At 40.4% G+C, this 72,089-nt stretch overlaps 3 protein-coding genes across 3 annotated transcripts in view; 1 reads left to right on the plus strand and 2 right to left on the minus strand.

Annotated features, from left to right (window-relative positions):
• Window positions 1-26,032: 26,032 nt before the first annotated feature.
• Window positions 26,033-28,391, plus strand: LOC135613786 (GRAS family protein RAM1-like). The gene is made up of 2 exons (XM_065110825.1): window positions 26,033-27,157; window positions 27,246-28,391. The coding sequence occupies exons 1-2, from the start codon at window positions 26,084-26,086 to the stop codon at window positions 28,350-28,352; spliced, it is 2,181 nt and encodes a 726-aa protein (XP_064966897.1). The 5' UTR covers window positions 26,033-26,083; the 3' UTR covers window positions 28,353-28,391.
• A 21,717-nt stretch (window positions 28,392-50,108) lies between these two features.
• On the minus strand, window positions 50,109-50,510 carry LOC135613894 (TPD1 protein homolog 1-like). Its single transcript, XM_065110908.1, has one exon. It carries the CDS (start codon window positions 50,508-50,510, stop codon window positions 50,109-50,111), a length of 402 nt encoding a protein of 133 aa, XP_064966980.1.
• A 21,361-nt stretch (window positions 50,511-71,871) lies between these two features.
• The window catches only part of LOC135613895 (TPD1 protein homolog 1-like), a 402-nt gene continuing 184 nt past the window's right edge, over window positions 71,872-72,089 (minus strand). The window contains exon 1 of the mRNA XM_065110909.1: window positions 71,872-72,089. This exon is cut by the window's right edge and continues 184 nt beyond it. Within this exon, the coding sequence (XP_064966981.1) occupies window positions 71,872-72,089 (218 nt within the window).

Raw genomic sequence — 72,089 nt, forward strand, 5'->3', positions numbered from 1 at the left:
TACATCCAACCATGCATGATCGAAACTTCTTATCAAAACAAATTAATGAATATTTCATGTATTCATATCATCACATATGGAATATCAAGAAGAATTATTAGGTGATGAGATGTATTTCATGTTGGGAAATCATTGGGGGGGCGACATCATATGCGCAGCGGAAGAACAAGAAAACAAAAATCCCCGATTCCCAAAAAGATGTTCATCGTCGTGCGAAGATTGGTGCGCAAAATCCGCAAAAACACAAAACTGCGTATAGAGATTGTGTTACCTAGGGAGATCGTATATCCCTGTTTCCTTGCAGATCCTTAGGAGAGGGTGAAGGAGGTCAAGCGTCCTCCTCTCTAGCGGTGATCCACACAGCAGGGTTACGACGACGCTCCTCAAAAACTCCAGGCCTACTCTGAGGTGGAGAGGGAGAGGAGAATAGGAAGGGCAAGCAAAGACTCTAGCCTATGAGGCTGTGAATCCCTCCTATTTATAGAGATCCCGTGTCAAAACCCTAATGGGTCCTTTCCCTAGTGGGTATTGGATCTGCATCCAATAAGACAAGGGCTCCGTCGGATATCTCATATCCGAACCTCTACTCATCGCAATGCCTACCATATGTGTGTGACCCTCTAGGCCCAATATCGAGCTGGCCGTGAGTCATACCTGTCAGAACTCCTTCTAACTCAGTGAATTATTATCTCTGTAATAATTCACTCGACTCATCGACTACGGAAGTACTAGGCCACTACGCCGTAGTCCCCAGACGATACAGGGGAATCCAATCCATTGGACCTGTCTGTCCTCAGTTACCATGTACCTATAGTCCCTCATCCATCTAATATCCCAGAGACCGTATATCGAGCATGGTGCTGTCAGACCCATACGGTTTCTACTCGAGTCTCGCTCTAATCGGATTCTCCCGGAGAACTCTTTCTCTCTCAACCCGAATGACCGTGGCCAGGGATTTGTCTGAGCAAGAACACATGGGATATTCCTCTCATGATACCGAGAGTGGATGATCCTCTATCGACACTCAATAGCCCTCGTAAGGTCGACTACCACTCCCAATGACCAGCTGTACTAGATCTGGGAACAGCCAAACCTATAAGTCTAGTATCAAAGAGTGGAGCACTCATACAGGACATCCTTGGTGTCTCAAGTCTAAGAACCAGATACACCACTAGGACTACGGAATCGTTGTCTGACAATAAGGCATCATCAACCATCCAGCATTCCGTAAGCGGATCAATCAGTGAACTCATTCTCCAATGAGCACCTGTACTGTATCCCTAGTGTCCCTACACGAGCAGCTATGAGACCAGCTGCATCCATCATATGGACGGGTATACAGCACACCAGTCTATCCGGTTATCACGATGTCCCTCTCGAGTAACCTATGACCGGGATTATTTAGGATATGTGTTTAAAGGTGAATCGATCTCATTATCGTGATCTCATCACGATCCGATTCCCATTGCACAAATCCAAGGACATCACAATATATATGCATTTATGCAATAGTTATAAAGTGATATATGCCAAAATATAATAAGCAAAAAGATTCTGTATCAAGTCACACGTGCCATCACTCACGTGATTGGCTTGCTGGGCACTTATGACTAGCAATCTCCCACTTGACCTAAAGCCAATCACCTATGTGTCTGATCCCCATCAGACCCCTGTGACGCTCAAAGACAATCTGAGACAATGGCTTTGTTAGTGGATCTGCAATGTTATCTTCGGATGGAACTCTTTCCACTGCTACATCTCCTCGGGTCACGATCTCTCTGATAAGGTGGAACCTCCTCAGAACATGCTTAGATTTCTGATGAGACCTAGGTTCCTTCGCTTGAGCAATTGCCCCGTTGTTGTCGCAATATAGGGAAATCGGCTCCTCACTATCCGGCACGACTCCCAAATCTGTGATGAACTTCTTCAACCAGACTCCCTCCTTTGCTGCATCTGATGCAGCAATGTACTCCGCCTCTGTGGTCGAGTCAGCAGTGGTATCTTGCTTGGAACTCTTCCAGCACACTGCTCCTCCATTCAAGGTGTACACATACCCTGAATTCGACTTGCTATCATCGACATCAGACTGAAAACTTGAGTCAGTGTAGCCTTCAACCTTAAGGCTATTACCTCCATATACTAGTAAAAGATCCTTAGTCCTTCTCAAGTACTTAAGGATACACTTTACTGCTTTCCAGTGCTCCAAGCCTGGATCCGCCTGATACCTGCTCGTGACACTCAGAACATGCGCTATATCAGGCCTAGTACATAGCATGGCATACATGATAGACCCTATTGCTGAGGCATAAGGTATCATATCCATGTTCGCCCTTTCTTCTGGAGTCTTTGGGGACATACTCGTAGAAAGCGATATCCCATGTCTCATCGGTATGAGACCTCTTTTGGAATTTTCCATGCCAAACCTTTTGACAATAGTTTCTATGTACCTGGACTGGGACAAGCCAAGCATCCTTTTGGATCTATCTCTATAGATTCTAATCCCCAAGATATAAGATGCTTCTCCTAAGTCCTTCATGGAGAAGTGTCTAGATAACCAAGCCTTTATTATGGATAGCATTCCTATGTCATTCCCAATGATGAGGATGTCATCCACATATAACACCAAAAAGCTAATAGCGCTCCCACTTACCTTCCTGTACACACAAGGCTCATCTTCGTTCTTAACGAAGTCATAAGATCTGATTGACTCATCAAATCTTATGTTCCAACTTCAAGAAGCTTGCTTTAGTCCATAAATGGATCTAAGCAACCTACACACCTTATCTGGGCAGTTCTTGGACACGAATCCCTCAGGTTGCATCATATACACCTCCTCCTCGAGGTTCCCGTTGAGGAATGCGGTTTTCACATCCATCTGCCAGATCTCATAATCATAGTGTGCTGCAATAGCCAATAGAATTCTGATGGATTTTAGCATTGCTACGGGTGAGAAAGTTTCGTCGTAGTCAACACCTTGCCTTTGACGATACCCCTTAGCCATTAGCCTTGCTTTATAGGTCTCTACCTTTCCATCTACTCCGATCTTTTTCTTAAAGATCCACTTGCAACCGATGGGTACAATACCTTCGGGTGCATCAACTAGGTTCCAAACCTTATTGGAGTACATAGAATCCATTTCAGAATTCATGGCTTCTTTCCACTTCCCGGAGTCTATACTCATAATAGCCTCCTCGTAGGTCTGAGGATCAATATCCTCTACATCCTCTGCTCTAATATGTCCCACATATCTCTCAGGAGGATGGGATACTCTATCAGACCTGCGTAAAGTTGAAACTTGTGTATTAGATACCTGAACAGACTCGGGCTGTAGAGTGGTGCTTGAGCTTGGTTCCCTAACTTCGCTCAACTCTATCATTCTCCCACTGTCTCCGCCAAGAATGTGTTCCTTCTCAAGGAACACTGCTCTCTTAGCTACAAAGACCTTTTGGTCCTCGAGATGATAGAAATAATACCCACAAGTTTCCTTGGGGTATCCCACAAATTTACATCGCCCTGTCCTTGATTCTAACTTATCGGGGTTGTGTCTTTTAACATGGGCAGAGCAGCCCCAAATCTTAACTACTTTAAGATCAGGCTTCTTCCCTTTCCATATCTCATATGGTGTAGACACCACCGACTTAGTTGGAACTCTGTTCAGAAGGTAAGCTGCGGTTTCTAGGGCATATCCCCAGAATGAGATGGGTAGGTCAGCGAAACTCATCATGGACCGTACCATATCTAATAATGTACGATTTCTCCTTTCAGAGACACCATTGAGCTGAGGTGTATAAGGAGGTGTCCATTGGGATAATATCCCATGGTCCTTGAGGAAGTGAGTAAACTCTGTACTTAAGTACTCACCTCCTCGATCTGATCGAAGAGTTTTGATACTCTTTCCAGTCTGGTTCTCCACCTCATTCTTATACTCTCTGAATTTCTCAAAGGCCTCGGACTTGTACTTCATTAAGTACACATATCCATACCTTGAGAAATCATCAGTAAATGTAATGAAGTAGGAGTAACCTCCAATGGCATGAGTTGACATGGGTCCACATACATCACTATGTATGAGTTCCAACAACTCAGTGGCTCTCTCTCCAGTTCCACTAAATGGAGAGTTGGTCAGTTTTCCACGAATGCAAGGCTCACAAGTTGCATATGACACATAGTCGAATGGATCTAGATATCCATCATTTAGCAACTTTTGAATCCTTCTTTCATGGATGTGACCTAGCCTACAATGCCACAGGTATGCACTGTTCAACTCATCTCGTTTCCTTTTGGACACATTTATATTCATGATATGTGGAGTGGTGTCTAACATAAATAAACCATTATGCAATGTTCCTTTCGTGATGATCTTATCATCTAATAATATCGAACAACCATTGTTCTCAAAAACAAATTTATATCCACTAACTGTTAAACATGAAATGGAGATAATGTTTTTGATAATAGAAGGAACAAAATAACATGCATCTAATGCAATAAAAGCTCCACTAGGCAGATGTAGGGCGACCTCGCCAACAGCTAATACAGCAACTTTTGCTCCATTACCCATCTTGAGGTCCATCTCGCCTCTCTCTAGTCTCCTAGGCCTTGCCAGAACCTGCAACGAATTACATATATGATAAGCACTACCGGTATCTAATACCCATGTGTTATCATAAGAGTCTGACAAATGGAGACTGATCATGAATGTACCTGAAGCTTCATCAAGCTTTTGTTTCGCCCTTTCTGCAAGGTACTCTTTGCAGTTTCTCTTCCAGTGCCCATCTTTACCACAGTGGAAGCACTGGCCTTTGTCCTTTGTTGGGTCTTTCTTAGCAACCTTTGCTTTACCTTGTTTGCCCTTGCCCTTTCCCTTCTTAAGGGACCTTTCTGCTTTCCTTTTCTTTCTGGTCTCACCAGTGTAGAGAACTGGCTTCTCTTTCTTAATAGTACTCTCTGCCTCCCTCAACATATTGAGGAGCTCTGGGAGAGTCACCTCAAGCTTGTTCATATTAAAGTTCATTATGAACTGTGAAAAGGAATCTGGTAGGGACTGAAGCACAATGTCCACACACAAGTTATCCTCTAGGACCATTCCTAGACCTGTGAGTTTCTCTATCCACTCAATCATCTTTAGGACATGGTTCTGAACCGGTGTCCCCTCAGTCATCCTAGCGCGGAAAAGGCTCTTGGATATCTCATATCGTTGAGTCCTTCCCTGTTCCTCAAACAATTTACGGACATGTAGGAGAATGGATCTGGCATCCATCTTTTCATGTTGTCTCTGTAACTCTGGAGTCATAGAGCCCAACATATAGCACTGAGCAAGAGTGGAGTCATCAATGTACTTCACGTAGCGAGCGATCTCATCCTCGCTTGCCCCTTCTTCGGGCGTAGGCATCACTGTATCAAGGACGTACACGATTTTCTCCGCTGTGAGAACAATTCTCAAGTTACGGAGCCAATCCGTATAATTTGGACCAGTGAGGCGGTTGACATCAAGTATGCCACGTAAGGGATTTGAAAGCGACATTTTCTGAAAATAAAGATGTAGCAAAAATGAATAACATACAGATTTTGCAAGAAATAAACTATCAAGATATGGACTTCTATCTTAATATGCTCCCACTATTTTACTATCGAGTCACGCGACACCCTCAGCACGTGAAACGGAAGTCTCCGGCAGACTTCTAGTGGGGATCAGGATCCAATCAGCGTCTTAGTGTAACCTCGAGGGACTCGACCAATCACACTAAGCCTAAAAGGTAGGCAACTCTTGCCGATCACAACTCCTTGTGATTCCCGTCCTGTTCGGCCTCCGAATCACCATGGCCTCGAGGGACTCGACCAACCATGATGCTCGGTTAAGTCAACACCTTCGTTACAAGATGAGTCTGATTTGATGATATACCCTCGAGGGACTCGACCAAGCATATCATGCCCTCAGGTCACCGGTGACATCTCTATGTCGTAAGCAAGATAGCGAATCGCGATATAGGTGAGTCTCGAGGGACTCGACCAACTCAACCTACACCGGGATTCGGTTCCTACTCATAACGATGGAAGGCCACGTGGGTCAATCTAATTGCCTCACGTTTACCGACTTAATATTATCGAGAGATGTTTCTATGATTTGGTCTCCTAATATGACATGTCACACATATACATATTTAATATATATCTACATCGCATGCAAATATATATACATATCTAGTATGTGTATAAGCAATCACACCAGATGATCATGGACCACAACCTAATATGATTAGGCCCGAGCCAGTAGGCCTAATCACTCACATCAAGATCTATGTGTGCAACGGTGCATCTCCATGCCTTGTGATCGTCCATCTCGTCCTCGTCGGTTCCGTCGACATCTTGATGCATCTCCATGCATCACGATCGTCCGTCTCGTGGGTCCCGCTATGGCTTCCACGCTCCCGCTGCGCCTCCTCATGTGATTACAACTTAATCATAGGCACGCAGGCCCGACAATAAACGAGAAATATAATGGAGGTTCGCAGACCTCAATAATAATAATCACAAGTACACACATCACACGGTCCATGATCATCCGTCCACTCATCATACATCACATGTATAAATAATCATCATCATATAGGACTACTAGATAATAATAAAAATAATAATCAACTAAACCTTTTAATTAATTAATATTTTCTGAAATCAGGGATATATAGGGAATTTCTCAATTCCTAAGGGTATTTTCATAATTTGGACAAAAGACAGAAACTGGAATTTCTCAAATTCCGAGGGGCAAAACTGTCTTTTGCGCAGAAAACCCTAATACCCTTTCCCCTTTTCGCTGCTGCCGCCGCCGCCACCCTGCCGGCGGCGGCCTGTGCGGCGGGGCGAGGGCACTGCCCTCGCCTGCAGGCGGCACGCCCGCTGGCGGCGATGCCGCTGCGGGTGGGCGCCCTCTTCGGGCGCCGCTGCCTCCGCAGGCGGTGCTGTCCCGCCGGGCGGCCGCCCCTGTGGGGGGGGTTTCGCCCGCGGGAGCAGCGGCGGCAGGCGTCGCGCGTCGCTGCCCTGCGGCGGCAGGCGCCGCTTCCTTTCGGCGGTAGGCGCCGCTGCCCTGCGGCGCCTCTGCCCGTGGGTTGCCAGCCCCGCCGGCAGCAAGCCTGCTGCAAGCAGGCCGCCGGCCGGCTGCTGCAGGCACAGCGCTTGCGCATGCGCCGGCGCTGTGCTGCCTGGCTGCGGCTGCGGCTGCCGCTGCAGGTGGCTGCGGCTGCGGCTGCCGCTGCAGGTGGCTGCAGGCATGCAGATCGAGGGCAGCAACTGTTGTTGCCCTTCCTTGCTTTTCCGTCAACGATTTTGACGTCAAAATTCTTCCTAAACACAATACACGCAGTTCAAAACCAATCATTCGCACGAACAACCTGGCTCTGATACCACTGTTGGGAAATCATTGGGGGGGCGACATCATATGCGCAGCGGAAGAACAAGAAAACAAAAATCCCCGATTCCCAAAAAGATGTTCATCATCGTGCGAAGATTGGTGCGCAAAATCCGCAAAAACACAAAACTGCGTATAGAGATTGTATTACCTAGGGAGATCGTATATCCCTGTTTCCTTGCAGATCCTTAGGAGAGGGTGAAGGAGGTCAAGCGTCCTCCTCTCTAGCGGTGATCCACACAGCAGGGTTACGACGACGCTCCTCAAAAACTCCAGGCCTACTCTGAGGTGGAGAGGGAGAGGAGAATAGGAAGGGCAAGCAAAGACTCTAGCCTATGAGGCTGTGAATCCCTCCTATTTATAGAGATCCCGTGTCAAAACCCTAATGGGTCCTTTCCCTAGTGGGTATTGGATCTGCATCCAATAAGACAAGGGCTCCGTCGGATATCTCATATCCGAACCTCTACTCATCGCAATGCCTACCATATGTGTGTGACCCTCTAGGCCCAATATCGAGCTGGTCGTGAGTCATACCTGTCAGAACTCCTTCTAACTCAGTGAATTATTATCTCTGTAATAATTCACTCGACTCATCGACTACGGAAGTACTAGGCCACTACGCCGTAGTCCCCAGACGATACAGGGGAATCCAATCCATTGGACCTGTCTGTCCTCAGTTACCATGTACCTATAGTCCCTCATCCATCTAATATCCCAGAGACCGTATATCGAGCATGGTGCTGTCAGACCCATACGGTTTCTACTCGAGTCTCGCTCTAATCGGATTCTCCCGGAGAACTCTTTCTCTCTCAACCCGAATGACCGTGGCCAGGGATTTGTCTGAGCAAGAACACATGGGATATTCCTCTCATGATACCGAGAGTGGATGATCCTCTATCGACACTCAATAGCCCTCGTAAGGTCGACTACCACTCCCAATGACCAGCTGTACTAGATCTGGGAACAGCCAAACCTATAAGTCTAGTATCAAAGAGTGGAGCACTCATACAGGACATCCTTGGTGTCTCAAGTCTAAGAACCAGATACACCACTAGGACTACGGAATCGTTGTCTGACAATAAGGCATCATCAACCATCCAGCATTCCGTAAGCGGATCAATCAGTGAACTCATTCTCCAATGAGCACCTGTACTGTATCCCTAGTGTCCCTACACGAGCAGCTATGAGACCAGCTGCATCCATCATATAGACGTGTATACAGCACACCAGTCTATCCGGTTATCACGATGTCCCTCTCGAGTAACCTATGACCGGGATTATTTAGGATATGTGTTTAAAGGTGAATCGATCTCATTATCGTGATCTCATCACGATCCGATTCCCATTGCACAAATCCAAGGACATCACAATATATATGCATTTATGCAATAGTTATAAAGTGATATATGCCAAAATATAATAAGCAAAAAGATTCTGTATCAAGTCACACGTGCCATCACTCACGTGATTGGCTTGCTGGGCACTTATGACTAGCATTTCATTCATTCAAAGAATTTTATATAACAAAATTCAAGTCATAAGCCTTAAAAGATGTCATGAGAGAACATATAAACAATCTTGATTTATAAAATGAATACTCAAGTTATAATTTCGAGAAATCAAGAGAAACCGTGATTCATTTTAACAAATTTCCTCTTAAATAAATAACATAAAGAATTCTTAGGAGATCATGAAAAAGATAGAGTTCATTCAATCTTGTAAGAGAACAAGATATTAATTCATGCATATAAAATCTTGATTTAAGCATAAGAAATCTCAATTTATAAATTTCAAAAAATCAAGATAAAGCTCATTTAAATCATCAAATCAAGATCAATAGATTTTCAAAAATGAATTGTTAGGATCAAGAAAATTCAAAAATAAAATTTAACACTTTCATGCATTCGGACATGGTTTTGCTATAGATTTTCAAACACAATCATAAAGATGAAACATGCTCATGATCATGGAAATTTTTGTATCCAAAACACATAATTTCCAACATGTTATTAAAACATGTAATAGTGTAAAATTCTCATTATAGCAATTATATCCTACGATGCATGATCAAAATTTCTCCTCATTTTATCATTGTAAACAAGAAAGAAGAGAAGAAGAACAAAATAGTGTAAAATATTTTAATCATTTCAAGGCATACAAGCCATAAATACAATCACATTATGTCATGAAAGATAAAATCTCAAGGATCGTGTAAATACCAAAAGACATGATTCATTTAAATAATTTCTTTAATAAAATGCAAGAAGTCATGGTGAACGATCTTGATTTACATAAAGTTTCAAAACATAATTATCAAGATCATGGTTAGTTTTATAGATCTCCTCTTTAGGAAATGGTAAAAGGAAACATAGGAGATATAAGATTTTGATTTATAAAGAAGATCTCAAGTAATTCCAATAAACCAAGATTATAATTAGGATAAAAATTCATTCAAATTCAAATCGTCAAATCAAAATCATTTTCAAGAAATTCATAAAAAGATGATCAAATAGATTCATCACAGTCAATAAGATAGAGAAAAAGAATTTTCAAGAAACATGCTTTTCTCTTTTTAGCCATTTCAATTTATATGATTTATTTCATAGAAGCAAGCCTTTTTCATTTATGAAAAACATGCATCAACGTTTAGGATCGAAAAATAAATTTCATCATAAAAACCATCAAGATCAATAAATCACAAAAATCATCATGTATAACTTTAAAATCTCATGCACAAAATCGTCAAATCATGGTATCAAAATTTCAATATTTTCATTACAACTTTATGCATTACTTCAAATCAAACATGATTTTATTAAAAATCGAGAAATAACAATGGAAATCAACATGATAAACATTATTACTTCTTAACCATGATTTCATATCTTCAATCAAAATCATTTTGTTTGTTTATCATAAAATATGCAATATTATCATTTTCGAAATTACTAGCATGATCATAATTTTTGTATTTTTATTTTTAAACATGTAATTTTTAAGAAAATTAATTCTAAACTAAAAAAAAAATACATTATGAAAGCATCAAGTAATTTCAAAATAAATTAGGGGGATTTTGATTACCTCATCATTGAAAGCGGTTAAAGCGTAGTTTGTCACCTCGCCTTTCTTGATTTTCTCCTCATCTTCAGAGGAGCTCGATTCATCCTACTTTGTGTTCTTCTTCTTTGGCCTCTTCCTTCGTTCAAGTTCATTATTTATTTTAGATTTTTATTTAATAAACTTATTAAGATTTAGTGTTCGAAGTTCAAGTTCATTATTGTCCTCATCACTTGAGTCATCGCTCAAGTGGTATTCATTTGTCCAGAGTTCCAAATCCTTCCTATTCTTTAGAAGGTTGTTTTGTTCATCAACGAACTAATTAGTTCTTCATCTGGTAAGTTGTTTAGGTTTTTAGCTTCTTATATTGAAGTTACTTTTGAATCCCACTTCTTAGAAAGAGAACGCAAAATCTTGTTTACGAGTTCAAAATCCGAAAAACATTTGCCAAGAGCTCTTAAACCATTGACGACATCCGTAAAATGGGTGTACATGTCACCAATGGTTTCGCTTGGCTTCATTTGAAAATGCTCGAAATCATGCATCAAAAAGTTGATTTTCGAATCTTCAACTCTAGAAGTGCCTTGGTGTGTGATTTCAAGAGTGTGACATATGTCAAAAGCCGTTTCGCACAAAGAAACCCGATTGAACTCATTTTTGTCCAAAGCGCAAAATAAGGCATTCATAGCCTTTGTGTTTAAAGAAAAATACTTCTTCTCCAAATCCGACCATTCGTTCATCGGTTTAGAGGAAAGTTGAAAATCGTTTTCAACAATATTCCATAAATCCAAATTCATAGAAATCAAGAAAACTCTCATTCGAGTTTTCCAATAAGTATAGTCCAATCCGTTAAACAACGGTGGACGAACAACCGAAAAGCCCTCTTGAAAGCCGTAAAGAGCCATTTCTCTTAGGTGTAAATCCGAAATAAGAAATACCGGGCTCTGATACCAATTGTTAGGATCAAGAGCACTAAGAGGGAGGGGGGGGGGGGGGGGGGGAGAGTGAATTAGTGCAGCGGAAAACTTTCGACGATTAAAACTGTGTTCGTACGTTGAAATCCGATTCCGACATAAAAGTCGTTTCATGCAGATAATAACTTTAAAAGCTTATGGAAATGTATTTGAAGTAAAGTAAGGAAGGCAGTTTGCAGTTTAGATAGAAATCAGAATGTAAGTGCAAACTGAAATATGATGTTCATACGATAAAACTGATTTCCATCTTAACGCCGATTCGGAAAATACTTAACTATGAAACACGTTCGTAAATGAGCAGAAGACAGTAAGTTACTGAGGAGGTTTGCAGAAAGATAAGATGCTCAAAGTAAATGCAAACCGAGATTTAGAGTAGTTCGGTCAATCTTGACCTACATCCACTTTTGGCTTCCTCCACCAACGAGGTCACCAACGTCCACTAGAGACCTTCCTTCAATAGGTGAAGACTAACCACCCTTTTATAGTTTCACTCCTTTTGACGGGCTTAGGAGACAACCGCCTAGCAGGAATTTTAGTCCGAATGGGTTGATCCATTCGGCCCAATTTGGGTCTATCAAGGGCCCAATTGCCCCAAGATTAAGTTAATGGGATCACCTCCCATTTCTAACTCAATCATAGTACTAACTACAATATTTCTTAAGACATTTACTGCAACTTGCTCCGGTGCATCAATCGCTTCTTCCGGTGAGATTCCGGCGAACTTTCGTCGATCATCTGATGAACCCTCGGTGATGCTCCTGCGGACTTCCAGCAAACCCCTGGACTTGCGATGATCCACTTGGCGAGTTCAGACAAGCTTCTTTGGCAAGCTCCTAGACTTCTCGGATTTGTTCCTGCAGAACCTTCGACGATCGTCCGGACTTCCGTCGAACTCTTGAACTCCCAACGTGATCATAGTCTTGACTTCGGCGCAACTCCTGCTGCATGTCTTACTTCCATCATAGTTAATCCTGCACATGTAAAACAAAACTTCGATCGAGACAATTAATCCTAAGCAATTAACCAAGTTGTCTGGCATGTCATTGGTCCCTCGATGCTTCATCCAATTCTTCGGCGCATCGTCTTCTCCTGCGGCCTATTGCCCAATCGGCTAGTTGACTCCGCAACTCCGATATCCTTGGCACAATACCCGCTCTTCTTGGCCCGATGCCCGAGTCCACGGCCTGAAGCCTTCTGTCGATATGTCGACCGATCCACCGGCCCGACGTCCAATCTTCTGACATGTTCCTCGGGCACAACATGATTTTTTTCTACTTTAATTGTCTCATCTTGATTGAAGCATCCGGCATCACTCAAAATGCAGATTAAATCATAAACATATATCAAGTGGTTTCATCATCAAAATACGAGATTCAATAGATGAGACACTTTCAGGCTCCAAGTTTGAATCCACTTGAGGTCTATAAGTACCTCTCTCATCCCTGGTTAACATATACAAGCACAAAGAGCTTAAAAGTAGGAAAACGATATAGCAATCACTTGAGAGATCCCTTCCTCTAGTTCTAAGTTTAGAATTCTATTTAAAGAGTGAGTGCTTATAAAAGGTTATCTTCTAAACCTATGAAAAGGGGAAGAGGGGTGTAAAATGGTTGTTGATCTTCGCCCATTGAAGGAAGATCGGTATTAGAAGCCGGTGGCCATGAGTGAAGAGGAATCGGGAGTGGATGTAGGTCACGACGACCAAACCACTATAAAATTATAGTTTACATTTCTATTTTGCTCTTTACTTTAATTATAAACTAAATTATTACTTTCACTACCTTACAAATATGCTTTCAAGTCAACATATTTCCAAAACGAGTTTCATCGTATGAAAATTTTTGACTCGACGTGATTTTTATCCGCTGCACTAATTCACCCCCCTCTTAGACTAATAGTTGGTATCAAAGCCACATTCTTTCTCATTTAGTTTAACACCCAAGAGAAATGGCTCTTTTTGGATTTCAAGAGGGTCACTCTATCATTCGTCCTCCTATATTCAATGGGACAGACTACACTTATTGGAAAACTCGGATGAGAGTTTTCTTGTTTTCGTTGAATCTTGGTTTATGGAATATTATCAAAAATGGATTTCAAAAGTCTTCTCTTCCAATGAACGATTAGAATGATTTGGAGAAGAAGACTTTCTCTTTGAATGTCAAAACTATGAATGTTTTGTTTTGTGTCTTAGACAAAAATGAATTTAATCGTGTTTTGACTTATCAAATTGAATACAATATTTTGCATACTCTTGAAATCACACACGAAGGCACTAGTAGGGTTAAATATTCAAAGATTAATCTTTCGATGCATGATTTTGAATTATTTCGTATGAAGCCAAGCAAAACTATTGTTGATATGTCCACTTATTTTACGGATGTTATCAATAGTTTAAAAGCTATTGGCAAATGGTTTTCGAATTTTGAACTTGTTAATAAAGTTTTACGATCACTTTCTAAAAATTGGGATTCGAAAATAACGGCAATACAAGAATAAAAAAACTTGAACCATTTTTCACTCGAAGAACTTATTGGGCTTTAATGACCTATGAAATGAGTTGTATGACATATGTTGAATATGATGAACTTGAGAACAATCTTCCAAAGAACATGAAGGATTTGACACTTCGAACAATAGAATATCACTTCAGTGATAACTCAAGTGATGATGATGATGACTTTGAACTGCTCACTATAAAATTTAAAAATTTCATGAAACAACAATTAAAGAACAAAAATGAACTTAAAAAAAAAAGTTATCAAAAAACAAGAAAGCACTCAAGGTGACTTGGGACGAAACAAGTGCATCCGAAGACGAGAAGCAAACCGATGAAGATGAAATGGCGAACATCGCTTTGATGACTCTCGACAATGAGGTAAGCAACTCAAACAAAACTCCTTTATTTTATTTTAAAATTACTTAATGCTTTTTCATGAGTAATTTTAAAATTAGCTAGTAAAAAATAAAAAATTATAAAAAAATATATCATGCTTTTATTTCTAGTTATTTTAAAAAAATAATCATGATAATTTTATGTTTTATGATAAAGAAACAAAATGTTAGATTTAAATCTAATACTTATACACCTAATAAGATTAATTCTATGTACATTTTAAGAAGCAATAATGTGTATCTTAATGATTTTCGTATTGCTTTTTTATTTTGATTTTGATTAAAAATGATTTATGTTTTATGAAATCATGTTTGATGATTTAATGATGCATAATGATATAAGACGTAATGAAAATGTTAAAAGTTTTGATACCATACTTGATGATTTTATATTATGCATGAGAATTTGAAGTAATGATGATTTGAAATCATATCTTTTGGAATTATGTGTTACATTTTTTGATCTTGATGATTTTTATGATAAATCTTGTCTTTTGGTTTTAAACGATAATGCATATTTTTGAATGGTATAAAAAAGACAAAGACATGCTTGCATGAAATCAATCACAAAATTTGGAACTAAAAGAACTTGCTATTTTTAATCTATCTATGTTGCTTTCATTACATTATCCGAAAAGTGATTTTGTTGATTATGAATTGGAATGAATTTTGTCTATACCATGATCTTGATTTCTTAAAATTATAACTTAGGATTTTCCTTATTTGAATCAAGATCTCTCATTTGATCTTTTATGTCTTTTTTTGTCATTTTGTCACAGACTTAGCTAGAATTGCCTAAGTCGTGAGGCACTCTTGCCGCAAAGACGCGAACTTAGCTTGCGTTGCCTAAGTCGCGAGGCACCCTTGCGGCAAAGATGCGAACTTAGCTTGTGTTGCCTAAGTCGCGCTTCACCCTTACGATTTGAGTCCGTAAAGATCTGCCCACTTACAACTTCTCGTAGGTCCCGAAGGACCTGTAAAAGAGAAAGTTGATTAGTTTGAAGAACGAGCAATAGACAAGTCCCGACGTCTCACGAAAAAGGGAAGCTTTACAAGTAATTCAGCGAGCACCTTACACACATAAGAGAAAAGAGGGAGAGGAGGAAAACAAGGACTTTAGAGGGTTGAACGAATAGCTACAAGTCCACAAATAGCTTCTCACCAGGTGCCGGGCGCGACAATAAGTTCTCGTCAAGGTAACGTGCGAACTTGTGAAAAGTTGTTCAACGCTTGACACTATACCAAAGCCCCATCTCCCATGGTACCACTTGGGTAGTTCCAGGGTACTAAGATGGCTGACGTTTCGCATGCAGCAGCGAGCTACAGAAAATAGCCCGTGGCATGCGAAAACGGAGCTGTTTTGGGGCTATTTTGCTCGGTTCGATGAGCGGTCGCACTGTAGCGCTGTAACTTGTTCGCAAAAGGACTTAAAACCAAGCCAAAATATATTGCCAAGTAGCTATACATGTAGATGAGAGTGATGAATGATTCGTTGAATGGAGTTATTGCGGGTGCGTGATGACCATTCGTGACATTCTGCCCCACTCAAACCGTCGACGCCCTCATCGATGCTTGTTAGTAGTTGTTAATAATTGTTTCTTCATGTCGCAGGGCATCTTTGGACTCCTAACTGGCTTCAGTTCGGAGAAGCTTTCGCCACTTCACCAAGTACTCGGTCTATTGAGCTCCATTGGGTAGCTTTATCTTGCGATCCACTAAAATAGTTTTAACTCGCTTCTCATAGGAGACTCTGGTGGGGGGGGTAATCGAGTTAGAATACTTCGGGAAGCATCTTGTGGATCCGAGTTGTAGGCTTTTAGGTTGCTGGCGTGAAGAACATTGTGAATTTTGAACTACGGCGGCAACTACAACTTGTAGGAGACATTGCCCACCCTGCTGATAATTGGGAAGAGCCCTTCATACTTACGCACCAATTCTTTGTGTACTTTGTTCCTAAAGAATTAGAGTGATGCTGGTTGGAGCTTTACCAACACCAAATCACAGACCTTGAACTCTTGCGGTCGCCTTCCCAACTCTGCCCACTTCTTCATCCTTTTTGTCGCCTTCTCCAAGTAAATGCAATATCTACATTTCGGTGTTACTCCTTTGCGAAGTGGTAGGCTGACAGACTACTCCTAGTATACTCGATTGCCATGGTATGAGGAGTTGACGGTTGTTGTCCTGTAATGATCTCGAAGGGGCTCTTGTTGCATATAGAGCTCCGCTGCAAGTTGTAGGAGAATTGGGCAATGTCCAACAACTTCACCTAATTTCATTAGTTGGCACTCACATAGTGTCGAAGATATTGCTCTAGGAGCGAGTTTATCCTTTCGATTTGGTCATCCGTCTAGGGGTGGAGGCTTGTGGAGAAGTATAACTTGGACCCCAACAATTTGAATAGCTCGGTCCAGAATTGTCCCAGGAACTGAGCATCTCGATCACTGATGATATTGTGCGGGACTCCCCAATACTTCACCACATCCTTCATCATCAGTTTGGCTGCCTCCTCTGCTAAACAGTGTAGGGGAGCAGCAATGAAAGTTTCATACTTTGAAAATCGATCAACCACCACAAGTATCGATCCGAGTCTCCCTACTATGGGCAAGTTTGATATGAAGTCCAAGGAAACGCTCTCCCATGGCCTTTTTGGTATGGGCTACGGCTCCAAAAGTCCCATCGGCTTCCGTTGCTCCATCTTGTCTTGCTAGCAAATAAGGCACGTTCGAACATATTCGTCTACATCAGTCCCCATCTTCGGCCAATAGAAGGTCCTCTCCATAAGAGCCAAGGTTCTATAAATGGCTGGATATCCAGCCCAAAGGGAATCGTGACACTCTCTTAAGAGTTCATGTCTCAGATTGTCCACTTGAGGAACATAAACCCTATTCTCTTTGGTGTAAACGAGTCCCTCCTGGACCCAAAACCATCGTACCTTGCCTTCTTTAATGAGCTGTATTAGGGCTTTTGCTTGGGGATCACTGTATAGTCCATCCTTGATCCTGGAAAGGAAGTTGGAGTGCAATTGACTTGCTTGGCCTCTGCCCTCCAATTGTACGACATTCACACGCTCCACTTTCCGACTCAATACATCGGCCACGACATTTGCCTTTCTGGGCTTGTACTCCATTGCCATATCAAACTCAGCTAGGACGTCTTGCCATCATGCTTGTTTTAGGGAGAGTTTCTTCTGAGTTTGGAAATAGATCAAAGTGATGTTGTTTGTCCTTAGTACAAATCGCAATCCAAGAAGGTAGTGTTGCCAAACTCGTAGACAGTGGATCACCGCTGTCATCTCCTTCTTGTGCACCGGATACCACTGCTCGGTCTCATTGAGTTTGCAGCTCTCGTAGGCCACTGGATGACCCTTCTGCATGAGTACTCCTCTAATAGCAAAGTCTGAAGTATCTGTATGGACTTCGAAGGGCTTCCCATAGTCCGACAATTTGAGCACTAGTTCTTTCAACAAAGCAGCCTTCAGATCTTGGAATATAATTTCATATTTATCATACCACCTCCAAGGCTGCTCCTTCTTCAACAACTCCGTCAGTAGAGTTGCACACTTCGAATACCCCGCTATGAAGCGTTGATAATAGTTGACGAAATCAAGGAAGGATCTCAACTCTAGCACCTTCTTTGGGGTTCGCCATTCCACAACCGCTTGCACCTTCGATTTTTCCATCCGAATGGAGCCATCACCGATTCGATACCCCAAGAATAATATTTTCGTTTGAGCAAACTAGCATTTCTCCCTTTTCACGAACAAAGTGTTCTTCCTGAGAACCTTAAAAATTGTTTGAAGGTGCTTGACATGCTCCTCGAGCGTTTGATTGTGGACGATGATATCATCCAAGTAGACGACCATGAACTTATCCAAATACTCTTTGAATAGCTGGTTCATGAGAGTGCAGAATGTGGTCGGAGAGTTGGTTAAGCCAAAAGGCATCACCAAGAACTCAAACGCTCCATACCTGGTTACACAGGGAGTCTTTGCTTCGTCGTCTTCAACAATGTGCACCTGCCAATACCCTGACCGAAGGTCGAGTTTTGAGAAATACTTGGCTTTGCCCAATTGGTCGAACAAGTCCATGATGAGTGGGATGGGATACTTGTTCTTCACCGTTACTTTGTTGAGGGCTCGGTAATTAACACATAGTCCGAGGCTCCCATCTTGTTTCTTCTGGAAGAGCACTAGAGCTCCAAATGGTGCTTTAGAATTGTGGATGCCACTTAGTAGTTCACCTAATTGCTTTCTGAGCTTTGCCAACTTTGGAGGGGGCATGCGGTAGGGTGGTCTCGCTGGAGGCTTCACTCTTGCCTCTAGCTTGATGTGGTGATCCACTCCTCTGCGTAGCAGTAGAGTCTTTGGCAACTCAGGCGGCATAACATCCGTGAACTCCTTCAGGACGTTCGCCACCATAGCAGGTTCATGAATGGCCTTCTCGTCGAGTGGTTCTAGCTTCATAGCAGCCACGAATGTTAGTTCATCTTTTCGTACCCCTTTCTTCAGTTGTAATGCCGATATATGTTGGGGTTCCTTGGTTCCTTTCCGAGAGACGGGAACCACACAGGGGTCGTCACCTCCCATCATACATAGGGAGTTTAAGAATGACATTGGCACCAACTTTGCCGCATGCATGAATTCCATTCCAAGAATCACTTGGAAGTCGTCCAGTGGCACTGCCATCATGTTTGTGCTCCCGCTCCATGTTCCGATCTTGATAGGAATTCCCTTTGCCAACTCGAAGATTCGCTTGGCCTCCGAGTTCACCGCCTTCATTCGACTTGGGTTCTTCTCCAAGATTAGCCCAAGTCGTTTTGCTTCTTGATCAGTTATAAAGTTATGGGTAGTGCCCATGTCCACCATTGCACGGGTCGTTTGGCCATTGAACTTTATGTCTACATACATCAGCTTGCTACTTCCTATTTTTTGTAGCCAGGTCTTCGTGTTCTCCCTTAGTTGACCCCATATAGTGTTCAATAAATGCATTACTCCCATCTGGGGTCCTTGCAACTCTTCATCGTCACTGTTGGATTCTGAACTACTCTAACTAAGAGCGACAGCCTTGCCCTTGTCCGATCGGGGGGGATGGATGGAAGCTGTTAAAGCATTGAGTGTCTATTTTTGTGGGCACTCCCTTACCATGTGCGGCCCTCCGCAAAGAAGCATCCGCTAGGTTTCGAGGCCTTGCCTTTCAGGCTTGGCCCTTTATAGGAACTCTTCTTCCTTTGTTCGCCCCCGAGCTCCTTCCTTCAAGAATATTTTGGAGGGTGATTGCCTAAAGATTGTTTTCTTTTTCCCGGGTTTTCAGAGAAAACAAAGTCGGTGAGCCTTTCTGTGGTAGCAATTGCCACGATCACATCAGTGACATTCTTTCGATGTAGTTCTTATTGAGCCCATGGCTTCAATCCATCGAGAAAGCTGAACAACTTATCCTTCTTGGACATGTCTTATATATCCAGTATTAGTGTAGAAAATTGCTTCACATAGTCTCGAATGGAAGTATTTTGGCAGAGTTTTCTTAACTTCCTTCTTGCGACAAACTCTATGTTCTCTAGTAGGAACCGAGTTCTCAACTCCCGCTTCAAGTCCCCCCATGTGTCAACTCGACACCAACCTTCTTGGATCTCCTCCCAACGGGTTTGCCATCAAAGTTTTACATCTCCGTTCAAATACATGGTTGATATAGAAACTTTGGTTTCTTCAGAAGCAGGCCTCGTAGCTCAAAAGTATTGTTCTATGTCAAACAAGAAATTCTCGAGCTCTTTGGCATCTCTGGCTCCTCCATAACCATGAGGCTCGGGTGCCCTTAAGTTTTGTGGCGGCGTAATGCAGGGTGTTGCTTCCTCCCGCATTTAGGGCTCTTGTGAGCATGGTCACCCTTGAAGTGAGTTCCGCTATAACTTCCTGCAGGTGTTGCACAGAGTCTTTGGTGTCATTTGATAATTGGTCGACTAGGGCCTTAACCTTGTCAATCCTGGACTCCACTTCTTCTTGTGAGCTCTCTACCCTAACAAGCCTTCGTTTGCCATGGTAGGATTTCTCCAAGCTCGCTTCAAGAACATCCAAACGGGTTTTCGTCGTTATGAGTCTCTCCTTATGACTCTTTTTACCCGTTGGCACTCCAGATTGCACTTCCTCCACTCGCGGAGAGTAGCTAACTTCTCGCTCATCATATTCGCTATCGCGCTCCTCTTGAGTGGCTCCAGCAGCATGAGAGCGAGTGTGCACTTGTAGCCCACCTACGATTGCTTGGGGTAAGGGTCCGGCTTGCCCCGTCTTGCTTGATTCGCTACGATGCTTTGCCATGGCGAAGTTGCAAAATTCCTTCGCTGCTCGCTCGAAGTGCTTGCCCGCTCTGATACCACAATGTCACAGACTTAGCTGGAATTGCCTAAGTCGTAAGGCACCATTGCAGTAAAGACACGAACTTAGCTTACGTTGCCTAAGTCGCGCTTCACCCTTGCGATTTGCATCCGCAAAAATTGGCCTACTTGCAATCTCTCGCAGGTCCCAAAGGACCTGTAAAAGAGAAAGTTGATTAGTTCGAAGAACGAGCGACGGACAAGTCTTGACGTCTCGCAAAAAGGGGAAACTTTACAAGAAATTCAGCGAGCACCTTGCGTGCATAAGAGAAAAGAGGGAGAGGAGGAAAACAAGGGCTTTAGAGGGTTGAACGAATAACTGTAAGTCCACAAACAATTGCTTACTGGGTGCTAGGTGTAACAACAAGTTCCTGTCAAGGTAACGTGCGAACTTGCGAAAAGTTATTTAACACCCAACACTATACCAAAGCCCTATCCCCCATGGTGCCACCCGGGATGGTTCCAGGGTGTTGAGATGGTTGACGTTTCACGTGCAGTAGCAGGCTACAGAAAACAGCCTATGACACGCGAAAACGGAGCTGTTTTAGGGCTATTTTGCTCGGTTTGGTAAGTGGTCACACTGAGCGCTGCAACTTATTCGAACTTCCATTTTTACAAGCAAAAGGACTTTTTCTATGAGAACTTACATTTTTACAAGCAAATTGTTCTTTTGATTACAACTTGAAAGTTTTCTATGAATCAAGATTTTTTTCTTTCGCTAAAGAAGAGATTCATCCAAACAAATCTTGATTCTTTTAGTTAATTGAAATTTATTATGAATCAAGATTTTTCATTAATTGTCCTTTTACAATTCCTCTTAGTATTTACTTAAGAGGAGATTTTCTATATGAATCTTGAGAATTCTTATGCATGAATCGAGATTATTTATTATTTGTTCTTCTACAATTCTTTTGTTGTTTCCTAAAAAGAATATCTTTTTCGAAATTCATGACTTAAAATTTCTTTTGAAGATCTTTTACTATTTAATCTCCTAAGATTTTCTTCTGATTATTTAAAAGGAGATTTTTTAAAATGAATAATGTCTTTTGGTATTCACATGATCTCATCTTTCATGATATAATTTTTCTTTGTATGATTCCTTGTATTCATGAAGTATATCTATCTCATCACTAAATTTTCTTGATATCTTCCATGTGATGACTTGAATATTTACACCTTTGAGCTATTCCCCTCTTTTGGCCTATGATAAAGAGGGAGAAAGAATTGCTAGTGTGCACATCTCATGAAAAGCATATTGCTAGCTTGCACATTGTAAAGAGAAGCAAAAAGTTGTTATCTCAAGAGAAGCAAAAACTTTGCTAAACTTCACATCTCAAAAAGTAAAATAGCTAGCTTGTATATTCTAAAATGATGAAAAATTCACTAGCTTGCATGTTCTAATATGATTTGCTAGCTTGAATGATAAACTTAGATATGTTAATCTCCTAAATGCATAAATTCTTCTTATATATTTTTCGGATCATGATCTTGATTTCTCGATTTTTAGACTTGAATTTTCTTTTTGAATCAAGATCATTTCCTATCATTCCTTCTATATACAAAACAAGAGATTTGTCAAAAATCATGACTTGATCTTTCATTTTTTATGATTGAAATATTAATATAAATTTATCTTTGTTATTTATCTTTGTCATGCTTTGAAAATTATTGTAAAGGGAAAAGAATTACAAAATTATATTCTTCCCTTCTTTTTGATAATGACAAAGGAGAAGATAAATTTGTTGGCTTGCACATTTCAAAGATATGAAAACTTGCTTGCTTGCTTACATATCTAAAGAGAAGCAAAAATTATAAACTTACACATCGCAAAGAGAGGCAAAACTTATTAGTTTGCTCATCTCAAAAGAGAAGCAAGAAATGCTATCTAGCAATCTCAAGAGAAGCAAAAGTGCTAACTTGCCTATCTCAAGAAGCAAAAAATTACACTTCTTAAAAGAGAAGAACGAAAATTACTAGCTTGTATGATGATAAAACTTGAGATTATGTTTATAATACAATGATTTGAAATTATATATCAAAAGCTTCTTCTTTTTGTTGATGACAAAGGGGGAGAAGGTATAATGATGATTATGCATGGAATGATGTATTAAAATTTGAATTATGCATGATTTTATGATGATATGTTGCTTAAATTCTTAATTTATATCTAAATTTAAATTTCTATCAATATGACATATTGATAGAGGGAGTTAAGATTAATTCTGTCATCAATTGGTTGTCATCATAAAAAAAGGGGAGATTGTTGAATCTCGGATTTTGATGATGAAACCAATTGTTGTGCTTATGACCTTATCTACGCTTTGAGTGGCACATGAAGCTTCAATCAGGGAGAGACAATTAAAGTAGGAAGAATCATAATGGGTTAGAGTGGAACATGTCAAAAGATTGGACGTCGAGCCGGATGATCGGTCAACACATTGGCAGAAAGCTTCGGGCCATGGGTTCGGGCATCGGGCCAAGAAAAGCAAAAATTACGCCAAGGAAATCGGAGTTGTGGAGGTCAACTGGCCGATTAGGCAATAGGTCGTAAGAGAGGACGATGCGCCAAAGATTCGGATGAAGCGCTGATGATCCAATGACATGTAGGATAATATTTGATTTAGCTTTGTAATAATTGTCTAGATCGAAGTAGGTTTTAGGTGTAATTGGGTTGGAATTGTGCCAATTCAATTAGGGGCCAATTAGACCCAAGTTTGGGCTGTGTTGGGTTAAGTGAAAGGCCCAAATAGTGATCCAACAAGTGGAACTGTCAGTGGCATAGTCTCCGAGACTATGTCAGGCGATGGTACCACACTCAATTTCTAAGAGACTATCAGGCAGTAGTACCACCAGACTAGGAGGTGGTACCGCCCAATGGTAGGGTGTCAAGCGGTGGTACCACCCAACACAAGCGATGGTACCATCAGGACCCAGAAAACCCGAGATGAGACACATTTAGGCTCCAAGTTTGAATCCACTTAAGGCCTATAAATATCCCTCTTATCCCTAGTTAACATACACAAGCACAGAGAGCTTAAAAATGGGAAAACGCTGTAATAATCACTTAAGAGATCCCCTCCTCTAGTTCTAAGTTTAGAATTCTATTTAAGGAGGAGTGAGTGCTTGTAAAAGGTTGTCTCCTGAACTTGTGAAAATGAGAAGAGGGGTGTAAAATGGTAGTTGATCTTCGCCCATTGAAGGAAGATCAGTAGTGGAAGCCGATGGCCTTGAATGAAGAGGAATCAGGGGTGGATGTCGGTCACGACGACTAAACCATTATAAAAATCTGGTTTGCATTTCTATTTTGCTCTTTACTTTAATTGCAAACTGAATTATTACTCTCACTACCTTACGAATATGCTTTCAAGTTAACATCTTTCCGAAATGAGTTTCATCGTACTAAGATTTTTGACTTGACATGATTTTTATTCGCTGCACTAATTTACCCCCCTCTTAGTGCCGACTCGATCCTAACAACTTGCCCTTTATAACTCTCTTCATGTTAAAATACCATTTCAAACAGCTTTAGATTTTAAAGTTACATTTGAGATCATTATTTTTGGAATACTGATATGGCAACATAGGACCATAAAAATATTAAGATGAATTGATCTCTAACTTTCAAAAATTTTCATAATCCATCTCTATCTTTTTAACTCTAGCTTTATCAAAGTCATCTCCCCATACACCCGGTTTCGCCTCTCTTTCTCTCTACTCATCAAATCTATCACTACCTCAATGGGCCTTATTGGACTTGCCTCTGCCCACCTCACCCTCACATAAGAAAGAAGGGGGCATGGAGGGAATGGTGGCTTACATGCTCCATCCTTCCATTGTGAGAGCCACGAGGAGTATGATAAGAGCAAGACGTGCAAGGAAGGGGCCAACAAGCTCCACAAAAGTGGTGGTGCCACTCGCGCCCCCTTCTTCCTAGTGTGAGGGTCATGGATGATGACGCTAACTGTCTGTACAATAAGTGAGGATGACGAGGGTGAGGTGTTGAGTCTAATGAAAGCCGAGGAAGAAGATAGAGATAGTAACATGTTCAATGGGGCAAAGGAGAGGGGAGGTTATGATGGTACAAGGCGGAGATAGAGACAAATTCGACAAGGGCCAAAGATGGAGAGGGTGGTAGAGGCAAATTCGACGGGGGCTAAAGGCGGAGGGGATGATAGGTCTAGTAGGATAGAGAGGAGGGGAGGTTATGAAGACGCAGGATGGAGGTGAAGATATATTCAACAAGAGCTAAGAGTAAAATGTTCATTTATAAGAAAAGATATTTTATGAAAATTTTTTTAAGTTGGAATATGGAAATTTTTTAGAATAATAACTTTTTTTATTAATTCGCCCGTCTATGCAATCACTTTATAGTCTGCCATAGGATTTAAGGACAATTTCTCCTGTCAGCAGGACTAGTAGGGACTTACTACTGTGTAATAGCTGTGTAAGTGCTCGTCATTTTTCCTACACATTTGTTCTTTTCTCTGGGCAATACTGTTGCTGTGGAAAGACATGGAGTTATATTACACACTTAGAGATGAATCATTGATGAGTGTAGACAGCTTTGGTGTCCAACAATTAACAGGTTCAATAACAGGCTAAACAATGTTCAAGCAATTTGGCTGGTAGTCCAAGCTGTCCCAGCTCAATCGATAGCCTCCTTTCACTTCTATTGTATACCTTGACAAGGTCTTTAATTTCCCTCAAAGAAAAGGAATCACATTGTTTGTAGTAAACAAGTGGGTAATACATGCATGGCTTGTTTTGGCTCGATCGTAGGATACAATTCCAGCTAAAGAATGAGCTACAAAACAAGAGAAGCGGATAGAACCGATGAGAAAGCCCGCACGGCACGAATCCAAGCGCTCCAATCCTGTGGCAAATCCAAGGACCAGGCGGCGCCATCGACGCCACAACCGACGCCACCGTATCTCCTCTCTCTCCTTCCTCTGTCACTCTCACCAACTTCTTACGGCATCACACAACACTTGTCTTCGTTGCTGCCACAGTTGTCTATCCCAAACTGGTTAGTTCCTTGTGCCGGCCCTATGCATTGGGCGTTAGGATGCAAGCTCTCATTCAGCAAACAAACAAGCTATCGAAGAGGAACATAGCTCCTTTTTAAACAAGCAAAATGGCTTCTTTGAACTCTTTTGATTGGTAGGAATCGGGAGTCCAAATGCCTCCAAACGCTTTAGGTTAGCAGCCGGGTGTTACCGTCAAATTCCCTTCCTGCAATGATACACGGATATCCTTGATCGATATCCTTAAATCACCCTCCTTACCTGCCTGCTATTAGTCATCAGCTAAGGTGGAGTTCCCATGAGAAGAACCCCACGCTTAGTCTGAGATCAGTTCCCTTGTTGAGGTTGTCTTCGGCCGAGTTAATAAGATGATGATCAACAATAGATGTGGAAGCTTTGGGAGCTTGAAAAGTGACAACGGCTCGAGCTCAAAGCAAGGACCGTCTTCTCCTACTACCTCGGCAGAGGAGTCCAATGTGCTCACCGCCTCCATGACAGAGGAAAAAGACCAGTCCACCTTGAAAGGGCTAAAACTCGATGCTGACATTGATGTGGAGGTGCAGTCGCCTGATCGTGCGCTTCTGGAGTCGTTGTTCGCCGACCAAGTCGATTTCGGCACCGACTTCATGATCTCCTCCCCCAGGAGGGATTTGATGGCTTGCTCTCCCAGGAGGGATTTCATGGCTTGCTCTCCCAGGAGGGATTTCATGGCTTGCTCTCCCATGAGGGACTGCACGAGGATATCTTCTCCAAAGAGAGACTACATGGTTTCTTCTCCAAAGAGGGAATACATGGTGTCATCACCTAAGAGGGAGAATATGGTCTCATCACCTAAGAGGGTTGGACTCAGTCCTACCCACAGTCACCACAACAGCTTCACCTACGTGCGTGGGATGCATGGGTCGCCTGGACTCATCCAACCTTCGTATTATTCGTCGAACCTTTGCAAAGGGAAGTCACAAAGCCCACTGCACAAAGTCTGCAACAGCTCTTCTTCTCTTTATGCTTCGTGTTCTTCCTCCACAGAGTTGCTTCACGGGGAAAGCCTAGCCCTGCCAGCCGTCGATGCTTTCTTCTGGGACTACAGTAGAGAAGGGTACGAGGTGTGCACTATGGGAGCCGAGTTCTCTTCTGAAGCTTTGGCGGCGCCTCCCATGGCGTCGCTGCCGTCATTATTAGATTGCTTCGTGATGGAGTCGAGATACGGCAACTCAGCGAATGATATGATGGCAGCAGGGGTTCAGTTCAGTGGAGAGGATGATAGATACCAACAGGTCGGGGGTGGGGGAGCTGTGCAACATCAAGAACATGGATTTCTATGCGCAGTGGGCCCTAATGCCACTAGTAGTACTACCACTGCTACCAATACTACTAAAGTTGAAGCTTCGTATCATGGCTTAGTGGGTGGTTCCTCTGCTGTCGTACCTACAGAACTCGAGCAGGTGAGCGCTCCCCTCACTCCCTTGTCCGGTGTACGACTAATTAGATACATATACGTCTCACTACAGATGACTTCTCTCATGTATGCAGGAGCAAGACAGTGGACTCCAACTGGTCCACCTCCTCTTGGCTTGTGCAGAGGCCACCTCCAAGGACGACCTTGTCGCCGCCCGTCGCTACCTCCACAACCTCAATCACGTTGTCTCCCCCTTCGGTGACTCCATGCAACGCGTAGCCTCATGCTTCACTGACGCCCTCTCTGCACGCCTTTCACCCTCCACCTCCTCCTCGCGTAAGTATGCTCGCTTTCCCCCTCCCGCTCCTGACGTCCTCAAGATCTACCAGATCATATACCAGGCTTGCCCCTACATCAAGTTCGCCCACTTCACCGCCAACCAGGCCATCTTCGAGGCCTTCGAGTCCGAGGATTGCGTCCATGTCATCGACCTAGACATCCTGCAGGGCTACCAGTGGCCTGCATTCCTGCAAGCCCTCGCCGCTCGCCCCGGTGGTGCTCCCGCCCTCCGTATAACAGGCGTTGGCCATCCGGCTGATTCAGTCCGCGAGACCGGTCGCCATCTCGCCGAGCTTGCTCACTCCCTCCGTGTGCCCTTCGAGTTCCACGCTGCCACCGTTGAGCGGCTAGAAGACCTCCGTCCCAGCATGCTCCACCGCCGTGTAGGCGAAGCTCTGGCAGTCAACTCCGTCAACCGCCTGCATCGCGTTCCCGGTGCTCATCTCGGCCCACTTCTCGCCATGATACGTGACCAAGCCCCAAAAATCTTCACTCTCGTTGAGCAGGAAGCCAGTCACAATGGACCATACTTCCTGGGGAGGTTCTTAGAGGCGCTACACTACTATTCAGCAATATTCGACTCACTGGACGCGACATTTCCGTCGGACTCGGCGGCCAGGGCGAAGGTAGAGCAGTTCTTACTGGCACCGGAGATAAGGAACATTGTGGCCTGTGAGGGCAGCGAGAGGGTGGCACGTCATGAGAGGTTGGAGAGATGGAGGAGGGTGATGGAGGGGAGGGGGTTCGAAGGGGTAGCTCTGAGTGCCAACGCCGTAAACCAGAGCAAGATTTTGCTGGGTCTGTATCCTTGTGATGGATATAGGCTGACAGAGGACAAAGGCTGCTTGTTGTTGGGATGGCAGGACAGACCTATCATAGCTGCTTCTGCATGGAGGTGTTGAAGGTTTGGGTCGGAAACCTGAGTTGTTCTTTACATATGTGCATATTTGCGGTAATCATGCAGTAGAAATACAGATAAATGTAACAAAAATACAGAACTTAATTCTTATTCCATATTTTGGTTTGACATTATAATCTACCCTGCGCAAGGAATTGGTTTCACATCCAATTCCTATAAACTCTTAAACAAAGTACTTGTAAATAACATTGGACAAATGAAATATACGAAGTGCAAAGCAAACCAATGTAGTATTTAAACAAGAGGATAAATATAAAACACTTATAAGATATTCCCAAGTGTATACTTCTTATCTTGCTTCATCAACTATGGTCCTATTTATAGGATCTAGTGGTAACTACCTCACTCCACCATGTCACCAATGATTGAGTTAGATGTAGGAACTACCCTATAACTTTTAGATCATGCGTCACTTTTTAAAACATGTCTATAACTACCTAGATAACTACTATGAGTCAATTCTTAACAAACATTTCATTTACATGGATAAATGAAATATATGAAGTCCAAAGAAAATGTAAAACTTTTATTTCTGACATGGTAAAACTAGTGATTTAAATCCTCTTGAGTATCTTCTCAGCTTAGAGCTACGATCTAAGCTGGAAAACCTTGCCTCAAACTATGTGAGATATATACCTTCTTCTAACATACCCCTATAGAACCTTGCAAACTTTGCAATATCACTCTTCTTGGACTAATTACATATTATATTCTTAGGACTAATTACATATTACCCCTGTCGTTAGGTCTGTTTAGTATCCCGATCTCTATACTTTAAAAAGTAGTGTTCAGATCTCTACACTTACAAAAGTGAAATATTTAATCTAAATTCTCCTCACATCATTAACTTCATCGATAAAAAATTTCATATGCTGTCACTTGCAAAAAGGGCACCAATGAAAAGAATAAAAAAATAATTTTATTATCTTTCAAATCATTAATTTATATAAAATTTTCTTTAGCATCGAAGGTTTTCATAGAAACTTCTTGCCGCTTTCCTCCAGAGGAGATCCAGGCACCACATCCGACTATGATTGCTTTCCTCCCCTCTATTTTCTTGAGGATATATCACTGCGCCCTCTTTCCAACTTGTCCATCGCTGTCCCGTCGTCCCTACCCTAGTCGATGATGGCCTCATCGTCCACCCCAGCCTCACCCTCTCCTACCACATTGGCATCCGATGGGCCTCGATGAATCGAAGTGTGAGGAAGACGAAGAGGAGGAGGCTGCCTCTCAATCTTTTAAAGGGCAATGGCCAAGACGCTATGTTGCTCCCGTCGTTCATCAAGGTCGATGAATTCTTAGACCTCTTTAGGTACAATATTAATGAGAATCAAGGATTGGAGTGTTGCAATGGCCCCTTGCAATAGTAGCTTCTAGCACAGCCATGAGAAGGGTGAAGATGAGGCATTAAGATAAAGATCCTATTATTGAGTTGTCGAATGATGAAGACTTCGGTAAGTGTTTAAATTTTTTTTATTTTGAATCACTATATTGAGTATAAATTTATTGAATTATAATATGTGTTGCACTATATCTTAATAATGTAAATTAAGATTTTTTAAAAATATTAGAACAAAGTACAAAATTTTTTGAAGAACCTAAGAAAACTACTAAAGTGCTGATAAATAATGTAATTTAAAAAATGAATTAACTTTGTCCTGTATGTTGAATATGTCAAGAACTACTTGATTTACCATAATCACTATATACAATAAAAAGGTTATTTATAGAGCATTATTAATGAAGCTCAATGCATTTTGGTCAAGTTTATGCCAAGATATAGAGAAAACAAGGTCTAAACTAAGTCTTCTAGAATAGTGGTTCACTTAATAATTATATATATAGAATGATAGATATTGTGATAGGAATTTTATAATTTATAGCCACATCTTTCTTATAGAATGTATGAAAATTTTATTTAATATACCAACCAAGTTATATTTATTTTTGTTATGTTGATGGTTTTTCGCCTCTTATTGTAGATGATCTTCTTATTGCGATAATGGTTTCAATAAGAGTGAGAATGAAAGGATGAAATATAAAATGATTAGTAGATACAATAGTATAATGGAAAGTCGAGGAAACTGATTAATAGCTTATGATTTCTGAGGCAAATCTTACTAGAGTTATATATACATTGGATTGGCTTAGATAATCTACACTATATTATCAAAGTAGAGGATAATAGTTATAGTAAAGATACAACAGTTAGTGTCAAAGTGAATGATAAAAATAAAAATAAAGTATAATATCTATATTCTGATGTTGAAGGTGATAAGAATAACCATAATTTTTAACTTAGAATATGTTTTGCTGATATTAAAGAGTTTCATGCTACGATCAAGTAACATGCCATTTCTACAAGTAATTAACTCAGATATGTAAAGAATGATAATGATAGGATTAGGGTGGTCTGTCAAGCTGGATATAATTGCTAGTCATAGGTGTCAATAACATGAGTGATGACACGTGTGATAAGATATGCAATCTTTTTATTTATTATTTATTTAATTTTTTTATTTTATATTTCATGTTACATATATTGTAATGTCCATGGATCTACGCAATGAGAATTGAATCATGATGAGATCATAATAATAAGATTGATTCGCCTTTAAATATAAACTATAAATAATCTCGGTCATAGGTTACTCGAGAGGGTGTTGGAAAATTTAAGGGTAACATCACATGTGCAGTAGAAAAATAGAAAACAAAAATCTCAGATTTTCACAAAATTTTTTTATCGTTGTGCGAAGATTGGTGCATAAAAACCCACGAAATTAAAAACCACGTGTGAGATAGTTGTGTTACCTAGGGAGATCGTATATCCTTGAATTCTTGTAGATCCGTGGGAGAGGATAAAGGAGGTCAATTGTCCTCCTATCTAGTGGTAATCCACATGGCAGGGGCTATAAAGAGCTCCTCAAATCATTGCCCAAATCTCCATACTTATTAGTTAAGGAGGAGAAGAGGAGAGGAGAATAGGAGATGACAGCTAAGAAGGCTCAGCTTATGACCCTTTGGTTTCCTCCTATTTATGGAGGCTCCATGTCAACTTAATCCTAATGGATCCTGCGTTGTTGGGTATTGGATCTCTATCCAACTACCAAAGCCTATTAGATTAGTGAATCTCTATCCAAATCTCTTATTGGCTATTATTATATCTCATCCATAGGATCCAATAATTCGGGGGCTTATTGAATATCCAATAAATAGGGGCTCCAATGGATATCTCATATTCGAACCTCTACTCATCGTAATACCTTACATATATGTGTGACCATTTATGGCTAATATCGAGCTAGCCGTGAGTCATATATATCAGAACTCTTTCTGGCTTAATGAATCATTATCTCCATAATAATTCACTCGACTCATCGATTGCGGACACATTAGGCTACTATGCCGCAGTCCCTAGACGATATAGGGGAATTCAATCCTTTGTACCTATCTATCCTCAATTACTATGTACTTATAGTCTCTTATCTATCTAATTTCTCAAAGACTATATACTTGATATGGTGATGTTAGGCCTATACAGTTTCTACTCGAGTCTCGCTCTAATCAGATTCTCCCAAAGAACTATTTCTCTCTCAATCCGAATGACCTTGGCTAGAGATTTGTTTGAGCAAGAACACATGTGATATTCCTCTCATGGCACAAAGGGTAGATGATCCCATTGAATATTAAATTTTGATGATGAAATCAATTGATAAGTTTGTGATCTAATATGTGTTTTGAGTGATGCTGGACTAGCTTTGATCATAGAGAGATAATTTTGATTAAAGTAGGAAGAATTAATGTTGAGCTAAAGTAGAACATGTCAGAAGATTGGACGTCAAGTTGAAGGATCGGTCGATGCATCGATAGAAGGCTTCGTGTCATAAGTTCGGGCATCGAGCCAAGAAGATCAAACATTGTGCCAAGGAGATCGGACGTTGTGGGAAGACAACATGCTGGTTGGGCAATATGCCGAAGGAGAGGATGATGTGCCGAAGGGTCGGATGAAGCGCCAGATGAACCAATGACATGTCGGATAACATATGATTAATGCTTTGTAGTAATTATCTAGATCGAAGTAGTTTTAGGTCTAATTGAGTTAGTATTGGAGTAAAATAATATCAACTCAATTAGGGGCTAATTAGGCCTAAATTACGACTGAATTAGGCTTGTTGTTTGGCCCATTTAGTGTTTTGTAGCAGGGTCTGGCGATGGCACTACCCAGATATAATCTTTAAGACTATGTCAAGTGGTAGTACCGCCCAAACCCAGTCTTCAAGGCTCTGTCAGGCAGTAGTATCACCAAATTAGACAGTGGTACTGCTTAGTGTTAGAGTGTCAAGTGGTAGTATCGTCCAATACTAGCGATGGTACCGCTAGTACCCCGAAGACCCGAGATGAGACTAGTTTTGGCTCCAAGTTTAAATCCATTTGGGGCCTATAAATAAATATCCCTCTTATCCCTACTCAGCAAACACAAGAATTGAGAACAAACACAAGGGCAAAATCTGTTATAATCTTGTGAGAGTTCTCCTCCTCTAGTCTAAGTGTTGATTTCTATTTAAGAGAGGAGTGAGTGGGGTTGTAAAGGTTCTCTCCTGATCATGTCAAAAGGAGAATAGAGTTATAAGGGTAGTTGGTCCTCACTCATTGAAGAAAGACCATTATTGGATACTGGTGGCCTAGACAGAAGAGGAATCGGTAGTGGATGTAGGTCATGATGATCAAACCACTATAAACTTGGTGTGCCTCCCTTTCTCTGCTTGTTTACTTATTTTGTAATTGCTTTAGTTGCTCATTACTATTCTTACAAATGTTTTAAGTTTAAACATCTTTCTGATACGATTTCATCGAACGAAGTTTTCAAAACCAATATTTTTATTGTAAGCACTAATTCACCCCCCCTTTTAGTGCTAACTCGATCCTAACAGTTGGTATCAGAGTCAGTTTTTCTCGATTGGATTGACACATAAGAGAGATGATTTTTTCCAGCTTTCATGAGGGTCTTTCTATCACTCGTCCTCCTATGTTTAATGAGACGGACTATACATATTGGAAAACTCGGATGAGAGTTTTCTTGCTTTTTTTGAACTTTAATTTATGGAATATCATTGAACTTAGTTTTCAAACCCCCTCTAAACCTATAAATGAATGGAATGACTTTGAGAAAAAAATATTTTCTTTAAATGCAAAAGCTATGAATGCTTTGTTTTGTGCTTTGGATAGAAACGAGTTTAATTGTATTTCAACTTGTGAAATTGCACATGACATTTGACATACTCTTGAAATCACACACGAAGGCATAAGTAGGGTTAAAGATTCTAAAATTAATTTTTTGATGCATGATTTTGAATTATTTAGTATGAAACCAAATGAAACCATTAGAGAAATATACACTGGTTTTATGGATGTCATCAATGGTTTAAAAGCACTTGGTAAAAGTATTTCGAATCTTGAACTTGTGAATAAAATTTTATGTTCTCTTCCTAAAAACTGGAATTCAAAAGTAACTACCATTAAATAAGCAAATGATCTAAATAATTTTCTACTTGAAGAACTTATCGGATCTTTAATGACTTATGAAATAAGTTATATAGCAGAAGACGAATATAAGAATAATCTTCCAAAGAACAGAAAGGATATAACACTAAAAACTAAAGAATGCCTCTTGAGTGATAACTCAAGTGATGATGATGATGATGACATAGAACTTTTGATGAGAAAATTTAAAAAATTATAAAAATAAGAAATTAAGAATAAAAATGAGCTTAAAAGGAACACAATAACTTGCTATGAATGCAATCGATTGGGGCACCTCAAAAGCAAATGTTCGTAATAAAAAAAGAAGAAGACATTCAAGGCAACAAGGGATGAATCAAGTACATCCGAAGATGAGGAGCAAATCGACAAAGAAGAGGTGACAAACTATGCCTTGGTGGCTTTCCACAACGAGGTAAGTGACTTAACCAAAATCTCTTTACTTTACTATGAAATTACTTGATGCATTTCATGAGTTATTTTTAAATTAGTGTATAAAATACAAAAAAAAAGGGGGGGAATCATGCTTCATGCTTCTCTTTCTAGTGATTAAAAAAAAAATGATCATGACAATTGCATGTTTTATGATATAGGAACAAAATTCTATATTTAAATCTAATGCAATGCTTATACACCTAATAAGATTAAACCTATATATGTTTTAAGAAGCATATCACATGTCGATTCGATAAACTTGATTTGGAAAACCAAAATTTGTTTTTATTTTTCCATTGTGCATGTGATACTTCCTAAGGTTTCCCAGTAGCCACATGGGAGGTCATTTGCCAAGATGCTCTGACTTGGGAGCGGAGAGGTTAGGTACAGGAATCGGGGTCTCCTTGGCTACCTGGTCCTTTCTTGGCTATCGTGTTGCCTTCCGGTAGTGGGATCATCTCCTAGGTGCCATGGTCCTATACGACAAGTCGATGCTAAGATTTCCTAATTGAACCCCTCCAATGCTTAAGTTAGTATAAGACAAAGGGCTGATTGACCATCATGCTAGTTGATCAAAAATAAGATCAGGTTAACTAACTGATCATAATAGCAAAAATCTCTCTCTAACATCCCATCCTCTGATCTTAGTGAGACGAGCTACACTTGGTGTTGGGAAATCTTGGGGGGCTACATCACATGCGCAGTACAAGAATAGAAAATAAAATCCTAAATTTTTAAAGATATGTTCATCATCATGTGAAGATTGATTCGCAAAAATTCACGAAATGGAAAACCATGTGTGAGATAGATTGTATTACCTAGGGAGATCATATATCCTTGAATCCATGTAGATCTCTAGGAGAGGGTGAAGGAAGTCAAGTGCCCTCCTCTCTAGTGGTGATCCACACAGTAAGGCAGCAATGACACTTCTCAAAACTCCAGGCCTACTCTAAGGTGGAGAGGGAGAGGAGAATATGAGAAGGCAACCAAAAAGGCTCTTGCCTATGAACCACTAGTTCCCTCCTATTTATAGAGGTCCCCTATTAACTTAACCCTAATGGATCCTACCCTAGTGGGTATTGGATCTCCATCCAACTACCCAAGCCTCTTAGATTTGTGGATCTATATATAATAATCTCTCATGAGCTCTTATTTGATCTCATTCATAGGATCTAATAATTCAAGGGCTTATTATATATCCAATAAGATAGGGGCTCCGACGGATATCTCATATCCGAACCTCTACTCATCGTAATGCCTACTATATGTGTGTGACCCTCTAAGCCAAATATTGAGTTGGCCGTGAGTCATACCTGTCAGAACTCCTTCTAGCTCAGTGAATTATTATCTCCATGATAACTCACTCGACTACGGACGTACTAGGCCACTACGTTGCAGTCCCTAGACGATACAGGGGAATCTAATACATTGGACTTGTCTGTCCTTAGTTATCATGTACCTATAGTCTCTCATTTATATAATATCCTAGAGACCGTATACCGGGCATGGTGTTGTCAGACCCATAAGGTTTATACTCAAGTCTCGCTCTAATCAAATTCTCCTAGAGAAATCTTTCTCTCTTAATCCGAATGACCCTAGCTAGGGATTTGTCTGAGCAAGAATCCATGGGACATTCCTCTTATGACACCGAGAGTGGATGATCCTCTATCATCACTCAATAGCTCTCGTAAGGTTGACTACCACTTCCGACGACCGATTGTGTTAGATTTGGGACATCTAAACTTATAAGTTTGATATCAAAGAGTGAAGTACTCATACAGGACATCCTTGGTATCTCAAGTCTAAGGACCAGATACACCACTAGGACTACGGAATCGTTATTTGACAATAAGGCATCATCAACCATTCAACATTCCGTAAGCAGATCAATTAGTGAACTCATTCCCCAATGAGTACCTGTATTTTATCCCTAGTGTCCCTATACGAGCATCTATGAGACCAGCTGCATCCATCATATGGATGGATATATAACATACTAGTCTGTTCGGTTATCTCGATATCCCTCTCGAGTAACCTATGACCAAGATTATTTAGGATATGTGTTTAAAGGCGAATCAGTCTCATTATTATGATCTCATCATGATCCGATTCCCATTGTATAGATCCAAGGACATCACAATATATATATATATATATATATATATATATATATATATATATATATATATATATATATATATATATATATATATATATATATATATATATATATATACGTGATAAGCAATATAAAGTGATAAATGCCAAAATATAATAAGCAAAAGGATTATGTGTCAAGTCACACGTGCCATCACTCATGTGATTGGCTTGTAGGGCATTTATGACTAGCAATCTTCCACTTGACCTAAAGCTAATCATCTATGTGTTTGATCCCCATTAGACCCCTGTGATGCTCAAAGATAATCTGAGACAATGGCTTTGTCAGTGGATCTGCAATATTATATTCGGATGGAGCTCTTTCCACTACTACATCTCCTTGGGTCACGATCTCTTTGATCAGGTGAAACCTTCTTAGAATATGCTTAGGTTTTTTATGAGACTTGAGTTCCTTCGTTTGAGCATCGCTCCGTTATTGTCGTAATATAAGGGAATTGACTCCTCGCTGCTTGGCACGACTCCCAGATCTGTGATGAACTTCTTCATCCAGACTCCCTCTTTTGCTGCCTCTATTGCAGTAATGTATTTCGTCTCTATGGTCGAGTCAACAATAGTGTCTTGCTTGGAACTCGTCCAGCACACTGCTCCTCCATTCAAGGTGCATATATACCCCGAATTCAACTTGCTATCATCAATATCGGATTGAAAACTTGAGTCCGTGTAGCCTTCAACCTTGAGGCTACTACCTCCATATACTAATAAAAGATCCTTACTCCTTCTCAAGTACTTAAGGATATACTTTACTACTTTTCAGTGCTCCAAGTCTAGATCCGCTTGATACTTACTCGTGACACTTAGAGCATGCGCTATATTAGGCTTGGTACATAGCATAGCTTCCATGATATACCTTATTACTGATGCATAAGGTATCCTATCTATGTTTGCCCTTTCTTCAAGAGTCTTTGGGGACATACTCCTAGAAAGCGATATCCCATATATCATTGATACGAGACCTCTCTTAGAATTTTTCATGCTAAACCTTTTAACAATATTGTTTATGTACTTGGACTGAGACAAGCTAAGCATCCTCTTGGATCTATCTCTATTGATCTAAATCCCCAAGATATATGATGCTTCCCCTAAATCCTTCATGGAGAAGTGTCTAGATGACTAAACCTTTACTATGGATAGCATTCTTATTTCATTCCTAATGATCAGGATATCATCCACATATAACACCAAGAAGGTGATAGCACTCCCATTTACCTTCCTGTATACACAAGGCCCATCTTTATTCTTAACGAAGTCATAAGATCTGATTGCTTCATCAAATCTTATGTTCCAACTTCGGGAAGCTTGTTTTAGTTCATAAATGAATCTAAGCAACCTGCACACCTTGTTTGTATAGTCCTTAGACACGAATCCCTCAGGCTGTATAATATATACCTCCTCCTCGAGGTTGCCATTGAGGAATGCAGTTTTCACGTCCATCTGTCAGATCACATAATTATAGTGTGTTGCAATAGCCAATAGAATTTGGATGGATTTTAGCATAGCTACGGGTGAGAAGGTTTCGTCATAGTCAACACCTTGCCTTTGATGATACCCCTTAGCCACTAGCCTTGCTTTATAGGCCTCCATCTTTCTATCTACTCCGATCTTTTTTTTAAAGATCCACTTGCAACTGATAGATACAATACCCACAAGAGCATCAACTAGGTTCCAAATCTTGTTGGAGTACATAGAATCCATCTCAAAATTCATGGCTTCTTGCCACTTCCTGAAGTCTATACTCATAATAGCCTCCTCGTAGGTTTGAGAATCAATATCCTTAACATCATCTCCTTCAATATGTCTCACATATCTCTCGAGAGGATGAGATATTCTGTCGGACCTACGTAAAGTCGGAACTTGTGTGTTATGTACTTGAACAGACTCGGGCTGTAGAGTGGTGCTTGAGCTAGGTTATCCAACATTGCTCAACTCTATCATGCTCCCACTATCTCCGCTAAGAATATGTTCCTTCTCAAGGAACACCGCTCTCTTGGCTACAAAGACCTTTTGGTCATCAAGATGATAGAAATAATACCCATAAGTTTCCTTGAGGTATCCTATGAACTTGTACCGCTCCATCCTTAATTCCAACTTATCGGGATTGTGTCTTTTAACATGGGCAGGGCATTTCCAAATCTTAACAACCTTAAGATCGGGCTTTTTCCCTTTCTATCTCATATGGTGTAGACACCATCAAATTAGTTGGAACTCTATTAAGAAAATAAGCTGTGGTCTCTATGGCATATCCCCAGAATGAGATGGATAAGTAAGCAAAACTCATCATGAATTGTACCATGTCTAACAACATACGATTTCTCCTTTTAGATACACCATTGAGCTGAGGTGTATAAGGAGGTGTCCATTGGGATAGAATCCCATAGTCCTTGAGGAACTGGGTAAACTCTGTACTTAAGTACTCACCTCCTCGATCTGATCGAAGAGTTTTGGTACTCTTTTCAGTCTGGTTCTTAACTTCATTCTTATACTCTCTGAATTTCTCAAAGGCTTCGGACTTGTACTTCATTAAGTACACATGTCCATACATTGAGAAATAATCAGTAAAGGTAATGAAGTAAGAGTAACCACCAATGACATAAGTTGACATGAGTCCACATACATCACTATGTATGAGTTCCAGTAGTTCAGTGGTTCTTTCTCCAGTTCCACTAAATAGAGAGTTGGTCAGTTTTCCATAAAGGCAAGGCTCATAGGTTGCATATGACTTATAGTCGAATGGATCTAGATATCTATCCATTAACAATTTTTTAATCCTTCTCTCATAGATGTGACCTAGCCTACAATGTCACAGGTATGCACTGTTCACCTTATCTCGTTTCCTCTTAGACACACTTACATTCATAATATGTGGAGTAGTGTCTAGCATAAACAAACCATTATATAATGTTCCTCTTGTGATGATTTCATCATCTAATAATATTGAACAACTATTGTTCTTAAAAACTAATTTATATCCACTAACTGTCAAACATGAAATGAAAATAATATTTTTGATAATAGAAGGAACAAAATAGCATGCATCCAATGTAATAACAGGTCCACTAGGCAGATGTAGGGGGACCTCGCCAACAGCTACTGTAGTAACTTTTGCTCCATTGCCCATCTTGAGGTCCATCTCACCTCTCGCTAGTCTCCTAGGCCTTGCTAGAACCTACAATGAATTGTAAATATGATAAGCACTACTAGTATCCAATACCCGTGTGTTATCATAAGAGTTTGACAAATAGAGACTGATCAGGAATATACCTAAAACTTCTCCAAGCTTCCGTTTCGCCGTCTCTGCAAAGTACTCTTTATAGTTCCTCTTCTAGTGCCAATCTTTTCCGCAGTGGAAGCACTGACCTTTGTCCTTTGCCGGGTCTTTCTTAGTAATCTTTGCTTTACATGGTCTGCCCTTGCCCTTGCCCTTGCCCTTCTTAAGGGACTTTTCTGCTTTCCTTTTCTCTTTGGTCTCACTAGTGTAGAGAACTGGCTTCTCTTTCTTAATAGTGCTTTCTGCCTCCCTCAATATATTGAGGAGCTCTAGGAGAGTCATCTCAAGCTTGTTCATATTAAAATTTATTATGAATTGTGAAAAGGAATCTGGTAGGGACTGAAGTATAAGATCCACACACAAGTTATCCTCTTAGACTATTCCTAGACTTGTGAGTTTCTCTATCCACTCAATCATCTTAGGATATGGTTCTGAACCGGTGTCCCCTCAGTCATCCTAGTGTGGAAGAGGCTCTTGATATCTCATATTGCTTAGTTATTCCTTGTTCCTCAAACAATTTGTGGACCTGTAGGAGAATGGATCTGGCATCTATCTTTTCATATTGTCTTTGTAACTTAAGAGTCATGGAGCCCAACATGTAACACTGAGCAAGAGTGGAGTCATCAATGTACTTCACATAGTGAGCGATCTTATCATTGCTTGCCTCTCCCTCGGGCATAGGCATCACTGTATCAAGAATGTACACGATTTTCTCCGCCATGAGAACAATTCTCAAGTTACGGAGCAAATCCGTATTATTTGGACCAATGAGGTGGTTAACATCAAGTATGCCACGTAAGGGATTTGAAAGCAACATTTTCTTAAAATAAAGATGCAGCATAAATAAATAACATGTAGATTTTATAAAAAATAAACAATCAAGATATTGACTTCTATCTTAATATGCTTCCACTATTTTACTAGCGAGTCATGCGACACCCTCAGCACGTGAAATAGAAGTCTCCGATAGACTTCTAGTGTGGATCGAGATCCAATCAACATCTTAGTGTAACCTCGAGGGACTCGACCAATCACACTATGCTTGAAAGGTAGGCAACTCTTGCCGATCACAACTCCTTGTGATTCCCGTCCTGTTCAGCCTCCGAATCACCATAGTCTCAAGGGGCTCGACCAACCATGATGTTTGTTTAAGTCAACACCATCGTTACAAGATGACTCTGATTCGATGATATACTATCGAGGGACTCGACCAAGCATGCCATGCCCTCAGGTCACCGGTGACATCCCTCTATCATAGGAAAGATAGCGAATTGCGATATAGGTGAGCCTCGAGGGACTCGACCAACTCAACCTACACTAAGATCGGTCCCTACCTATAACGATGGAAAGCCACGTGGGTCAATCTAATTGCCTCACGTTTACTGACTTAATATTATCGAGAGAGAGTTTCTTTAATTTGGTCTCCTAATATGACATGTCACATATATACATATTATATATATATATATATATATATATATATATATATATATATATATATATATATATATATATATATATATATATATATATATATATATATATATATATATATATATATATATATATATATATATATACATCGCATGCAAATATATATATATATATATTTCGACGATTAGTGCAGCGAAAAACTTTCGACGATTAAAACTGTGTTCGTACGATAAAAGCGATTTCGATAGAAAACCCGATTCATAAATCACTTTAACTTGTGATCAAGCGAGATGCAGTTAAAGCGAATATATGAAGGCAGTTTGCAGTTATGATGGAAATTAGAATGTAAGCGCAAACTGAAATATGATGTTCGTACGATAAAACTGATTTACGTCTAAACACCGATTCGAAAAATACTGAACTTTGAAACACGATCGTAAATGCGCAGAAGGCAGTAAGCTATTGAGGAGGTTTGCAGTAAAGATAATATGCTCAAAGTAAATGCAAACCAGAGAAGATGAGAGTTTATAGTGGTTTGGTCAATCGTGACCTACATCCACTCCTCCGATTCCTCTTCCGTCGAGGCCACCGGCATCTACTAACAATCTTCCTTTACTAGGCGAAGATCAATCTTCTTCTTACACCCCTCTTCTCCTTTCACTGGGTTTAGGAGACAACCCTTACAAGCCCTCACTCTCCTCTCTTAAACATAATTCTAACACTTAAGCTAGAGGAGGGAAATTCTAGAGATTGCAGCAGCGTTTTCTCTCTTTTAATCTCTCTGTGCTTGTGTCTTCTACCCAGGGATGGGAGGGGAATTTATAGGCCCCAAACTAATTTGAATTTGGAGCTCAAAACTATCATCTCTCGGAATTCCGAGGTCTGGCGACTGCACCGCCTGGCAGAGCTCGAAGACTGAGCCTCTGGGCGGTGCCACCTCCTGTCAGGGGCGGTTGCACCTCCTGCCAGAGCTCGAAGACCGAGCTCAAGCGGTGCCACCGCTTGACTGGGGCGGTTGCACCGCCGAGCTAGAGCTCGGAGACCGAGCTCAGGCGGTTGCACCTCTGTCAGAGGCGGTTGCACCGCCCAGCCAGAGCTCGGAGACTGAGCCCTGGGCGGTGCCACCGTCGACCCAGGCGGTGCCAACTCTGGCCAAGAAATCTGGGTCCGAATGGGCTAATTCATTCGGCCCAATTTGGGTCTGTCAAGGGCTCAATTGCCCCAAGATTAAGTTAATGGGATCACCTCCCATTTCTAAATTAATCATCGTGCTAACTACGATTTTCTTAAGACATTTACTACAGCTTGCTCCGGTGCGTCAATCGCTTCTTCCGGCGAGCTTCCGGCGAACTTCCGGCGAACATCCGACGAACCTCCAGCGATGCTCCGACGGACTTCCAGCAAACTCCTGGACTTGCGATGATCCACTTGGCGAGTTCCGACGAGCTTCTTTGGCAAGCTCCTAGACTTCTCGGATTTGTTCCCGCAGAACCTCCAACGACCGTTCGGACTTCCGTCGAACTCTCGAACTCCCAACGTGATCATAGTCTTGACTCCGGCACAACTCCTGCTGCATGTCTTACTTTCATCGTAGTTAATCCTGCATATGTAAAACAAAACTTCGATCGAGATAATTAATCCTAAGAAATTAACCAAGTTGTCTGGCATGTCATTGGTCCCTCGACGCTTCGTCTGATTCTTCGGCGTATCGTCCTCTCCTACGGCCTATTGCCCAATCGGCCAGTTGACTCTGCAACTCCGATATCCTTGGCACAATATCCACTCTTCTTGGCTCGATGCCCGCGTCCATGACCCGAAGCCTTCTGTCGATACGCCGACCGATCCACTAGCTCGACGTCCAATCTTCTGACATGTTCCTCCAGCACAACATGATTTTTCCTGCTTTAATTGTCTCATCCTGATCAAAGCATCCTGCGTCACTCAAAATGTAGATTAAAATATAAATACATATCAAGTGGTTTCATCATCAAAATACGAGATTCAACAATTGGGTCGGAGGAAAACGTGTCAGAAGATTGGACGTCGGGTCGGAGGATAGGTCGACGTATCGACAAAGACTTATTGAGCAATAGACCGTAAGAGAGAACGATGCGCCGAAGAATCGGACGAAGCATCGATGGACTAATGACATGCCGGACAACATGATCGTCGGAAGTTCGCCGAAAGATCGCCGAAAGAAACCAGACTTATTTTGCTTAGAATGTGTCTTAGGAATCATAGTTAGCATATAATTAGAGTTGAGATTGGGAGGTAATCCCATTAACTCTGTTAGGGGCTAACTAGGCCCAAAGTTATGTTGGTTTGGGCCGGATTCAAGGCCCAACTAGGGTGCTGAAAGCTTGGCCGGTGGTGGCACCGCATGGGGAACAACACCCTAGGAATTTTGGGTGGTGGTACTGTCGGCAATGAATGCTACCAACGGTGGTACCACCCAGGATCGGCGGTGGTACCGCCAGTACCTAGGATTCTTCGATTAGGGAGAGATAATTAAAGCACGAAGAATCATGTTGGGCTGGAGGAAAATGTATCAAAAGATTGGACATCTGGCCGGAGGATCGGTCGACGTATCGAAAGAAGGCTTCTAGCCATAGATTCAGGCATCGGGCCAAGAAGAGCATATATTGTGCCACGGATATCGGAGTTACGGAGGTCAACTGGCCGATTGGGCAATAGGCCATAAGAGAGAACGATGCACCGAAGAATCAGACGAAGTGTTGATGGACCAATGACATGCTGGACAACATGATTCATGCTTAGTAATAAGTTCAACTGAGAGCGAAAAGAAAGAAAACTCTGTTGCAATTGTGTGTGAAACTACTCTCAAAGTTCTAAGTGTTGGAATAGTTTGAGAGAGGAGTAAATGGGGGTGTAAGGGTTATCTCCTAAACCCGGAAAAAGGAGAATCATGTTTTAAAAGGTGGTTGGTCTTCGCCTTTTGAAGGATGGCCGATAGCAGATGCCGGTAGCCTCGACGGAAGAGGAATCGGCGGAGTGGATGTAGGTCACGACGACCGAACCACTATAAAAATATGGTTTGCCTTTCATTTGTGTAATTTACTTTAAACTGCAAATTGCCTTCTCATTACTTACTACACTCTTCTTATTGCTTTCATAATTAAGTATTTTTTAAATCGGTTTTATCGTATAAAACAAAATTTCCATAACTGACGTAATTTTTACCGTTGCACTAATTCACCCCCCCCTCTTAGTGCCGACTCATTCCTAATAGATTTCATATGGATCCAACTATGAAAAATGGATCGATGTTTAGAGGAGATGTAACGAGAGTTTAAACAATCCAAATGGGAAGTGTTGGTCAACCCCAACTTAGGTTGATCGCTATTCAACCAAAAAATCTAAGAAAATGTCGATTCCAATAAACTTTCACCTCCTATCATTAGAGGCATTCGATGGCATTATCGACTTGATAGAGCACATTATAACTTTTCATGCTCAAATATAGTTGTATGATACTTTGGATGCCCTGATGTGTCACACATTCTCAACCATATTAAGATGTTCAGCACAAGAATGATATGCTTGCCTGAAGTTGCTTTTCGTTGGTTTAAGTTTGAACTTCACTTTCTTAGAAATGTGCTCCCGAGACCATTAGCAGCAATGCTTCTTGGACTCAGACAAGGGAAGGAAGAGATGATTGTAGAATTTGTCACATGCTTCACTAATGAATTTTGAGATATAGTGGATGCCTATCCATTGCTCATAAAAAAGACCTTATGATGGGGTTAAAGCCCTCTCATCTCTTCTAGTCATTAATGAAAAGGCCACCAGTAATGATACCAAAGGTACTTTTGAGGACTAATCAATACGCTGCTACCAAGACAATGGTCTCTAGTAAACGTGAGGAGTTAGGCAAGATGCCATAGTAGGAGCAACTATAATCCACTCTAACCCAGAGGTCACCACGACAAAGGAGGAATGAATGACCCAATTTACCTCACCTAAGGTATGAGCTAAACCCCTTAAATTTGTTTAGAACTGAAGTTTTTCTATTGATAAAAGAGAAAGGGCTTTTAAAAGACTCTCACCCAATGAAGACTCCATTAGCGAAAAGAGATACTTCCAAATACTATGAGTTCCACCGAGATTATGACTATGCCATGGAGGATTGTTGTAACTTGAAAGATCATATATTGAAGAATTTATATGCCAGGGATGCTATGATCGGTTCATCCAAAAACGTTAGAAACCCACACCCCGACTTTAGGAGTCATGAAGAGATAGATTGACATCATCATTGGTGGACCTGCCTTAGGGCGAGATAGCTCTTCAAGTTGTAAAGCTTATGTCTATGCTACCATTGAAAAGAGCCTAAGGATAAAGGGTGACCTAGAGATAAACTTCAAGAAGGAAGAGATAGAGAACCTTGACCTGAACCTCGATAATGCCTCAATAGTTTCGATAAAGATGATCAATGCTTTAGTGAATAGGATCATGATCAACACATGTAGCTCTACCGATATCCTCTACTTTGATGCTTTCCAAAAACTCGGGTTCTCGACTAATAACCATAACCCTATGTATTCTTCATTTATGGGATTCATGAGCGATTTTATCTCCCCTCTTGGGACCATGAACCTACATGTCATATTCGGAGATGTGCATTACTCCAAAATGATGCTAACTAGATTCATGATGGTGGATATCTATTTAGCATACAATGTAATCATAGGTTGATCCATGCCGAATAGACTAAGGGCAATGGTGTCAACTTACCACATAGTATTGAAGTTCTAGTGAACAGGGTCATGATTGACATAGGTAGCTCTATCGATATCCTCTACTTTGATGCTTTCTAAAAACTCAAGCTCTCGACAAACAACTATACCCCTCTGACTTCTTTACTAACAAAATTTATGAGTGATTCTGTCTCCCACCTTAGGACCGTGAATCTACATGTCATATTCGGAGATGAGCATTATTCCAAAACGATGTTGGCTATATTTATGGTGGTAGATATCCCCTCAATATCCAATGCAATCATAGATCGATCCACGTTAAATAGCCTAAGGGTGGTAGTGTCAATCTTTAATATAGTAATGAAGTTTTTAATGGGAATTGGCAATGGGGAGCTAAGAAGTAACCCAAGGGAGTCGTGCTAGATCTACTTGACGGTGATCTCTCTATCGAAGAAGGCTCGTTCTAAAATGCCACCTGTAGACACCAAAGGCTTCGCCAAGTCCACCTCACATCCTAAACCAATGGAGCCGCTGATTGAGGCAGCCCTAGATAAGGCCAGAATTGATAGAGTTGTCAAGGTCGAAATGACACTTCCTAAAGAGAGACAAGTGCAACTCATCAACTTTCTTTGGGAGAACACCGAGGTATTTACGTGATCACTGAGAGACATGTTAGGAATCGACCCCAACGTAGTTCAACATCACTTGAACATTACTTCGAAGGTAAGTTAGTGAAGCAAATGCCTTAGAAGTTTTCTCCCAACCACTAGTAGGTAATTACTGATGAGGTAGATAAGTTGTTAGGAGTTCGGTTTATTGTTGAGATGCAGAACCCCCAATGGTTTGCCAATGTTATACTCATTCAAACGTCTAATGAAAATTGGAGGATGTGTGTTGATTATACCAATTTCAACGAGGCATATCCAAATGATAGCTATCCACTTCGTTAGATTGATTAGGTTGTTAATTCTACCTCTGGTCATAAGCTCCCCATTTTTATAGAAGCATTCTCAATTTATAATCAAATCAAAATGGCATGAGAGGATCATTAACACACTTTCTTTTTCACCGAATGAGACATATTTTGCTACCGAGTCATGCTATTTAGGTTAAAAAATGTAGAGGTGATGTACCAAAGAATGGTGAACAAGATATTAAAACACTAGATCAGAAGAAACATTGAAGTGCATGTAGATGACATGACAGCAAAAAGTTGGACAACCAAATCGCATTTGACAAACTTAGCGGAAACATTTTAAGTCTCAAAGATGTTCAACATGTGTCATAATCTTACTAACTGTGCTTCCGGAGTCAACTTGGGAAAGTTCCTCAGATTTATTATGCACCAAAGGAGAATAAATGAAAACCCCAAGAATGTGAAAGTTATATTAGAGACGTGCCACCACCTCGGTCAGTAAACGAAGTCCAATAGTTAACAGGGTGAATAACAGAGCTTAGCCAATTCTTATCCCAATCGGGTGATAGGTATTTGCCTTTTTTTCAGGCATTAAAGAATCTAAAGGACTTCCTACGGATAGAAGAGTATCATGAGGCTTTTGAAAGGCTAAAAGTCCACCTTGCCTAATTGCCAAATCTCACTACCTCTACCTTGGATGAAACTCTAAGCCTTTACCTCATTGTCACCTAGGTGGTAAGGAAGCTTCATTCCTATTTTCAAGTGCATGCTGTGTAAGCGAATACCGACCAATCACTCAGATAGGTCCTCTTTCCGTTTGATGTCTCGGGTTGACTATTGAGGTGGTCAGTAGAGTTGGATGAGTTTGAAATCCGATATGTTTCGAGGACTGCAATAAAGGCACAGGGGTTATTGGACTTTATTTTGGAACTGTCTCACCCTTTGCTTGAGATCAACAACTATATCCCACCAGCATGGACATTATTCAAGGATGGCTATGCAACCTCGGATGGGGGCCGTGCCGAACATGTTCTGAAAGGCTCGAACAAGCGAGCATACAATTAAGCTCTCTGATTTGGGTTCAAATCTCTAATAAGGGTTGATCTAACTTTCAAACTAAAACTATGGAGATTATATCTTAATAAAAAATTTATTGGTTCCGAAAACATAAAGGGTAAATCAAACAACCAATCACAAAGAATAAGAGAGTAACTTAAGTGAATTCCTTGGGAGAGATAGAGGTTCATCAAAATGAAGATAAAAAATAAATTATAATAAAATTTCAATAGATAAAGACCACAGAGAGGATGAAAAATATGTAACACAAATAATCATAAAGAGAAGAATCATTGTAACAAAAGAAAAGCTTAACGTTACAAATGCAAGAAGTTTGGTGATAGGGTAAAATACTATTATCACTTTTTAGAGAAAAGGGGCATCTGAACTTGTTTTATGCATGCTAAATTGTTCAAGAATAAAAGAATGGACTATGGCACATGGTTAGTGTTAGTAGGAACCATACGATTAGTTTGATGTAAACTCATTATTATCGATTTAAAAGTTTTCAACACCCACAATCTCCATGCCTCCAATCGGAGCTCACAAAGTTGAGATAACTACCATAAGAAACTTCAAACAAGAAAAAATAGAGGATTTCGAGTGAAGACCAAACCTTTAAGGTGCTCGGGAAAGGATTGATCATGGTCAAGAAGCATGCACGCTAGAGACTAAATGGGTTTCAATCTCTATTTCCCTCTCCATCGAGGTATTTATAAGGGTCAATTTAATTGAACATTGGGTAAATTAGCTAGCTTAGTGAGACTCTGGTTCCCATTGGTGACTTATGTATTTACAAAATACTGTCTCAGTTCATCATATTTGATTAGATCTTGGATGTGATTAGATTCCAAAGGAGGAACCAAATATGGACAATAGTAAAAGGATTTCATTCTTAAACAAAAATCTAATATTGGATTAACTTCGAAGCCTCCCATGATTGTCTAGGTTCCATTAATGAAATCTTCCTTGTTTGAATGACATCTTCAATCCCTTAATTTTCTATCAAAGATTTACAAAATCAATTGGCCAAAAATCTATTATTTTTGGCTAATTGAGACTTGACATATGAAATTAAATTAGCACCTATTGGACATCTCATGTCAATGGATCGGAGTCGATGAAGAACTTTACATTAGTAGATCATCTAAAGGAAATATTCCCTTATTAACTAACCAATGGTTATAAGAACAACAATATATAAAACAATTTTCTAAGATATGTTTTCATTCCAAACTTATTAAACAGATACTTACAGGTTTTAAATACCTATAGATTCATACTACCATGATCGATGGAGGAGTTTTGTTAGATAAACTTGACACAGTCTTTTGCATGAAGTGGGATATGATATACATGCGTCTACGATTCTGAAGGTTACAAGGAACTCCAATTCCAAGTAGGTCATTCAACCAACCGACCTGGTGCTGCAACTGCTTCCACAAGAAGCCAATTTAATTTTACCTTAACCTCTACCTTAACATGAAGCACATTTCAAGTGATGAGTCCGACGTTGCACGAACAATTGCAAGGAATAGACAACCACCTTGTGAAATGTATGCCTAAAGCTAGATCTTGCTCTAACTTGACTATGCCCTAAGATAACTATTTCATGTTGATTGAATATTCGAGATATCTTTAACATGGTCTCATCTTCTAAATGTCCTCAAATCGACCTTAAGTTGACAACAACTGTGCATTCTAATCACATCGTGTCTTTGAGGCAGCTGAAGCTTCACTTGACCAGATGGGTTACTACCTAACCTGCTCATCTCAGAAGCTTCATGTAAGATCTTCAAATTCACACATCCTTAAGTACTTCAGACGGTGTTGATGATTCAAAGCTTGCTCGCTCAGTGTATCATTAGAATTAAAATGCACTAAAACGAAGAAGCTGGAATCGGAAGGACAAGTGCAATAACATTTCTTGACTACTCTAATTTTAGTTCCAATTACGATGTCCTTTAAATATTCTGCTTTGAATTGGACGTGTTTAATGATCTTCCCATCGTAAAACAATGCTCTCAATGCTGTCATCCAGCGAATGACGCACTTGCTCTGACCACTCACCACAGCAAAAGGTGCGTTAGTGCACTATCAAAGAAGCGGAAATTAAAAGCGTATATTTCAGCCATATCTACCAACAATAACTCCAAAATTGAGTGTCTGGTAATGAAAGCAGGTGAAGGTAGAGGTTTAGGCTGAGGGGACGCAGGTGGCGCTGGAAACAGCCATGGGGTAAGAGAAGGAGTTGGCGTACTGGAAAGAGATGGTTTCGCCCGGGCGGAGGGGGCGGCCGTCGTTGAGGAGGCAGTCGTTGATGCTGAGGCGGCGGAAGATGCGGGGGTTGATTTGGCGAGCGCTGCTAAACTTGCCGCAGCTTAGGTGGATTTGGCCCATGGCACACCCGTCTTTCAACGGGCAAAGATTCTGCACATTCACCGTGTACGTTGGGATCCCACTGGGCAGCGGCGGCGTCGCATCTTGGTGCAACACGATGTCATCCATGCTGCACTCGTTTCCTATCCGATTTGTCGATTTGGAGGAAGAGGAGGAGGACGAAGACGTCACCGTTGCACGCAAACCACTAACACACATCAAGGTTGTACCTGATACAAGAAAATATGTATCATAATCTAAATAAGTATATAGGGATTTGAGTACGTGTGATTCTAATGTTTCAAGTAAGTTGCACATATTTTGATCAAACCAAATATGACAAATATTTGGTTGAAAAAAAAATATATCTAGCATATTAGATAAAGCTTAAGTTTGAATAAGATTGTATGGTCGATTATTAGTATAACTCTTTAGAATATATTATTATGGAATCAGAGATGAGAGAAGCAAAAAAGTAAGTAGAAAGAGAAATAGTTTGGTTTCACGCGTACCGAAGGTAAGCAGAAGGATTAGCGCTATAACAGTTCTCATCCTCAGTTGCTCTGGCGACATGCACCCTAACCCTTAGCTTCTTCTTCTTCTTCTTCTTCTTCCTCTTGATCCTTCGTTCGTATAAATGTGTAGTATGTGAAGGAAGTATTTAAATGTGAGTAATAACATAGAAAAACAAGCATAATGGGCAATATCTACTTGATTTGAACTGCACGTAATGTTTGAACGGAGGAAATACAAAATCATCACACCCTTTCCTTAGAGATGTAATTATAATAGGTAAATAAATAAATTATCAATTTAAAAAAGGAAAATATCTTAATTAAATTTTTGGGTGAGTAATTCGATCAACATTTCTATAATTTAGTCCAACCGATCGCAAATAAAATAAAGCAAGAGTGAAGAGGAAAAACTTGTCCATCACATCTCTGATTGGGTAAATTATCGCCTCTGATGCCTCTTGACTTAATCTACCATAGAGGCCACAAATAACAATAATTACCCCCTTCCAACTATAGTTGAACTAGGAATGGATAGCTGGCCTCCTTTTTTTGTTCGATTCTTTGGCCTTAAGAATGAGTGATTGCCGTGCCCAATTGGAGAGCAAACAGCTAATTGAACGCAGTCTACGGTCGATCTATGACCCTAGATACTGAAGGTGTTCATACCTTTTGCAAAAAAAACTCATCCATGAGTTGTCATGAAATATTCACAAGGCTACTTCTTATTGCGGGTGAGTCGATCACAAGTTTGGAGAAAGGCAAAAGAGAGAATGGAAGGGGGAGATAAGGGATGCTAAAGAGGTGCGCAGCCACCTAATTCTCCACAATGCCTTCCTCGTCACCATGGACCTTGCCTCCCGCGTCTTTCCTGAGAGTGCTCTCATTGTCATTAGTGAAAAATAGTATACCATCAACTAATCGTCATCCAACATGCAACCACCATATGGTGTCCACGATCGAAGGAGAAGACAAGGTCACCCTATGTCCACATAGGCAATGGTCCAAAATAGATAATTATGGTTCACGCACCCTCCCTTGTGGCCCACGTGGACAAAAGACTATTAGAGGTGGTTAAAGACTACCTCCTCATAGAATATTTCATAAAAATATATTATCCCTTTATGATTAGTTATAAAAGCTCGTTTCTACTAAAATGAAATTGGGGCTTATCTTTTCTGACTACTCATGTCTATACTCATATCCCTTGGATTACTAACTTGGGCTTCAGAGGGACCGGATCAAGACCTCTTTAGATCTCGGTCTTCATATAGGTGGCACTACAGGATCTTGGTGTTTCCACCTTAAGGCACTTTGGGCAAACCTATGCATACGGGTCCAGACCATGTCGGGTTGATTGGGATATCAACTATATCTTCCCTCATCATTTTGGCACTAGAAGAAGGGACCGATATTACAACAACTCCTGCCCATCAACTCTCTCAATGAACTTTCAAGAAAAGAGGCTTTGCCCTTGACCTATTGGCATGGATAAACTTCGAAACAGGATGTTTGATGTAATGCTTATATATGTCCGTGTCTTTTGATATGTTCATACTTTGCACAGCATATAGAGAGACAGTCGAAGGCTTAATAGTCCCATTTTAGTTGGGTTTGGTGGCAGTTTTAGGCTTCTAAATAAAGATTGTGTCATGTTGACATTTGTGAGAGATTTTCGGTCTATAGTGGACCATTTTGACCCTTTGTTGTGTAATTGTTCAGAGCTTGTAAAGTCTGTTTGTAATTTGCATTGTCTATGAAGTGTTTCCTGAAATGTTTGCATGTGGATCCTGAGTGAAACATTTTCTCTAACCCGTTTTCTCTTTTGTGGGTCCTAAGGGACCATGGGAGGCTTCGGGGAGGCTGACCTTTGCGGACGGACACGCAAGGGTGCCGCACGACTTAGGCAAAACCAACTAAGTCCGTGACAAATGGTATCAGAGCGGGACAAGCACTCATAGAAACACTTAGCATGCAAATGTAGGGGACCTAGCGGGGCTGCGTTGAGGACAGTCAGCACACGCACGACCGTTTAGGGGAAAAAGGGGCATAGAGATGTTGGGAAAAGGAGTCGCTCGGAGGAGCGGGCATATGAGATTCACATTCAGAGCAATGGCCAACCCTTCGCGTAAGAGGCACCACGAGAACAGGCAAGCTTGGAAGAATGCGAAGCGCACAAAGGTTGGGATGGCTGAGTTTGAGCTACGGCTCAACGTTGACAACTATACTTGATGGTGCTTAAGGCAAGCGAGGCGCTTGGTAAAGGATGAGACCATGCAAGGTGGATTGAGTTGCTCGACGACCGAAAGAGTTGTGCAAAGCTCAGAGAGGTGAGAGGTATTGCTAACTCGAAGAATTCGGTACTCATACATAGGCTTGTATGTAGACGATGGAATGTTCGCGGCCATCCCATGATAACCAAAACTCATTGCCATGGAGCATTGAAACTTTCTCTTCGGCATGTGAAGGATACGTCCATAGGAGACTGAAGTGTGTAGTGAGTTTAGCATATTACTAGGCCTTGAGTGGTGCAGCGGGGGCTGTATTGACGTAGAGTCACATTCTAACAAGTGTGTTTATAGGAGATAGAACAATACATAATTTGTTCAGCAAATCGGAGTAGTCCAAGGGGATGGTGGTCTCCGAAATGAAGAGTGATGTTGCTCCAATGGGATAGATATCTAGGAGGGATAAGTCCCGGCTCTCCAAAGGGAGAATCGTGTGTAACAGACCGCACATGTTGAGGAGAAGTACCTCAACAAACAATAACTCCACGAAGCTCAATGGACCGAGCATGCGACGAGGAGTCGTCACATGATCTCGCTTGAGAGAATGCATTGGTGGATGCATTGCAAGATCAAGTGGGGGAGCGATCCAAAGCAACACAAATGAAGGCACACTTAGAGTCGATATGGAGATTGGACTCAAGGGAGGGTTGACCCGTGGAATGGTGGGTGTGAGGGTCACCATCAATTCAATGCAAAAACGAGGAGCAGAGCAACTTGGGTGTAACTTGGCGAAGTACCCAAGCCGCATCAAGGAAGCTAGCATAGAAGATGGAACATGGAGTAGAGGCATAGTGCTTTCCTTGGACAGAGGTCAAGGACATGCACTCTTATAGAGGCAAGAGCAGGATCATGTTGTTCCATGGGTCATTCATTCTGACGAAGCAGACTCATCTTGCATGGTGCCAAATAAGAAAGGAGCTTCTGGGCACATGCATCTTATCTCAGAGAAGCATTTGATGGAGGAACTAAGGCGACTCAACTTGCGGAGGCGAAGTTGGGTTCAGAAGGCCTTGGCACAGGGCAAGAGGACGCGGAGGCGGGTACTCTTAAAGAATATGTCACAGTGTTGCCATTTAAGTTGCCATGAAGGAAGTGGTGCACAATGAAGATTGTGCTGGTAGGGGCAGAGGCCCAGGATCCAAACAATGGTGCACTAATTGCAGTGAAGTCGGGAGACTTCGGGAGCTACTAGGTGATGGACTATCCTAGACGGTACTTCATCTAGGTGTGACCTAAGAGTGAGTAGATGAAGGTCGATTGCCAAAAGAGCGAACAAAATCGAAGGTGGAAGAGACCCTGCGATATATTGGCAGAGGCCACATATGGAGGGATCACAATTCGAGTTCATCCCACAAGGATCAGAATGCAATGGAGATGTCACCAGGAGGCGACATGGTGCAGTGGATCATGGTGGAACAGTTCGTGGCAATGCGATACACATGAATGTGTTGTTAGGATCGAGAGCACTAAGAGGGGGGGGGGGGTGAATTAGTGTAGCGGAAATCTTTCAGCGATTAAAAATGAAAGCTGCGTTCGTTCGATAAGAACTGTTTTGATGCAAAAGCCGATTCTAAGATTACTTATGATTAAGTGCAGTTTATATCTAAACATAGTTTGCGTCTAAGCGCAGTTTGCGTCTAAATGCAGTTTGCGTCTAAATGCAGTTTGCGTCTAAATGCAGATTGCGTCTAAGCGCAGTTTGCATCTAAGCGCAGTTTGCGTCTAAGCTCAGATTGCGTCTAAGCGCAGTTTGCGTCTAAGCGCAGATTGCGTCTAAACGCAGTTTGCAGTTATAAATGGAATCAAAATGTAAACGTAAACTGCAAAGAAACTCGTTCGTAAAAGCACAGAAGACAGTTTGCAGTTATAAATAGAATCAAAACGTAAATGTAAACTGCAATGTAAAGATCGTATGAAAACACCGATTCACGTCTGAATGCAGATTCGGAAAGATCAGAACTTAGAAACTTGTTCGTAAAAGCGCAGAGAGCAGTAGCTATGTAGGAGGTTTGCAGTAATGATAAAGTGCTCAAAATAAATGCAAACCAGAGATTTAGAGTGGTTCGGTCAGTCTTGACCTACTCCACTTTTGGCTTCCTCCACCGACGAGGTTACTGACGTCAACTAGAGGCCTTCCTTCAATAGGCGAAGGCCAACTGCCCTTTTACAGTTTCACTCCTTTTGACGGGCTCAGGAGACAACCCTTACAGAACCTTTCTCTCATCTCTTTACAACTCAAGACTTGAAGAACAGAAAGAGGAGAACTTTTGGACTTAACACAAATTTGAGCTCTTAGAATCACAGAAAAGATCAAGAATTCGGTGTGGGTCTGTCTCTTTTCAGTGCTGAATGGGTGGGGTATTTATAGGCCCCAACCCAGTTCAAATTTGGAGCTCAAAACGATCAAATCCCGGAATTCCGGGATTAGGCGGTTGCACCTCCTGACTGGAGAGGTTGCACCACCTGGCAGAGCTCGAAGACTGAGCCTCTGGGCGGTGCTACCTCTGTCAGGGGCAGTTGCACCTCTCTGCTAGAGCTCGAAGACCGAGCTCAGGCAGTTGCACTGCCTGACTAGAGAGGTTGCACTGCCTGGCAGAGCTCGAAACTTGAGCTCTAGCGGTGCTACCTCGTGACAGAGGAGGTTGCACTGCCCAGTCTCGCTCAGAGACTGAGCCCTGGGTGGTTGCACCTCTTGGCTGGGGCGGTTGCACCGCCCAGTCTCACTGGGAGACATAGCCTGGGCGGTGCTACCTCCCTGCCTGGGCGGTTGCACCTCCCACAGCAACCTGGGTCCGAATGGGCTGAACCATTCGACCCAATTTGAGTTCTTCAGGGGTCCAATTGCCCCAGGATTAAGCTAATGGGATCACCTCCCATTTCTAACTTAATCAAAGTGCTAACTACGATTATTTCCTAAGACATATTCTGCAGCTTGCTTCGGTGCGTCACTCGCTTCTTCCGGCGAGTTTCCGGCGAACTTCCGTCGATCATCCGATGAACCCTCGGTGATGCTCCTGCGGACTTCCGGCAAACTCCTGGACTGCGTCGATCCACTTGGCAAGTTCCGACGAGCTCCTTTGGCAAGCTTCTGGACTTCTCGGATTTGTTTCCGCAGAACCTCCGACGACTGTCCGAACTTCCGTCGAGCTCTCGAACTCCCAACGTGATCATTGTCATGACTCCGGCGCAACTCGTGCTGCATGTCTTTCTTCCATCGTAGTTAATCCTGCACACTCAAAACAAAACTTCGATCGAGACAATTAATCCTAAGCGATTAACCAAGTTGTCCGGCATGTCATTGGTCCCTCGACGCTTCGTCCGATTCTTCGTCGTATCGTCCTTTCCTGCGGACTATTGCCCAATCGGCCAGTTGGCTCCGCAACTCCAATATCCTTGGCACAATACCCGCTCTTCTTGGCCCGATGCCCGAGTCCACGACCCGAAGCCTTCTATCGATACGTCGACCGATCCACCGGCCCGACGTCCAATCTTCTGACATGTTCCTCCGGCACAACATGATTTTCCTGCTTTAATTGTCTCATCCAGATCGAAGCATCCTGCATCACTCAAAACACAGATTAAATCATAAACATATATCAAGTAGTTTCATCATCAAAATACGAGATTCAACAATCTCCCCCTTTTTGATGATGACAACCACTTGATGACGGAGTTAAACTTAACTCCTGGAGTTTAAACAAACTCCCCCTATCAATATGCCATATTGATAGAAACTCTTAGATTCAAAAATCTAAGTAACATGTCATCATAAACGGAGTTAGCCTTAACTCCCAGAGTTTAAACAAACTCCCCCTATCAATATGCCATATTGATAGAAACTCTTGGATTCAAAAATCCAAGCAACATGTCATCATAAACTTATGCATAACATGTCATGTCATCAACATACTTCTCCCCCTTTGTCATCAACAAAAAGGAGAAGTACCACAATCAAGTGTTTGTGATATAAGTTTAACTCATTGCATGAAAAACATAATATCTATTGTTATCATCATGCAAGTTTGCTATCATCAAATGGTAAGATATCAACATTTAAAATTACGATTCAAGTTCTTGATATCTTTTAACATGATATGACATTCATAGCACCTATTCATATGAATGATGCTTTTGATATCTCATCATAATATGGCATTCATAACATCTATTCATATTCTTCAAATATGGCACTCATAGTATCAATTTATATATTTCTCTCCCTTTGTCATCAACAACAAGGAGAACGATATAAGCGAATTTTAAATATAAGTACGATGCCATAAGTTGGTTCATGTCATTTTCCAACAGTGAGTGATAGGATACCAATTATGCAAACATCTCGAGGAAAACATGACATGGAGATAGCTTTTATTGCTTCTTCCTTTTTATTTGTTATCTTTTTACATGAAGGAGGAAAGCCATATGTGAAGTTCAAATCGATAAGATATTAAAGCACACTTCATTTTTGCAAGGATTAAGATATGTAAGTGAGTCAAATCCTTGTATGTAAAAATATCTTTCTTTTATAAGAGGGAATCATCAAATATGTTTCTCGAAAAATATTTTTCACATGATAAGTGCATTTGCTAGATGATTCCATATGTCAAAAATCAATGATGTGAATTAAACTTGATATGACATATGCTTGTTAAGTTTGGAAGAGGATAATGTATCAAGAAAATCCAATTGTTAGGATCAAGAAAATCCGAAAATGAAATTTGACACTTTCATACATTCGGACAGGGTTTTACTAGAGATATTCAATTACAATCATGAAGGTAAAACATGCTTATTATCATGGAAATTTTTGTATTCAAGCACATAATTTTCAACATGTAATCATGGCAAGTAATTGTGTAAAATCATTATGGCAATCAAGTGATTTGATCATTCAATCAAAAAAGTCCGAAAAATAATTTTAACACGTTTAATCATTCGGACATATTTTTGCCATAGTTTTTCAAATATAATCATGAAGATAAGGCATGCTCATCATCATGGTAGTATGATAGCAAGTTTACCATATACAAGCTAGCAAAAAATTTCTAGCACTTCTTGGTGATGTTCAAGATAGCAATTTCTTCTCTTTTGAGAAGTGCAATTTCTGCTTTCTTCTTGAATTGTGCAAGCTAGCTATCTCCCCTTTTGTCATTGTCAAAAAGAAGGGAAAAACCCTTTACATCAATTTTTAAATCATGACAAAGGTTAGTATCAATCTCATTTGTGCATCATTATATTTTTAAATTAAAACATGCACATTTTTTAAAACATATAAACTCATTATTATATGCATGATTCCAAATCATCATTCATATTATTTCAATCATTGTTTCACTCATCACTATAGCTTATCATGCATAATATGTAAAACCATCTAACATGATATAAACATTTATTTAATTTTTTTTTAAGCATTCATGATACACATCATAATAAAAAGCATATGCATCATTCCAAATCATAAATATTTCAAATCATCATGGTATTAATTTGTCACGTTGCATCCTACCATGCATGATCGAAAAAATAAATTCATGAATATCTCATGCATTCATATCATCACTTGAAGAATATTGAAAAGAAATAATTGGGTGATGAGATAAATATTTCATGAATACAAGGAATTGCATAAAAATCATATCATGAATACAAGGAATACAAGTCACAATCATTCAAAAGAAAAATCATTATTCATTTTCAATTCATTCAATTTGATAAATCAAGATCATGATTTTGATAAAACTCATTTCAATTTTAAGTCATCAAAATCATTTCTATGGCTCACAAAATTTATAACATAAATAGATTCATGATTTCATTGATAATATATTTTTCCCCTTTTTAAGTGTTTCATTTTAAGTGATCGATTTCATGTTAGCATGCCTTTTCATTTATGAAAACATGCATCAATTTTTTTTTAAAGCCACTGTTATTATCATGAAAATCGATAATCAAGAATCATCATACATAAAAAATATATACTCATTAATCATAACTTCAAATTAAGCATGATTTCATATACTCAAAATCGAGAAATAACAATGGAAATCAACATGATACACATTATTACTTCTCAACCACATATAGCATGACTTCATAAGGTATTTTTAATCACAATCATTTTGTTTATCATAAACATGCAATTTTCATGATTATTACTAGAATGATAAGCATGATTCCTAATTGTTTGTATTTTCATTATAAAATTATTAAACATGTAATTTTCAAGAAAATTAAATAAAAAAGAAAAATGCTTTAAGCATCATGTAATTTCAAAGTAAATTAAAGGCATTTTGATTACCTCAGCGTCGAAAGGCGTAAAGGCGTAGTTTGCCACCTCGCCTTTGTTGATTTTCTCCTCATCTTCGGAGGAGCTCGATTCATCCCAATTTTTGTTCTTCTTCTTATGTTCAAAGCAAGTAGCTCAAAACGATCAAATCCCGGAATTTCGGGATCAGGCGGTTGCACCTCCTGACTAGAGAGGTTGCACCGCCTGGCAGAGCTCAAAGACTGAGCCTCTAGGTGGTGCTACCTCTGTCAGGGGTGGTTGCACCTCTCTGCCAGAGCTCGAAGACCGAGCTCAGGCGGTTGCACCGCCTGACTAGAGAGGTTGCACCGCCTGGCAGAGCTCGAAACTTGAGCTCTAGCGGTGCTACCTCCTGACAGAGGAGGTTGCACCGCCCAGTCTCGCTCGGAGACTGATCCCTGGGCAGTTGCACCTCTTGGCTGGGGCGGTTGCACCGCCCAGTCTCGCTGGGAGACATAGCCTGGGCGGTGCTACCTCCCTGCCTGGGCGATTGCACCTCCCACAGCAACCTAGGTCCGAATGGGCTGAACCATTCGACCCAATTTGAGTTCTTCAGGGGCCCAATTGCCCCAGGATTAACTCCCATTTCTAACTTAATCAAAGTGCTAACTATGATTATTTCCTAAGACATATTCTGCAGCTTGCTTCGGTGCGTCACTCGCTTCTTCCGGCGAGTTTCCGGCGAACTTCCGTCGATCATCCGATGAACCCTCGGTGATGCTCCTGCGGACTTCCGGCAAATTCCTGGACTGCGACGATCCACTTGGCAAGTTCCGACGAGCTCCTTTGGCAAGCTTCTGGACTTCTCGGATTTGTTCCCGCAGAACCTCTGACGACTGTCCGAACTTCCGTAGAGCTCTCGAACTCCCAACGTGATCGTTGTCATGACTCCGGCGCAACTCCTGCTGCATGTCTTTCTTCCATCGTAGTTAATCCTGCACACTCAAAACAAAACTTCGATCGAGACAATTAATCCTAAGCGATTAACCAAGTTGTCCGGCATGTCATTGGTCCCTCGACGCTTCGTCCGATTCTTCGGCGTATCGTCCTTTCCTGCAGCCTATTGCCCAATCGGCCAGTTGGCTCCGCAACTCCGATATCCTTGGCACAATACCCGCTCTTCTTTTGATGATGACAACCACTTGATGATGGAGTTAACCTTAACTTCCAAAGTTTAAACAAACTCCCCCTATCAATATGCCATATTGATAGAAACTCTTAGATTCAAAAATCTAAGCAACATGTCATCATAAACGGAGTTAACCTTAACTCCTAGAGTTTAAACAAACTCCCCCTATCAATATGCCATATTGATAGAAACTCTTGGATTCAAAAATCCAAGCAACATGTCATGTCATCAACATACTTCTCCCCCTTTGTCATCAACAAAAAGGAGAAGTACCATACTCAAGTGTTTGTGATATAAGTTTAACTCATTGCATGAAAAACACAATATCTATTGTTATCATCATGCAAGTTTGCTATCATCAAATGGTAAGATATCAACATGTCAAATTGCGATTCAAGTTCTTGATATCTTAACTTGATATGACATTCATAGCACCTATTCATATGAAGATATCTCATCATAATATGGCATTCATAACATCTATTCATATTTTTCAAATATGACACTCATAGTATCAATTTATATATTTCTCCCCCTTTGTCATCAACAACAAGGAGAACGATATAAGCAAATTTTAAATATAAGTGCGATGCCATAAATTGATTAATGTCATTTTCCAACAGTGAGTGATAGGATACCAATTATGCAAACATCTCGAGGAAAACATGACATGGAGATAGCTTTTATTGCTTCTTCCTTTTTATTTGTTATCTTTTTACATGAAGGAGGAAAGCCATATGTGAAGTTCAAATCGATAAGATATTAAAGCACACTTCATTTTTGCAAGGATTAAGATATGTAAGTGAGTCAAATCCTTGTATGTAAAAATATCTTCCTTTTATAAGAGGGAATCATCAAATATGTTTCTCGAAAAATATTTTTCACATGATAAGTGCATTTGCTAGATGATTCCATATGTCAAAAATCAATGATGTGAATTAAACTTGATATGACATATGCTTGTTAAGTTCGGAAGAGGATAATGTATCAAGAAAATCCAATTGTTAGGATCAAGAAAATCCGAAAATGAAATTTGACACTTTCATACATTCGAACAGGGTTTTACTAGAGAAATTCAATTAAATCATGAAGGTAAAACATGCTTATTATCATGGAAATTTTTGTATTCAAGCACATAATTTCCAACAGGTAATCATGGCAAGTAATTGTGTAAAATCATTATGGCAATCAAGTGATTTGATCATTCAATCAAAAAAGTCCGAAAAATAATTTTAACACGTTTAATCATTCGGACATATTTTTGCCATAGTTTTTCAAATATAATCATAAAGATAAGGCATGCTCATCATCATGGTAGTATGATAGCAAGTTTACCATATACAAGCTAGCAAAAAATTTCTACATTTTAAGGCCCGCAAGCTAGCAATTTTGAGATGTTCAAGAAAGCAACTCTTGCTTCTTGAAATATAAGTTTTGCTAGATGTGCAAGTTAACTTTTTGCTTCTTGAGATAGGCAAGATAGCATTCCTTGGTGATGTTCAATATAGCTAAGTTCTACATCATGCAAGCTAGTGAATTTTATAACATTTTAGAACATGCATAATCACCAAAGTATCATAAATTTTAATGATGTGCAAAATTACAAATTTTGCATGATTGCATTTGTGTGTCTTGAGATTTGCAAGATAGCACTTCTTGGTGATGTTCAAGATAGCAATTTCTTCTCTTTTGAGAAGTGCAATTTTTGTTTTCTTCTTGAATTGTTCAAGCTAGCTATCTCCCCTTTTGTCATTGTCAAAAAGAAGGGAAAAACCCTTTACATAAATTTTTAAATCATGACAAAGGTTAGTATCAATCTCATTTGTGCATCATTATATTTTCAAATTAAAACATGCACATTTTCAAAACATATAAACTCATTATTATATGCATGATTCAAATCATCATTCATATTCTTTCAATCATTGTTTCACTCATCACTATAGTTTATCATGCATAATATGTAAAACCATCTAACATGATATAAACATTTATTTATTTAATTTTTTTTTTTTTAAGCATTCATGATACACATCATACATTATCATAATAAAAAGCATATGCATCATTCCAAATCATAAATATTTCAATTCATCATGGTATTAATTTGTCACATTGCATCCTACCATGCATGATCGAAGCTTCTCATTTGCATACATCAAAATAAATTCATGAATATCTCATGCATTCATATTATCACTTGAGGAATATTTAAAAAGAAATAATTGGGTGATGAGATAAATATTTCATGAATACAAAGAATTGCATAAAAATCATATCATGAATACAAGGAATACAAGTCACAATCATTCAAGAGAAAAATCAAGATCATGATTTTGATAAAACTCATTTCAAATTTAAATCATCAAAATCATTTTTATGGCTCACAAAATTTATAACATAAATAGATTCATGATTTCATTGATAATATATTTTATCCCCTTTTTAAGTGTTTCATTTTAAGTGATCGATTTCATGTTAGCATGCCTTTTCATTTATGAAAACATGCATCAATTTTTTAAAGCCATTGTTATTATCATGAAAATCGATAATCAAGAATCATCATACATAAAAAATATATACTCATTAATCATAACTTCAAATTAAGCATGATTTCATATACTCAAAATCGAGAAATAACAATGGAAATCAACATGATACACATTATTACTTCTCAACCACATATAGCATGATTTCATAAGGTATTTTTAATCACAATCATTTTGTTTATCATAAACATGCAATTTTCATGATTATTTTCAAAATTACTAGAATGATAAGCATGATTCCTAATTGTTTGTATTTTCATTATAAAATTATTAAACATGTAATTTTCAAGAAAATTAAATAAAAAAGAAAAATGCTTTAAGCATCATGTAATTTCAAAGTAAATAAAAGGCATTTTGATTACCTTAGCATCGAAAGGCGTAAAGGCATAGTTTGCCACCTCGCCTTTGTTGATTTTCTCCTCGTCTTCAGAGGAGCTCGATTCATCCCAATTTTTGTTCTTCTTCTTGCGTTCAAAGCAAGTAGTTCCGTTCTTTTTACTTTTTAATTTTTGTTTCATTTGTAGTTTAAGTTCACCATCACTTGAGCTTATGCTCGAGTGGTCTTCAAATGTTCTATGTCCCAAATCCTTCCTGTTCTTTGGAAGGTGGTTCTCAAGTTCTTCACGTGCATTGCACGTCATTTCATATGTGATCAATGAACCAATTAGTTCTTCAAGTGAAAATTGGTTCAAGTTTTTCGATTCTTGAATTGCAGTTACTTTTGAATCCCAAGTTTTAGAAAGTGAGCGCAAAACTTTGTTAACGAGTTCAAAATCCGAAAAGCTTTTACCAAGTGATTTTAAACCATTGACGACATCCGTAAAATGGGTGTACATGTCAATAACGGTTTCGCTTGGTTTCATATGAAAAAGCTCGAAATCATGCAGTAAAATATTAACTTTCGAGTCTTTAACTCTACTAGTTCTCTCGTGCGTGATTTCAAAAGTGCGCCAAATATCAAAAGCCGTTTCGCACAAAGAAACCCGATTGAACTCATTTTTGTCCAAAGCGCAAAATAAGGCATTCATAGCCTTTGCGTTTAAAGAAAAATACTTCTTCTCTAAATCCGACCATTCGTTCATCGGTTTAGAGGGAAGTTGAAAATCGTTTTCAACGATATTCCATAAATCCAAATTCAAAGAAATCAAGAAAACTCTCATTCGAGTTTTCCAATAAGTTTAGTCCAATCCGATAAACAACGGTGGATGAAAGACCGAAAAGCCCTCTTGAAAGCTATGAAGAGCCATTTCTCTCGGGTGTAAATCCAAAATGAGAAAAACCCCGCTCTAATACCAATTGTTAGGATCGAGAGCACTAAGAGGGGGGGGGGGGGGGGGGGGGTGAATTAGTGCAGCGGAAATCTTTCAGCGATTAAAAACGAAAGCTGCGTTCGTTCGATAAAAACTATTTTGATACAAAAGCCGATTCTAAGATTACTTATGATTAAGTGCAGTTTACGTCTAAACACAGTTTGCATCTAAAACCAGTTTACGCAGTTTGCGTCTAAATGCGGTTTGCGTCTAAATGCAGTTTGCGTCTAAGCGCAGTTTATATCTAAGCGCAGTTTGCGTCTAAGCTCAGATTGCGTCTAAGTGCAGTTTGCGTCTAAGAGCAGTTTGCGTCTAAGCGTAGATTGCGTCTAAGCGTAGTTTGCGGTTATAAATGGAATCAAAACGTAAACGTAAACTGCAAAGAAACTCGTTCGTAAAAGCACAGAAGACAGTTTGCAGTTATAAATAGAATCAAAACGTAAATGTAAACTGCAATGTAAAGATCGTACGAAAACATCGATTTACGTCTGAATGTAGATTCGGAAAGATCAGAACTTAGAAACTTGTTCGTAAAAGCGCAGAGAGCAGTAGCTATGTAGGAGGTTTGCAGTAATGATAAAGTGCTCAAAATAAAAGCAAACCAGAGATTTAGAGTGGTTCGGTCAGTCTTGACCTACTCCACTTTTAGCTTCCTCCACCGACGAGGTCACCGACGTCAACTAGAGGCCTTCCTTCAATAGGCGAAGGCCAACTGCCCTTTTACAGTTTCACTCCTTTTGACGGGCTCAGGAGACAACCCTTACAGAACCTTTCTCTCCTCTCTTTACAACTCAAGACTTAAAGAACAGAAAGAGGAGAACTTTTGGACTTTACACAAATTTGAGCTCTTAGAATAACAGAAAAGATCAAGAATTCGGTGTAGGTCTCTATCTTTTCAATGCTGAATGGGTGGGGTATTTATAGGCCCCTACCCAGTTCAAATTTGGAGCTCAAAACGATCAAATCCCGGAATTCCGGGATCAGGCGGTTGCACCTCCTGACTGGGGCGGTTGCACCGCCTGGCAGAGCTCGAAGACTGAGCCTCTGGGCGGTGCTACCTCTGTCAGGGGCGGTTGCACCTCTCTGCCAGAGCTCGAAGACCGAGCTCAGGCGGTTGCACCGCCTGACAGGAGAGGTTGCACCGCCTGGCAGAGCTCGAAACTTGAGCTTTGGCGGTGCTACCTCCTGACAGAGGAGGTTGCACCGCCCAGTCTCGCTCGGAGACTAAGCCCTGGGCGGTTGCACCTCTTGGCTGGGGCGGTTGCACCGCCCAGTCTCGCTGGGAGACATAGCCTGGGCGGTGCTACCTCCCTGCCTGGGCGGTTGCACCTCCCACAGCAACCTGGGTCCGAATGGGTTGAACCATTCGATCCAATTTGAGTTCTTCAGGGGCCCAATTGCCCCAGGATTAAGCTAATGGGATCACCTCCCATTTCTAACTTAATCAAAGTGCTAACTACGATTATTTCCTAAGACATATTCTGCAGCTTGCTTCGGTGCGTCACTCGCTTCTTCCGGCGAGTTTCCGGCGAACTTCCGTCGATCATCCGATGAACACTCGGTGATGCTCCTGCGGACTTCTAGCAAACTCCTGGACTGCGATGATCCACTTGGCAAGTTCCGACGAGCTCCTTTGGCAAGCTTCTGGACTTCTCGGATTTGTTCCCGTAGAACCTCCGACGATTGTCCGAACTTCCGTCGAGCTCTCGAACTCCCAACGTGATCATTGTCATGACTCCGGCGCAACTCTTGCTGCATGTCTTACTTTCATCGTAGTTAATCCTACACACTTAAAACAAAAACTTCGATCGAGACAATTAATCCTAAGCAATTAACCAAGTTGTCCGGCATGTCATTGGTCCCTCGACACTTCGTCTGATTCTTCGGCGCATCGTACTTTCCTACAGCCTATTGCCCAATCGGCCAGTTGACTCTGCAACTCCGATATCTTTGGCACAATACCCGCTCTTCTTGGCCCGATGCCCGAGTCCACGGCCAGAAGCCTTCTGTCGATACGTCGACCGATCCACCGGCCCGACGTCCAATCTTCTGACATGTTCCTCCAGCACAACATGATTTTCCTGCTTTAATTGTCTCATCCTGATCGAAGTATCCTGCGTTACTCAAAATGCAGATTAAATCATAAACATATATCAAGTGGTTTCATCATCAAAATACGTGATTCAACACTAAAATGCCACCTTTAGACACCAAAGGCTTCGCCAAGTCCACCTCACATCCTAAACAGGTAGAGCCGCTGATTGGGGCAACCCTAGACAAGGCCAGAATTGATCGAGTTATTAAGGTCGAAATGACACTTCCTAAAGAGAGACAAGTGCAACTCATCAACTTTCTTTGGGAGAACACCGAGGTATTTACGTGATCACTGAGAAGCATGTTAGGAATCGACCCCAACGTAGTTCAACATCACTTGAACATTATTTCGAAGGTAAGTTTGTGAAGCAAAGGCCTTAGAAGTTTGCTCCCAACCACTAGTAGGTAATTACTGATGACGTAGATAAGTTATCAGGAGTTCGATTTATTATTGAGATGTAGAACCCCCAATTGTTTGCCAATGTTATACTCATTCAAACGTCCAATGAAAATTGGAGGATGTGTGTTGATTATACCAATTTCAACGAAGCATATCCAAATAATAGCTATCCACTTCCTTAGATTGATTAGGTTGTTAATTCTACCTCTAGTCATAAGCTCACCATTTTTATGGAAGCATTCTCAATTTATAATCAAATCAAAATGGCATGAGAGGATCCTTAACACACTTTCTTTTTCACCGAATGAGACATATTTTGCTTCCGAGTCATGCTATTCAGGTTAAAAAAATGTGGAGGTGATGTACCAAAGAATGGTGAACAAGATATTAAAACACAAGATCGGAAGAAACATTGAAGTGTATGTAGATGACATGATAGTAAAAAGTTGGACAACCAAATCGCATTTGACAGACTTAGCAGAAACATTTTAAGTCTCAAAGATGTTCAACATGTGTCACAATCTAACTAAATGTGCTTCCGGAGTCAACTTGGGAAAGTTCCTCAGATTTATTATGCACCAAAGGAGAATAAATGAAAACCCCAAGAATGTGAAAGTTATATTAGAGATTTGCCACCACCTCGATCAATAAAAGAAGTCCAATAGTTAACAGGGTGAATAACAGTGCTTAGTTGATTCTTTTCCTAATCGAGTGATAGGTATCTGCCTTTTTTTTCAGGCATTAAAGAATCTAAAGGACTTCCTACGGATAGAAGAGTATCATGAGGCTTTTGAAAGGCTAAAAGTCCACCTTGCCTAATTGCCACATCTCACTTCCTCAACCTCGGATGAAACTCTAAGCCTTTACCTCATTGCCACCTAGGTGGTAAGGAAGCTGCATTCCTATTTTCAATCGATATCCCCTACTTTGATGCTTTCTAAAAACTCAAACTCTCGACTAACAACTAAACTCCTCTGACTTCTTTACTAACAAAATTTATGAGTGATTCTCTCTCCCACCATAGGACCGTGAATCTGCATGTCATATTCGGAGATGAGCATTATTTCAAAACAATGTTGGCTATATTTATGATGGTAGATATCCCCTCAATATATAACGCAATCATAGACCGAACCACATTAAATAGCCTAAGAGTGGTGGTGTCAATCTTTAACATAGTAATGAAGTTTTTAATGGGAATTGGAATTTGGGAGCTAAGAAGTAACCCAAGGGAGTCGTGCTAGTTCTACCTGACGGTGAACTCTCTATCGAAGAAGGCTCGTTCTAAAACGCCACCTATAGACACCAACGGCTTCGCCAAGTCCACCTCACATCCTAAACCGATGGAGCCGCTGATTGAGGCTGCCCTAGACAAGGCTAGAATTGATTGAACTGTCAATGTCGAAATGACACTTCCTAAACAGAGACAAGTGCAACTCATCAACTTTCTTTGGGAGAACACTAAGGTATTTACGTGATCACTGAGAGGCATATTAGGAATCGACCCCAACATAGTTCAACATCACTTGAACATTATTTCGAAGGCAAGTTAGTGAAGCAAAGGCCTTAGAAGTTTGCTCCCAACCACTAGTAGGTAATTATTGATGAGGTAGATAAGTTATCAGGAGTTCGATTTATTATTGAGATGCAGAACCCCCAATGGATTGCTTATGTTATACTCATTCAAACATCCAATGAAAATTGGAGGATGTGTGTTGATTATACCAATTTCAACAAAGCATATCCAAATGATAGCTATCCACTTCCTTAGATTGATTAGGTTGTTAATTCTACCTCTAGTCATAAGCTCCCCATTTTTATGGAAGCATTCTCAATTTAAAATCAAATCAGAATGGCATGAGAGGATCCTTAACACACTTTCTTTTTCACCGAATGAGACATATTTTGCTTCCGAGTCATGCTATTCAGGTTAAAAAATGTGGAGGTGATGTACCAAAGAATGGTGAAAAAAGATATTAACACACAAGATCGGAAGAAACATTGAAGTGTATGTAGTTGACATGATAGTAAAAAGTTGGACAATCGAATTGCATTTGACAGACTTAACGGAAACATTTGAAGTCCCAAAGAACCTCAACATGTGCCACAATCTAACTAAATGTGCTTCCGGAGTCAACTTGGGAAAGTTCCTCAGATTTATTATGCACCAAAGGGGAATAAATATAAACCCCAAGAATGTGAAAGCCATATTAGAGATGTGCCAACACCTCGGTCAGTAAGGGAAGTCCAATAGTTAATAGGGTGAATAATAGTGCTTAGCCAATTCTTATCTCAATCGGGTGATAGGTATTTGCCTTTTTTTCAAGCATTAAAGAATCTAAAGGACTTCCTACGGATAGAAGAGTATCATGAGGCTTTTGAAAGGCTAAAAGTCCACCTTGCCTAATTGCCACATCTCACTTCCTCAACCTCGGATGAAACTCTAAGCCTTTACCTCATTGCCACCTAGGTGGTAAGGAAGCTTCATTCCTATTTTCAAGTGCATGCTGTGTAAGCGAATACCGACCAATCACTCAGATAGGTCCTCTTTCCGTTTGATGTCTCGGGTTGACTATTGAGGTGGTCAGTAGAGTTGGATGAGTTTGAAATCCGATATGTTTCGAGGACTGCAATAAAGGCACAGGGGTTATTGGACTTTATTTTGGAACTATCTCACCCTTTGCTTGAGATCAACAACTATATCCCACCAGCATGGACATTATTCATGGATGGCTATGCAACCTCGGATGGGGGCCGTGCGAAACTTGTTCTGAAAGGCTCGAACAAGCGAGCGTACAATTAAGCTCTCTGATTTGGGTTCAAATCTCTAATAAGGGTTGATCTAACTTTCAAAATAAAACTATGGAGATTATATCTTAATAAAAAATTTATTGGGTCCGAAAACATAAAGGGTAAATCAAACAACCAATCACAAAGAATAAGAGAGTAACTTAAAGTGAATTCCTTGGGAGAGATAGAGGTTCATCAAAATGAAGATAAAAAATAAATTATAATAAAATTTCAATAGATAAAGACCACAGAGAGGATGAAAAATATGTAACACAAATAATCATAAAGAGAAGAATCATTGTAACAAAAGAAAAGCTTAACGTTACAAATGCAAGAAGTTTGGTGATAGGGTAAAATACTATTATCACTTTTTAGAGAAAAGGGGCATCTGAACTTGTTTTATGCATGCTAAATTGTTCAAGAATAAAAGAATGGACTATGGCACAAGGTTAGTGTTAGTAGGAACCATACGATTAGTTTGATGTAAACTCATTATTATCGATTTAAAAGTTTTCAACACCCACAATCTCCATGCCTCCAATCGGAGCTCACAAAGTTGAGATAACTACCATAAGAAACTTCAAACAAGAAAAAATAGAGGATTTCGAGTGAAGACCAAACCTTTAAGGTGCTCGGGAAAGGATTGATCATGGTCAAGAAGCATGCACGCTAGAGACTAAATGGGTTTCAATCTCTATTTCCCTCTCCATCGAGGTATTTATAAGGGTCAATTTAATTGAACATTGGGTAAATTAGCTAGCTTAGTGAGACTCTGGTTCCCATTGGTGACTTATGTATTTACAAAATACTGTCTCAGTTCATCATATTTGATTAGATCTTGGATGTGATTAGATTCCAAAGGAGGAACCAAATATGGACAATAGTAAAAGGATTTCATTCTTAAACAAAAATCTAATATTGGATTAACTTCGAAGCCTCCCATGATTGTCTAGGTTCCATTAATGAAATCTTCCTTGTTTGAATGACATCTTCAATCCCTTAATTTTCTATCAAAGATTTACAAAATCAATTGGCCAAAAATCTATTATTTTTGGCTAATTGAGACTTGACATATGAAATTAAATTAGCACCTATTGGACATCTCATGTCAATGGATCGGAGTCGATGAAGAACTTTACATTAGTAGATCATCTAAAGGAAATATTCCCTTATTAACTAACCAATGGTTATAAGAACAACAATATATAAAACAATTTTCTAAGATATGTTTTCATTCCAAACTTATTAAACAGATACTTACAGGTTTTAAATACCTATAGATTCATACTACCATGATCGATGGAGGAGTTTTGTTAGATAAACTTGACACAGTCTTTTGCATGAAGTGGGATATGAAATACATGCGTCTACGATTCTGAAGGTTACAAGGAACTCCAATTCCAAGTAGGTCATTCAACCAACCGACCTGGTGCTGCAACTGCTTCCACAAGAAGCCAATTTAATTTTACCTTAACCTCTACCTTAACATGAAGCACATTTCAAGTGATGAGTCCGACGTTGCACGAACAATTGCAAGGAATAGACAACCACCTTGTGAAATGTATGCCTAAAGCTAGATCTTGCTCTAACTTGACTATGCCCTAAGATAACTATTTCATGTTGATTGAATATTCGAGATATCTTTAACATGGTCTCATCTTCTAAATGTCCTCAAATCGACCTTAAGTTGACAACAACTGTGCATTCTAATCACATCGTGTCTTTGAGGCAGCTGAAGCTTCACTTGACCAGATGGGTTACTACCTAACCTGCTCATCTCAGAAGCTTCATGTAAGATCTTCAAATTCACACATCCTTAAGTACTTCAGACGGTGTTGATGATTCAAAGCTTGCTCGCTCAGTGTATCATTAGAATTAAAATGCACTAAAACGAAGAAGCTGGAATCGGAAGGACAAGTGCAATAACATTTCTTGACTACTCTAATTTTAGTTCCAATTACGATGTCCTTTAAATATTCTGCTTTGAATTGGACGTGTTTAATGATCTTCCCATCGTAAAACAATGCTCTCAATGCTGTCATCCAGCGAATGACGCACTTGCTCTGACCACTCACCACAGCAAAAGGTGCGTTAGTGCACTATCAAAGAAGCGGAAATTAAAAGCGTATATTTCAGCCATATCTACCAACAATAACTCCAAAATTGAGTGTCTGGTAATGAAAGCAGGTGAAGGTAGAGGTTTAGGCTGAGGGGACGCAGGTGGCGCTGGAAACAGCCATGGGGTAAGAGAAGGAGTTGGCGTACTGGAAAGAGATGGTTTCGCCCGGGCGGAGGGGGCGGCCGTCGTTGAGGAGGCAGTCGTTGATGCTGAGGCGGCGGAAGATGCGGGGGTTGATTTGGCGAGCGCTGCTAAACTTGCCGCAGCTTAGGTGGATTTGGCCCATGGCACACCCGTCTT

This window comes from Musa acuminata, chromosome BXJ2-6 (genome assembly GCF_036884655.1).
Source record: "Musa acuminata AAA Group cultivar baxijiao chromosome BXJ2-6, Cavendish_Baxijiao_AAA, whole genome shotgun sequence".
Taxonomy (NCBI): domain Eukaryota; kingdom Viridiplantae; phylum Streptophyta; class Magnoliopsida; order Zingiberales; family Musaceae; genus Musa; species Musa acuminata.

What these genes read in the sequence shown, in the direction of transcription:
- LOC135613786 (XM_065110825.1), top strand. Translation starts at nt 26,084, where the DNA reads ATGATGATCAACAATAGATGTGGAAGCTTTGGGAGCTTGAAAAGTGAC. An exon ending in TACCTACAGAACTCGAGCAG is followed by an intron (nt 27,158 to 27,245) that starts GTGAGCGCTCCC and finishes TCATGTATGCAG; the next exon opens with GAGCAAGACAGTGGACTCCA.
- LOC135613894 (XM_065110908.1), bottom strand. Translation starts at nt 50,510, where the DNA reads ATGTGTGTTAGTGGTTTGCGTGCAACGGTGACGTCTTCGTCCTCCTCC.